Raw genomic sequence first — 72,089 nt, forward strand, 5'->3', positions numbered from 1 at the left:
GGTATGGTGAAGAATCACATCACTTTGTTGAGTTTATTTACTGACCTCATTTAATAGAAAATGGTGTCAATCTATGACAAACGGGAACATGTATTTTCCTCTGATGTCATTCTTCATTTGCCCAAAGCTTGCAGCAGTTAAAACCACAGACTAATGATAGTCACGATAACAAAGCTTGCAACACATCCTATCAGTTTATACACAGATTTTAGAAAGACTACACCTAAGAAATCAGCTATGTGGAGACGCATAATGGTTCATCAATGTTAATCCCCTAAACTAAGCATGTACATGAAACCTACAAGCAGCATTTGTGCAGGGCAATAAAACATGACTTGGGTCTGATGTCTTCAAAACCACAGCACACAGACACCAGCTTTGTTTTTGTTTTACTAACAGAACGGAAGTCTGAACTGCAGTTTCATTTCAGGGGAAAACACAGGAGACGGTTTCACATTCAGCCTCACTTCTACTCTTCTGTCAGGTGTATAAAACTGTTTATGGCTTGTTTAACTTTAGCCTGTATTTTATATACTCTGACAGTAGCTAGATTATATCTATAGTTCTTTCATCATCTTGGGTGTTTTTACTGAGTAACTCCTGTGACCTAACTTTCAGATAATATAGTGTGCACATAATATAACTCAATGTAAGTTGTGATAAAATAAAATTTAAAAAGGCAGATTTTGGAAATACCATTTTTTTCTTTTTACTGAAACTTTCTTTTGGCATGTTCAGTGTATATAGCATCAAACTCAGAGGCATTTGATGAACTCTGTGTATATTGAGTTGTATACTGAGTTGCTCAGACATACAGTACATGCCTAGTTATGCTCGTTTAGTTGTAGCTTCTAAAAGTCCGAACAGCTGATTCTCAGCAAAAGAACATGGTTCCTCCTCTTTTAAACATCGACGCATGACAACTTGTATTATCTAATAATTAAAAATAAACAAAAAGAACATGTAAACTGTCTTGAATAACCAGTGAAAAGTCTCTAACTTGCTCATTGACTGGTGTGCTGCTAGCCATATCTGTGCATTTCAGCAAATGAGTTAAAGTATTTCTCATAAATTCGTACAGTGTAAACAAACAAGTTTTTATTATATCAACAACTAAGATACAATTTAAAAACTGCAAGATTGAAAACCACAAATATACACTTAAAAATTGACAATCGTTTTTAATGCAAGAGCTGAAAAACATGTTCCAAGCCACTGCAATAGCTTATGTCATCTAACTGGATGTCTGAATTGCATCCTTTCTTCAAATATGATGTTCAACACGTTATTTTAAAAATAAATAAATAAAACTAGGAAAAATAGAATATTTTAGGCCTATCTATGCAATATATGTATATCTTAAAGTAACTTAATGATTGTGTACAAGACAAATGTGAGGAGCAAATGATTGCTGATTGCTTCTCATCGAAGGACATGTATTAATCCACATTTAAGCGTGCACATCATCTTTATCACCACTGGATGTCAGTCACCTCCAACATTTGTGAATACTATAGCACAAAGACTAGTACACAACAGGTGGGCGATTGGACGGTCTTCTAATCTTTTAATTTTGTAATCTCCAATTACACATTTTGATCAATTCTTATTCTGCGCTCCTTTTGATATTTTAAATTCTCAAATCAAAGACCATGCAAGACACAAGGAGAATGCGGTGAATGTTTAACCCTGATTCAAAATCTAAGAATCAGCATGTAAGAAAAAACAAAAACACAAAAAATCTGTTTCTACATAAACCACGAACAGCTGGTACAATAAATCTGAAACAAATTCAATGCATAGGAATAACTTATTTTAATATCATGTTTTGTGGTGAATCCACATCATTATGTATATAATGTAATATATGCCACCATGAATATAATGCCACCATGGGGACAAAAAAGGGAAAAAAGGCCATGTGAGAGTCTATGAGCTGCTGTGTTTTGGCCAATTGACTTCACTGACTTGGCTTGTCACAACCCAGTCTCACATAAAAACGTACCCTGGCTATGTTGGTCCAAAGTGCAAAAACGTAGAGGGGTTACAATAATAGCCCTTGAATTGTATAACTGTTATATTTTTCTGCCTATTCATTTTGCGTCCAAGTCACGTGACTTTTAAGATTCTGGCCGTGACACCAAAAAACATGGTGGACATTTTTCATTTTTTAGTGAAAAAAAAAAATCAATATTTTGAGTTAGTTTCTGCATAAAAATGCGTTTTGATTACATTTCTAGCTAGAAATATATATTTTACTTTCATAATATTCACTCAGTGAATGTACATAATCACTTGCTCGCTCGTTGTTGCAACGTTTTTTCAGAAGAAGAAAAAAGAAGAAGAAGAAGAAGAAGATTTGATTTTTAACTCAACTTTATTTTACACATGTAAAGTTTTCAGTTAAGAGCACTGTTAAGAACAACACATTTAAATACACTTATTTTCTCACAACTATTCAATAAATTACATTTTTAAGAACCGAGGGAAATGTAAAATGTGGTTGTTTTCAACAGTGCATAAAACATTATCATGGCACCAAACATTTTTAAAAGCTTGCATATCACTGGACATTTTATAGAACTCGAACTCCAGCCTCAGTCTGCAGCGGAGGTTGCAGCGCTACAATGAGTCTAAAAACCTCCTGATTTGTTAAATCGGAGGTGGCTTTGTCCTTAATAACATGCTTTCCTGACTTTAAAAATAGCAGCTTATCTGGGAAAAGTTTGTCTATATTTATTCCTCTTACACCTTTTATTTGCTCCAGATAACTTTTTAGCATTTTTTCTGGATACAATTTCGTTTCTTGACTTGCAGTGACGCTGGAAACGCCACTGCAGTCAGACAGGTACGCCTCAGCATCACTGTCGCTGTCTGCTGGGGGGTCCATCCGCCCGGCCTTACAGCCTCCCTCCTCAGACAGCGAGCTCTGCCTCTTGCTGCGTCTCTGCGCAGGAAAGCGTGCCCTCCCAGACACACTTCCTGACGCACCGGCGTTGGTAGACTCGCCCATTCTTCCTCAGATGAACCAGCTTTTTTTTGTTTGTCCAACACTTTCTCCCTCCCACTCCCTTCACCACCAATCTCGCCTATCATCACCACAGTTTCACTCTTCTCTCCCATCACCTCACCTATCTCCATCTCCTCCTCCAACCTTTCTGCTTCGCCTGTCACATTCTTTTTGGCTTCTACGTCTAAAATCTGACCTGCCTCTGTTTCACCTTCCACTACACCTCTCTCCCCCTCCACCACACCTCTCTCACCCTCTACCTCTTTTTTTGTACCCCTCTCCTTGCTTTTTTTACTCTCTACCTCTCCTGTCTCCCCCTCATCCCCCTAATCCCCACCCCTCTCCTAGCTTTTTTAACTCTCCACCTCTCCTGTCTCCCCCTCATCCCCCTTTTCCCACCTCTCTCCTCATCTTTCTCACCTTCCACCTCACCTGTCTCATCCCCCTCACCTGCCTCTCCCACTACCCGTGCCAACTCTCACCTCAGCCTTACGCTTCCCCTCCTCACTCCCCTCCTCGTGTCTGCTCCGCTCCTCCCGCCTCTCTCTCTCTCCCCCGTCCCCCTCCTGCTGTGCTGCGTCGGGAGTCCGGCCCCGGGCCGCAGGTACAGGGCTGCCCTGCCTACCGCCGCCGCTCGGCCAAGCCGGCCCGTTTCGGGCAGGCCCGGGCTTGGTGTCCCTCTTCCCCGCAGCCAAAACACTTCAACAGGGAGGAGGTGGCGTACAGAATGTAATCAAACCCATCCCCCTGCACTTTGAACACGCAATTGAACTCGTCCGTCTTGTTGTTTAAAATCATCATTACTTGTCTCCGATGCGAAACAACTTGTTTCAGCAAAGGTGATTTACGCCCGGAGAGCATCTTCTTCATCGGAGACACAACTTTCCCATGACGAGAGAGCTCGTTGATCAGAAAGGCGTCGCTGATGAACGGCGGTACGTTTGATAATGTGATCCGGCTTGTGGGCTGCGTAAGCGGCAGCACTGATTCAAACAAGCCGTCCACAATTATCCCGGTCTCCACCAGACGATTTGCCTGTTCCACTTTCTCCAGAAAGAATACAACTGATTTTTTCATGCGGGCGGCGGAAGATACAGGAAAAGTTAAAAGTCCATTTAATGTCTTTCTCATCACAGCTCATTAGACCAGACAAGATGGAAACATTTAACATACAGGTTTAGCAATTAACAAACAAACGAAATAAAAAAAGTAATGAAACTATTATATTGCAATTATATGGATCATGAGGTGGAAGCAACAAGAAAAAGGCTAAATATTTGTTCTTTTCCTTTTTAGAGTTACATGAATAATGGCAATTAAATGTCAACATCAGTGAATCAACTCAGTCAATAATAGTTAAAATTTGGGAAGGAAAAAAAATAATAAAAAGGATCAATCTACTTCCAATTACGCAGTCATTCACCTTGCTGGCAAAACAAAGTGAATTCAGAGTTTCCCCAAAGCTGTCGGGCTCTGGAGAGATGTTCACAAACATCAGAGTTTTGCTGTTTCCTCCCAAGCAGCCCTGAAGCAGGTAGGTTAGTTTAGAGTTCCTGTATGGAACATGGCTCTCCTTAATAATAATAATAATAATAATAATAATACATTTTATTTATATAGCGCTTTTCAGGGCACTCAAAGACGCTTTACATTAAAACAAAACACATAATACAAATTACAATACATAGGACAGTACATAAGGACACAACATGACACAGGATATTAATCACACATTAAAAGCTGCTCTGTAAAGGTGAGTTTTGAGATGGGATTTGAATGCTGGGAGGTCTGTACAGTCACGGATGTTTTTGGGGAGGGAGTTCCAGAGGGTGGGAGCAGCGATGGAGAAGGGTCTGTCGCCCCAGGTCCGGTGCTTGGTTCTGACAGGAAGGGACAGGAGGTTGGCGTCAGAGGAGCGGAGGCTGCGGGAGGGAGTGTAGCGGTGGAGCAGGTCGGTGAGGTAGCAGGGGGCCTTATTGTGGAGAGCTTTGTGGGTGAGGAGAAGGATTTTGAAGTGGATCCGTTGTGGGATGGGGAGCCAGTGGAGCTTCTGGAGGACTGGGGTGATGTGGTCTCTGGAGCGGGTGTGGGTGAGCAGGCGGGCGGCAGAGTTTTGAATATATTGGAGTTTATTGAGGACCTTGGAAGTTGAACCGTAGAGGATGCTGTTGCAGTAGTCGAGTCTTGAGGTGATGAAGGCGTGGATCAAGGTTTCAGCGGTAGAGAAGGAGAGTGATGGACAGAGACGGGCAATATTTTTGAGGTGGAAGAAAGCAGTCCTTGTGATGTGGTTGACATGGTGTTGGAAGGAGAGGTTATTGTCCAGGATAACTCTGAGGTTGCGGATGTGAGTGGAGGGAGACAGAATGGAGTTGTCAATGGTGAGGGTGAAGTTGTGAGCGGTTTTGGTGAGGGATTTTGGGCCGATGATGAGCATGTCGGATTTGTTGTAGTTGAGTTGGAGGAAGTTCGAGTGCATCCATGATTTGATTTCAGCGAGGCAGTTGGTCAAGGTAGAGTGGGTTGCAGAGGTGAGGGATTTGGTGGAGATGTACAGTTGAACGTCGTCAGCGTAGCAGTGGAAGTGGAGGCGGTGGCGGCGGATGATGTTGCCAAGGGGGAGCATGTAGAGGATGAAGAGTAGAGGACCAAGCACCGAACCCTGGGGGACGCCTTGTGACAGAGGGGCAGTGGAGGAGGAGCAGTTGTTGACGCTGATGAATTGATGTCTGTTAGTGAGATATGATTTTAACCAGGAGAGGGCGGATCCGGTGATATTGAGAGATGATTCCAGGCGGGAAAGGAGGATGGTGTGGCTGATGGTGTCGAAGGCTGCTGTGAGGTCCAGGAGAAGGAGAATGCTGAGGTTTCCGGAGTCGGAGGAGAGAAGGAGATCATTGGTGACTTTGATGAGGGCTGTTTCTGTGCTGTGACGTGAGCGGAAACCAGATTGAAATGGTTCAAACAGATCATTGGAGGTGAGGTGGGTGTTGAGCTGAGTGGCAATGGCACGTTCCAGATTTTTTGACAGGAAAGGGAGGTTGGAAATGGGCCGGAAGTTGTTCATGGTGTCAGGGTTGAGTCCAGGTTTTTTGAGGATGGGGGTGACAGCTGCCAGTTTGAGGGTGTCGGGGACTGAGCCAGAGCTGAAGGAGGAGTTGATGATGTTGATGATGAGTGGGGAGATGGCTGGGAGACAGTTTTTTATAAATGTGGATGGGATGGGGTCCAGAGCACAGGAAGAGGTTTTCATGCCCATCATGACAGTGGAAAGAGACGCTGAAGACATGGGAGAGAAGTGAGACAGGGGCTGCGAGGTGGAGGGGGGGGAAACAGGTGGGGAGGTGGAGGGGGTGGAGGAGGTGGTCAGGTTACTGTACATGGTCTGAATTTTGGATTGAAAAAATGAGAGGAAGTCGTTGCACTTAGAGACTGTGAAGGAGTTGGAGATGTTGTCACTGGGTTTGAGAAGCTTGTTGATTGTGGAGAAGAGAGCCTTTGGGTTGGAGGAGTCAGAATGGATGATGTTGGAGAAGTAGGTGGAGCGAGCTGAGTTGAGGGCATCCTTGTATTGGTGGAGATGATCAGAGTAGGCGAGTTGATGAACAGTTAAACCAGATTTCTGGCAGAGTCGCTCGATTTGACGTTTTGGTTTTGATGGGAGCCAGTTGATCAAGACAGGAGGAGAGTGTATGGTTGTAGTAATCCACGAGGTCTGAGGGGTTGTCGGGTGACGGGGGAGGGAAGGCGGACATCTGAGTGGCAAGAGAGGCTGAGAGGGCAGAGGGGGAGATGGATCTGATGTTGCGGAAGGATATTTTGCGTGATTCTTTGGGAGTGGGGATGGGGATGTTGATGTCCATAGTGATTGCCAGGTGATCAGACACGTGGAGGTTGAGGCTGGAGAGCTGATTTATTGTGTTATTTATTGTATTTATTGTGAGGCCAGTGGAGCAGACGAGATCGAGGGTGTGGCCGCGGGCGTGAGTGGGGAAGTCGATGTGTTGAGTGAATTTGAGGCAGTGTAGCAGGTCCAGGAATTCAGTAGCAGGTTTACAGTTAGCATCGTTGATGTGGAAGTTGAAATCACCCAGGAGGAGAACAGAGGGAGAGATGGAGCAGAGCTGGGCCAGAAAATCCGAGAAATCCGAGAGAAAGGAGGGGTTTGGTTTGGGGGGTCGATAAATGACGGCGGTGACAAGAGGAGTGGGGCCAGGTAGTTTGAAGGCAGTGTGCTCAAATGACGGAATGACAGGAATGGGGATGGAGGTTGCTTTAATGTCCTTTCTGTATATTGCTGCAACACCGCCCCCCCGCCCCTCAGCGCAAGCTTGTTCAATGTAGGTGAAGTTGGGGGGAGTGGCCTGATTTAGAGAGAAATAGTCCAGGGGTTTGTGCCAGGTTTCTGTTAGACAGAGGAAATCCAGATTATTGTCCGTTTATAAATTCATTCAGCAGCAGGCTTTTGTTGTTGAGTGAGCGGGTGTTGAACAGAGCCAGTTTCAGGTGGTGTTGCTTGGTGATTGGCTGAGAGGACTGAGGAAGTGGACGGAGATTGGACAGATTCACATGCTGTTTGTTGTGATGACGTAACGTAGTAGTTGCGGGACGGCAGGAGGACCAGAAGGAAGGAATGGAGTTTGGCGACGTGAAGTTGTAGGAAAAGATGCGGCCTGAGCGGCTGTGTGGAGGATGGTTTTGCCAGAGTGGGCCAGGTGTCGGACGCGGGTGGTGGGCCGCGGCGGAGTGGAGCGGCGGCATGGTCCCGGTGGAGAGCGGTAGCTGGAAGCTAACGTTAGCTAGCGTCGAGGAGCCGAGGATCCGGGTGTAGAGGAGCGATGAGAACCCCAGGAATATCCACGGGATTAGCCACAGCATGCTACATCCAGCAGGTAAGCTTGTTGAGGTGGAGGTGGTGGTGGCTGAGGATGGAAAACAGCGGTGACCAGTAAAGGAGTAATGGCAGAGTAGCGAGCAGCTAGCTAGTTGCTTTAGCCGGTGGTTCAGAGCAAAACTTACTCGCGAGGGCTCCAAGAGGAGCCCACAGCGGAGAGAAGACTCAGACAGTTGCGGTGTACACACGGTAGAAGTTAGAAGTTGTATCAAAACTTACCGGCAGAGGCCCAAATACTGGGCCTGCTGCGTTGGAAAAGCTTCAGTAAGCTTGACGTGAGCGGGTGCCAGGGATACACAGACCACGGTTCTGCTGCGGTGAGGTGGTACCTTGTTGGCCAGCGCACTGATGACGATGCCCAGGGCGGACAGGGAGCCGTTGATGGCCGTCATCTCCTTGAAGCGCTCACCCTGAGACTGACTCTTCACCATCCGTCGCTGCCGGCCAAGTCCACCAGGCAGAGGGAAGATTTGCATCGGACATCCCTGCCGGCATACACTCCCAATATTCACTCCAATATTTAAAGTCTGATGCCAAAAATGTGTTTGACATCCCCTCAAACCCCTGAAATGCACCAATAAAGTATTTACAACTTCCAATTTTAGGGGAAACTAAATGAAAAAAAAAACTACAACTCCCTAGACCCCTCTTCAGTACTTGTGTTGACATCAGCTCCCCAGTTGTAGTTCTTCCGGTTTATGGTTGTGCTAGGGTTATGAAAACATATATCTACCCAATATATAAAATATCACACACTGTCTAGTAAGTGGTTATGATGCATGTATATGATCTATTATAGAAAAGACAACAATGTTAGTTTAATGAAGATATTTTAACTAAAACAGCAGACTCTGCTCTGCTTGCTAAGTTACACCATATTTTGAGTTGATTACTGGTTTATTAACAGAAACCAGCGTAGGATGTGAATTGTTACGGCCATATATTTTGATGTGTGTGTGTGCACAAACTGAGCTTGTCTGTCAGTGGTTGACATTTCCCCCAGTTTGTTTTCTGTTTTGCCCTGCCTGTGTCCCATCTGCCCTGATTGTCTGCACCTGTGTCTCGTTATCCCCTGTGTATATCTGGTCTTTTGATTCCCTTGCTCCTTGTGGTTCCGTACTGTGCTTTCCTCGATGTGTCCTGTTTTTGCTCCAGTTTTTGATCCCTGTTTCCGTGTGTTTTTGATCCTGCTAAGCAGTGCTTTGTTTTTTGGTTTGTAAAATAAACCCTTTTGTTGCGAACTCCTGCCTCGCTCTCCTGCATCTGGGCCCTCACCACACCAGCCCTGACATTGTCCATATATACAGTAGACTTAAGTGAATTCTATACAGGTAGAAATGAGGCCCCAAACACCTACAGCAGACTTTGGATGTGCAACAGTGCTCTCCATCATCATCAGTTCCTGCATAGATTGAAGCTGTTCTGGTAGCACTTTGTGGTGTATACCCCTTCATTAATTCACTTGCCAAAAGTTTTTGTTTCATTATGAGTTACTTGTTTGTGTTATTGCTTTAGCATCTGCCAATCATCCAGTCAGAATGTTTAAACATTATATTATATATTATATTTCCCTTTAGTAATAATTGAAAGGGAAGTTATCCAGACCTACATATTACAGTAGTTACTGGTAGAACACCTCAGAGGTCACCTCACACTGATCTGTCATTTGTATTTTGTTTTCCAAATTCAAATACACTTCTTCATTTAAAGTATTATTTCAGGAGTTTAAGAAGGAGAGACAGATTAAATGTTTAAATAACATGAAAAAGAAACATGAGTAGTATTTGAATCATGATTTACATGCTACTGGAAAATATCAGCAGAACTTACCGGGTTTCTGCTTAGGCAATTCTGTGATGGGTAGGATGGGAGGACTGGTGGGCTGGATGGTGGAACTGGCGGTGGGCTGGATGGTGGGCTGCATCGTAGGACTGGTGGTGGGCTGGATGGTGGAACCGATGGTGGGCTGCATCGTAGGACTGGTGGTGGGCTGGATGGTGGAACTGGTGGTGTGCTGGATGGGGGGCTAGTTAATCGTCTGGATGGTATTGATAATCGGTTGGAAAATGTTAACAAACAACATCAGCGTTCTGAGGCAGCAGAACAAAGGGTCTCAGACCTGGAGGACACTCTGCATATCACCAAACGGGACCTTCACCAAGCTCAAAAGCTGATTAAAAACCTCAAAGCTAAGACGGATGACTTGGAAAACAGATGGAGGAGGAAAAACTTGGTTTTGATTGGACTCCCAGAACAATCTGAAGATCAATACCTACTCAAATATATCCAACAGAAGATACCGGGATGGCTTAATCTAACTATGGATCAACCACTTGAGATTGAACGCGCACATCGCTCCCTACGACCAAGCCCGGAACCGGGTAAACCACCAAGACCAATTGTGATCCGCTTTCTGCGGTTCAGAGACAGGGAGATGATATTCCAAGCTGCGAAAAAAAGTCGGCTCCAATATGCGAGGGTGACGCCAAACTCACCTTCGGCCAGGATCTTTTTGCAGAGGTCCGCCGTAAACGCAAGGAATTTGCTGGAGTAATTGAGTATTTCCTTGAGAAGGGTATGTTCAGAGGATTTGCATACCCACATCGCCTTCCGGTTCTCCATAAAGGTAAAATTTAATTATTTGATAGCCCTACCAAAGCGACAGCTCTTATTAACAAGTTGCAGAGGCGACAGGCTGAAACAGTGTCCGGGAAGTGTGATCATTAAAAGCCCATTAAATGAGCGGAGATAAGACAAGTTCCTTTCCCCACTTACGATGATCGATGTAAGATAGGATCGACCTTTTCTCTTTTTTGTTATATTGAATGATGAATCCCCAATTTTTTGTTGGTACTTTTATAAAACTTGGATGCCCATGCCGGTTCATGCCGGTACCGGGATACTTCCGGAAACAAAGCACAACGTCACAGCGGACAGTACCATTGCGGTAACTGAGGGCTTTCCATTAGAGGGAAACAATAGACCGGATTGGGGAGAATTCCCTATGATGTACGCTTCTCTTCTTTTGTCTTTTCTTAATAAGATCGATCAATCTTGTTACCCAAAAGTTAAAACATTAAGATTTATGGGGAACACTGTGTTCTTGTTTTTCTTCACCGCTCTATCTAAATACATGGACAAATGAGTGAAAAACTGATGGATCATACTATGAACAGAAGAGTGCAGGGGTGTATGTGAGGGTGGGCAACATTATTATTTTATTTTAGTTTTTTTTTCCCTCTCTTTTCTTTTTTCATGGTGCTCTTTATTTTTTTTATTTTTTGAGCTACTAAAGCGGGGCAGATGGGGGCTCGTTAGCCTTGGATGGCAGTCCATCTAGGAGAAGGATCACTCTGATTTCAAAACCTTGGGAGTAAACCCGAATAAAAATCTGGTCCTATGGTCCTGGACAAGACACAAACTGGAACCACAGACATCGGCAGCAGGATGTCTGTCAGTGGATGCAGCAGAAGAGCTCTCAATAGGGCCAATGATGCCTCCACAAGACGGCGTGCGGTATAGCTTCTTGCAAGCAAACAGACGGCGTCAACCAGCAAGTCAGCTGCTACTGCGGGGCGATCTCTTCATCTGCATCGTCTGTTGCATTCTTTTGTACCACAGTGCATATGATGTCGAGAACCAGAGAGGCAGTCTGGTGGGGGCACGACACCAACTGGCTTACGTATAGTCTAAGGCGTTTGTGTTCGAGGTGGAAAAGCCCTGTGGCGATGGAGTGACTATGACGGTGGCAGACTTGAGAGGCTGGAAGCTGCTAGTAGGAGCTCTGCACACAGGCGACTCGCATCTGATGGTCGCAGCTGATCTGAATCTGAGCCCAGTAGGCTGAGGCAGCAATGCGAGTGACCGGGCAGCCCTATGTAGGGATAGGACTGCCCGCCCCAGAAGGGGAGCCCCCCTAGAAAAGGTGGGGTAGACAAAGCATGCTCAGAAACCCAAACCTGGCTGGTTTACCGTGACCGGTGGGTCTTCATTCATGCGGTAGGAAACATAAGAAATCAAAAAGAAAGATAACTATTGCGACATGGAATGTTCGAACGATGCTGGACAATGATGACCGACCGGAGAGAAGGACTGCATTGATCGCTCGAGAGCTACGGCTATTGGGTGTTGACATTGCAGCATTGCAAGAAACACGTTTTGAAGCGCAAGGGCAGCTGCAGGAAGCTGATTACACGTTCTTCTGGATTGGGCATAATGAGGGGCCCAGAACAGCAGGAGTTGCCTTTGCCATCCGGAACTCTATTACAGGACAACTTGGGTCTCTCCCAACTGGAGTCTCGCCCAGACTCATGACCCTGAGACTTCCTCTAGAGAAAGAGCACTACCTTAGTGTGATAAATGTATATGCCCAAACAATTACCTATCCTGATGAAGAAAAGGAAGCCTTCTACCACCAGCTGACTGAAGTGGTGCAAAAAGTCCCCAAAGAGGACAAACTCTTCATCTTAGGTGATTTCAATGCAAGGGTTGGTACTGATTGCTACACTTACGCTGACGTCTTAGGGAAATTCGGGAAGGGAATGAAGAACTCAAATTGTGACCTCCTGTTGAACTTCTGCACTGAGTATACAGGGACTGGGCGATACCACCTACTGGACTACGTCATCACCAGGAAGTCACACCTAAGGGACACCCTCTGCAGAAAAGCAATGCGCGGCCCAGAGTGCTCAACTGACCACTACCTCGTGCGGAGCAAACTCAGACTGACTCTAGCACCACTACGTCGAAAGACAAAGCCAACAACAAAGCCAAAGAAACTGAACATCAGGAAGCTGCAAGACAGTGGGCGTTGCATGGAGCTGTCAAACGCCATCAGCACATCTCTGCAATCGGCGCCAGCGGCAGAGGATGACATGGAAGAGGCATGGAAGTTTCTGAAAGAGGAGGTTTACAAAGCCAGCAAGGAGGTACTCGGACACCCCAGCAGAAAAATCCCAGACTGGTTTTGCATGGGAATTAGATCGAGCAACTAATGAAAGAAAAGAGGCAAAGGCATCATGTACACCTGCAAGAGAATTCCGCAAGATCCAAAGCTGCTCTGAACGCTACCAAGTCCAAGGTCCAAAGAGAAGTGCGAGCCCTGAAAAATGACTGGTGGCAACGCAAAGCAAAGGAAATGGGAGGAGATGGCTGTCAATCAAGACTACCAAGGTTTTTTTGCTGGTCTGAAAGCCATTTATGGCCCAAAGAGCAACCCAGTGGTCCCTATCAGGTCAGCAAATGGAGAGGAGCTGCTCACTGACATGAATGCCATCAAAGAAAGATGGAAAGAGCACTTCAAATCCTTGTTAAATCAGAAAGGAACTGCTCACCCGGATGCAGGAAATCAGCTGAACAAGAGAGAGAAGAGACTGGACCTGTGTGGAAAGATCACTATGGAACAAATTCATTATTATTTAAAGACTTATGGCTATATATGTACCGTACTGTTGTTGTTTTTTAGTGTATTAATTTCTAATTTTTCAAAAGTTTATTTAAAAAAAAACAACAAAAAAAAAACAAAACAGCTACCTGCATGGCGCCCCCTGGCATGCTGGCGCCCCTAGCATTTGCCTAACCTGCCCTATGAGCGGCACGGCCCTGCCTGTGAGTTTTGGTGGTGAGTTTCTCCAGGTCCTTCGTTGCCTCTGTAATCTTTTGTACAGTTGATTGAAATTCTTTATTCAGTCACTTCACCAAACAAACATTGAATACAAACATTATCAAAATAAAATAGTGACTGAAAAGGCACAGGCAGAAGCATAGTGCTTATATTATGAGTTATTAGTTAGTTATTATTTCAGTCTGTCTGAAATAAATATTTGTGCTAACAAATAGCGAGACACAATTTAAAAACTAAAATGTTATTATACATATTTGCCTAGGTAGTACCTTGATGTATCTTGGCCAGTGTCCGGTCAAGGTTTTCTGCCTTTCGCTTGTTCCAGCCACTTGCCTGGATTACCAAACAAAAAATATGTCGGCTTGTGGTCTCAATTTGGACACAACTATACATGAAAAATGCTTACCGGCTTTTGACATGTACTTGGAACATATGGCTGCTCAGGAGAGGAAGCTGTTAACCTGTTCAAACCTCCTCCCCGATTGTACAGCTCCTTCTCGATTGTGTCCTCCCCATTTTAACTGTAACACATTTACATGAATGTTATCATTTAGAAAATAAAAAGTGGGGGCAAAGGACAGACAATCATAATGTGTGGTAGAAACTTTAAGAAATACATCTAACTGTCATTATTACCTCATACATCCATGAATGCGCTTTTGCATGCATGATGGCGAGAAATGGGCGCATTTTCAGCAAGTGCTCCAACTCTGGACAGTGGTCCACAACTCTCTGCAGATATGGCCAATATTTGCAGACCACATCAGAGCAAAAAAACTGGATGGTCTATGAAGCTAACTGTTTCTGGAGATATAATTGGTATGCAAATATTTCTCCACGGAACATATTCAGTCCCTTCAGTAAAACCCCATGACGACAGACAGCAACTTCAACACCTTCCTCGTCTAGTTTGCTCGCAGACTTGTTGGCGGACTTTCGTGCTGCTGTCCACTGACCTGCACCACATCTCCCTTTCTTTGGATTCTTAAACAGATGAGGGCAAATACAGACATTTCCACAGTTAAATTTTACAAAATAAGCTGTAAATCATGGAATTATGGCATTTGTTGCAGTAATGCCAATCTATTACTAATCAAATAATGTTTAAAAGTTTAAAAAACAGGCTACAAGCATTCATACAAATTTGAAATTTGAAGTGTTACACATGAAGAAATATATATCTAGCTTACATGTGCAGTTGTCCCATGGATGTAATCAACAAAGGAGGACACCTTAGCATCACTGGCCAAAAAGACTCCATCAAACAACCCATCAGGTCTTGAAAGAAATATATAGATGTGGGTTACATTTACAGTATAAAAGCAATTAGTGGCTCACTAGCATTTCATTGTACATGAATGTTACACACCGTGGTTGGCTTTTGAAACAATATAATTTGCGGTTCCCATCCATTGCAACTGCCAACATGGAGGGTATGCATGCAGGGCACTGAAAATGCTGATTGGCTTCACTCCGTGGTCATGATGAAAAAAGGGCTCTGTCAAGAAATGTGTGCTGAAACTTTGGGGATTGTAAAAACAAGTCCTAACAGTGAATCAGTTATTTAAAAGGTGATCCAAAAAAGATAACTTAAATGATAAATCCACTCACTCGCCCGAAGAGTTTTGTTCTACACTCGAGCATGCTGAGAAAAGCTTGTCGAGACATCCCTGGGGCAGAGATTTTTAGATCCTAATACGTGGTGAACAAGTCCACCATGTACAAGGTCTCAAAATTGACAGTCGCTGGCCAGTAACCACTTTCAACCAGATCACTTATGGTCACTGGCAAGGTTTTTCCACAGGAGCAGTTTATTGATGGAAGGAAGAGGTTGTATCTTCCAAAAATTTCAGAGAAAAACAATTATCTCTTGTTCACAAGAAACAAAAAACACAATATGGAGAAAATAAAAAAAGGGTTACCATTCATTCCAATTAAAATGACTGGCTTTCCCTTGGAAAAGCTTGTTTGCCCAGTGGAGCAGTTACAGCAGGGAGGAATGATTGGCAACATGCAATCTAAAAAGCAGAATTAGTTTACATATTAGAGTAAATGAAACCAAAAACTCAGGGTGTTGTTTCTATCAAACAAAACTTCATCCAGCATATTTGTTGGAGTAAACCAGGGTTTGTGTAAAATGTAAAACAGTCTATATAACCTGAGACTTAAAAAATACCTTTTTCTTGATAGGAGAATTTCCCTCCCTCATCCTGCTGAACAAAAGTGGCGGCAAAAATGGCAGCAGGTGTCTGAAAAACCCCTCCACGGATGCTCTGTTATGAAGCACCAGGGCCTCATGTGTGGAAATGTCACAGGCTGGGCAGTAGAGTGATCGCGGTAAACAGTCCCTACACATCAATACTGCAGTCTTGTGTCCACAATGATGGCAAACTCCCTCCTTGGGCTTTTCAGATGACAACATATGGTTCACCATGAAGGGCCTCATCACTGTCCAATTCTCCAGAGAGGAAGTTTGCCTGTTCCTCCAGTGTGAGGGGAGAGGTTGTTCAGCAGCACTTCCCAAGAGGTCTTGGACATCTTGAATGAGGGAGTCTGTAAATGAAAAGGGAAGAAGGCAGTGGTACATCCGAGCAATCACCACATAACAAATAAGGAAACAAGTATTAAGAAAAAAAAAAGGAAAAATAAATACCTACATTTTCGATGGTCACAGTTTCTTCAGTTGTTTCAGTAGACGGAGCACAGGAGGGTGTTACGCTTGCTGAAGACACTGCAAAAGTATGAATATCCACTAAAACTTGCTGAATGAATAATGAATGAAACTACTGATGAAAAAACAAACCAAAAACCAACCAGTGGCTGAATCTCGCTTTCGTTTCTCCCCAGCTCTACATCTTTTTGGCAGAGGTTGACCATCTTTGTTCTCATCAAGCCAAACACATGTCTTTGTGGATTTTTTTTACCCTACTTTTGTGGGTCCATGCTGATCCACCTAAATAAACAATTGAGCCACAGAATAAATCACCACCCACATAACACGCCCATGTCACCTCCCGGTCTCCTGTACTGACAGATCTAGAAAATCCTTTCTACATAAAAAAAAGAAAGTGAAACATTATGAAGAAATAGAATATTGAATTAAACTCTCATTGGCTCTAACGTGTGAACTCAACTCAGCCCTATAGCTTGCATTTGAATATAGAGACATTGAACCAGGTAGCCTACTGTATAGTTGCACTTTGTTTGTAGTGTTTTCAGTTTTGCACCTTCTTCCCTGTTATACCTACAAGTCTATTATGGTGTTAGACCTTATAATTAGCATGTAATTAGTATGCTTTTACACCACTGAGTTAATGTTATTTACCTTGAACTCATCCAGGAACGCATCAGCCAGGAATATGGCATCCTCGGATTCAAGATGATTAATTTGTTTTAGCTTGGTCAAGTTATTTTCCCACGCCGCCGCCTTCTTCCTGTCATCTAGATCCTGCCACCCTCATCAGCCTCATTCCCTTCACCTGTGCTTCCCCGGCCCAGCTCCACACCTGGTTTCCCTCATCAGTTTCCCCTTCACATACCGGCCCATTTCCTCATACCGGTTGCCAGATCGTCGAGTGTTTTTGCCTCACTTTCCAGCCTTCCTGTTCTGTTCTGTTTCTGCCTGCCTGCCTGCCTGTGACCCTGCATGAGTCCTGGTTTTGGATTTTGCCTGCCCCTTCGGATTGTTTGTCTGATCTGCCTGACTACCCGGTTTTGACCCCTGCCTGCCTTGGACCTGAATAAAGCCTCTTGGACTCTGACCTGCCTGGTGTTGTGCATTTGGGTTCTCTGTCCTGTCTGAGCCGTGACAGGAAGTTTAATGGACAGAGGATCTGATATATTTCAAAATGAAACACAGCGGACAAACGCTCGATCATAACTCATCACTTTGTCAATATTGTGTTGATCAGCAAATCAACCTCAGACGCAACGCACGCAGTGGGCGAGGGTTTGTTCCGTCAGACAGAGCGAAATGGCAAGGGATCCTATGTGGAATCTGAGGCCACAGCTACGCTCGGCGTTAGGACTGTCCAGCAACCAAAACGTAAAATATATATTTCTCGCTAGAAATGTAATCAAAATGCATTTTTATGCAGAAACTAACTCAAAATATAGATTTTTTTTTTTGGCCGCTCGGTGGCGCAGTGGGTTAAGAGGCAGCTCATATACTGAGGCTACAGTCCTCCGCCTGCAGCGGTCGCGGGTTCGAATCCAGCCCGCGCACCTTTGCTGCGTGTCTTCCCCGTTCTCTCTCTCTACCCCTTTCCAGTCTGCATCTCAATAAAGGGCCACTAGAGCCCAAAAAAATCTTTAAAAAAAAAAAAATATATATATAGATTTTTTTCACTAAAAAATGAAAAATGTCCACCATGTTTTTTGGTGTCACGGCCAGAATCTTAAAAGTCACGTGACTTGGACGAAAAATGAATAGGCAGAAAAATGTAACAGTTATACAATTCAAGGGCTATTATTGTAAACTATGTTTTTGCACTTTGGACCAACGTAGCCAGGGTACGTTTTTATGTGAGACTGGGTTGGTAATAAAGACTTTCAACAACCCGTTGAGTTAAATTTGTAACCAAATTTGTACCTGTGTGGTGCTCATGTCAATAAGGCCATGAACCAATCTGAGAATATCTAAATCCCTGCGCTTTTTGTAGCTTATTCATCTACTGGTCACATGGAGACCAGTAGATGTGTGCCTCGTGGGAACAAAAATATCAGAAATTATGAATTTGAACCATGTCGTGTACGGAGAGCTACCTACAGTACACAGTTGTGGAGTTATTCATTAGAGCAGCTCAGGACCCTGTGAGACAACAAATGTTTTTCTTAAGACTTACCCAAGGATGACATATTTTGCTTGATTTAACCCAACTGTTTGTTGTGGTGATTAATTAAGAAAATAACAATAAAAAACTACATTTTCAGTCATGTCTTTTATTTCTGATTAATACATATACCTGAAAACTAACACTAACTAACTAACTAACACGCACAAACACACTCAACTCTTTGACATGTGTGTCTGTTACACCTGGTATTACAGCTTTGTGAATTTAGTGGGAGGCAAAGGTGGAAAAGGGTGACAATTTTGGTAATTTATACATATTTTAAGAGTTGACTGTCTCCTCAAAAAGTACTTACATGTAATGCCAGATTTTTTAAGTCACTGGTCATTTCGGACATAATGTTTTTCATAATACTGTTTCATTTAAAAAAAAACATTTAAATACAAAAGAAGAGACCTTAATGGAATTAAAATAAATGTGTCTGTTGGCCTTGAATATGACTTCAACCAGGCCTCCAACTTATTTTACTGAGTCTAAGTAACTATCAGAACTGACTCATATCAGATTAACCCAGGAGTAACTAGAGTACATTTTTATTCATGCACTCAGTTCTTTCTACTGAACTCACAATCCTAGTCTTTCTTTTAATATAAGTCTTAAAAGTTACTTTGTTACAGTTAGGCAGAGTTAATAATCTAATCTTAAACACAGTTTGCAAGGTTGATTGTTGTATCAATGAGAGATTGCACATGCAAACGTTTGACTACTGATTTATCATTGTCCTCCTGATACATCAGAACTGCGTGCTGTTTTTGTTCAGTGCTGATCCATCATATTTGTGCTCTACTTGCACCACGACATTTTCAGTTGTGAGTGTATTTTTATTCATGTATGTATGGTGAGTGTATGAAAAAAACGTTTTGAGTCACCCCCTTCATTAGTGAGCGTTAATAGCAGTTACTCTATCTTCATCAGAGCCATAGAACAGAAGTTCTCTTCTTCAAGTTGCAAATATTATTTAACCACAACCTTACAGTAACTTAAAAGAAAAGAAAAAAAAATATTTAGTGACTTTTGTGCATTATGCCGTATTGGATTTCTATGAATAGTGGTCAGCATGAGTAAACATCTTTACAGTTGCTAATCATCTATTTCTGAGGTGCTAAATAAATCTGCAACAAAAGTGTGCGGTCTCCTCCCTTGTTTTTTCCTGGATCTCTATCTCTATGTCTATATATTTGAGACCAGCACCTGTTGAGCTATTGGATGTGCGTGACCTATTTTACCCTTTGTTCCTAATCATCTATTTCTGACATAAACTCCACACTGTGACACCAAAAATGCAACTATACCAAATGTTTGGTAAAACGCTCACAAAGTAAATTATCACTGTTCACAGACACGGATCCAACTCCTATGGTAGATTCACACTCCCTCAGCTCCAGAGAAAAAAGAGTGACCATGTTCTGAGTCAAGTTCACAAATAACTTGAAAGTAGTTTCATTTATATTATCCAGAGGTTTTTTTGGGGAAAATCCCGCTTCCATTTGGTGACTAACATCAACCACTCTCATGGTCATCTCCTTGTATGGTCAAGCAAAGCTAAAATGAGGTTAGGGTGAGTAAATTATTATACACAAGTCAGAAAACTATGGGTTAAAATGTGTTCAAATTTAAAATCTAATGACATTCCTAAAGGGGAAAAAAATACTGCATTTTTGGGAGCTTCAACATGAGTGTCTCTTACTTTAAAAAGGGATCAAAAGTAAAGCTGCAGTGAGAAACTTCCAGTCAGAGGAATGGGGACCGGAACAGCAGTAGTGAAGCTGTTTCATGTTTTACACATTCACTGGAAAACAGGTCGATATTCTTCCTTTTCTTTTGCAGAGATACTTCATTCTTGTACAGCTTTAGTCTCCTATGCCCTGATTGACCTTTGATAATGTATAGTAAATCAATTATGGAGATCTCATTAAGCCATGTTTTAGTCATAAACAGAACAAACGAAAGTTACGCCTGTAACTACGGTTCTATGAGTCCCGGATGACCGCCAGGCGGTGCTGTAAGCACTGGATATCTCCCCTCGTGCATGCGCATGTCGAGTACAATACCAACAATGTCACGTCACCCGTGACCCCTGCATGACCCCCGGAAGGGGTATATCTTCCGGGGTCAAGCATGGGATCGGCTCCTAGAATCTTCTCGCGAGAGCACGAGGATTCGGAGTGACCGGCAGGCCTGGCGGTCATCCGGGACTCATAGAACCGTAGTTACAGGCGTAACTTTCGTTCTATTTCGTCCCTACTGACCGCCAGGCGGTGCTGTAAGCACTGGATGACGAATACCAACAATGTCACATAGAATCCCGGTCACATACCTCACTGATCAGGGGCAGAAGGACCCGGGAGTAGAACCACGCCCAATGGTTGGGGAGTGGCGACATTGATCCGGTAAAACCTGGAGAACGTGTCCGGCGACGTCCACGAAGCTGCTGCGCAGATGTCCTCCAGAGGCACCCCCTTCAGGGCAGCCCAAGAAGCTGCGACGCTTCTGGTCGAGTGGCACCTCACCCCCACTGGTAAGGGGCGGCCACTGGCCCTGTAGGCGTGCTCGATGGTGTCCACCACCCAGTGGGACAGGCGCTGTCTAGAAATAGCGCGCCCCCTGTTAGGGCCACCATGACAGATAAAAAGCTGCTCCGACCGTCGCACAGGCGCGGTGGCAGCAACATAAGCAGTAAGGGCCCGTACGGGGCACAAAGGGCTTGGCCCACCCTCCGCAGGCTCGGGGTCGAACCGGGCAAGCTGGATAGGCCGATTAGCATGATCGCGTGGCAGGACCTTGGGCAGGAACGCCACGTTCGGCCACAACGTAACCCCTGAGCCATCCGGGTTCCACCTCAGGCAGTACCCGCTGACTGACAGGGCATGTAACTCACTGACTCGCTTTGCTGACGTCATAGCGAGGAGAAAAGCCGTCTTCATAGAAAGACACTTCAGGTCCACCTGGGCCAAGGGCTCAAAAGGTGGAGAAGAGAGGGCACCTAGTACCATAGACAGGTCCCACACCGGGGCCCTTGAGGTCCTCGGGGGGCGCAGCCTCAGAGCCCCCCTAAGAAAGAGAGAAACCAGCCGGTGGCACCCCACGGTGGCATTCTCGACCAGGGCATGTCGTGATGAAATGGCCGCCACGTACACCCGTAAGGTGGACTGAGCACGGCCATCATCCAGGAGGGACTGAAGGAACTCCAGGATCGTGGCCACAGGGCAAAGCATAGGGTCCTCTGCCCTGTCCGCACACCAGGCAGAGAATCTCCTCCACTTGCACTCATACTGGAGGCGGGTGGAGGGCGCACGAGCGTTCAAGATGGTAGCCCTGACGGGCTCAGTACAGCTTGACACTAACGGGTCGGGCCCTGCAGTGGCCAGACCCAGAGTTGAAGGCGACGGGGGTCGGGATGCCAAATCCGACCCCCCAGCTGGGACAGAAGGTCCCTCCGGTCGGGTAGGCGCCATGGCGTGCCGCAGCAGAGCCTCCGGAGTAGTGGGAACCACGGTCTCCCCGGCCAGAAGGGGGCCACCAAGAGGAGCCTGTGACCTCTCTGGAGGACCCTCTGCAACGTCGGAAGGATTAAAGGTAGTGGGGGGAACGCGTACAGGAGCCCGTCGGGCCACTCGTGCCCTAGGGCATCCTGACCCAGAGGACTGGTCTCCTCTGTCCAGGAGAACCAGAGGGGGCAGTGAGCCGAGACGCCCGAGGCGAAGAGGTCCACCACCGCTCTGCCGAAGAGGACCCAAATCATCCCCACTACCTCCGGATGAAGCCGCCACTCTCCTGGGGGAGGCTTGTGTCGGGACAGGAAGTCTGCCACCTGATTCCTGACCCCTGGCAGGTATATCGCCCGCAGGCTGAGGAGGCGAGGAGCGGCCCACGTCAGAAGGCCCCGGGACACCTGCAGCAGCTGTGCAGACCCGGTGCCCCCCTGGTGGTTGATCTGGGAGACAGTGGACACATTGTCCGACCGAACCAGTACGTGCCTCCCCCATAGGTGAGGTAAAAAGTGCTCGAGTGCTCGGTGTACAGCACGGAGCTCCAGCACATTGATGTGGCGTGTGCGGTCCCGCGCAGACCACTGCCCTTGGGCAGGCCTGCCGCGCCAAACAGCACCCCACCCCGAGAGGGAGGCATCTGCGGTGACAGTCTCCCGGAAGGAGGTGATAGTGCCCAAGGGCACACCCCCCAGCAGGAATGCCCCGTCTTTCCAGGGTGCCAGGGCATGGACACACACCCGCGACACCCTGACTAGCCTGTGCCTGTGCCTTTCGGCATCCAGGCGAAGGCTGTTCAGCCACATCTGCAGGGGGCGTAGCCTCAGCAGGCCCAAAGGCACAACAGCCGAGGCGGCTGTTAATCTGCCCAAAAGCTGCAGGAACTGGAGGTAAGGCAGCCGTCTGCCCCTCCTGAATCGGGGGAGGAGCCGCAGGATGTCGCTCACACGCCGCGGTGAGAGACAGGCCCTCATGGTCACCGAGTCGAGTACCAATCCTAAGTAGGCGACTCGCTGGGAGGGAGCCAGACAGCTCTTCCCTCTGTTCACTGTGAGTCCTAGTTTGGCCACATGCGACAAAAGGAGGGCCGTGTCTGCCACCACTTGTTCTCGGGACGGCGCGCATATCAGCCAGTCGTCCAGGTACGGCAGAACCTTCATACCCTGTGCCTGCAGGGGAGCGAGGGCTGCCGCCACGCACCTGGTGAAAACTCTTGGGGACAGGGAGAGCCCGAACGGGAGCACCCTGAACTGGTAATGGCGGTCCTGATAGGCGAACCTCAGGAACCGCTGGTGCTGTGCCGCAATCGGCACGTGAAAGTAAGCGTCCTGTAGATCTACCGTCGTAAACCACTCCCCCTGACCGACCGCACGCAGAACATCTGCTGTGGTCAGCATCCGGAAGGGCAGGGCCTTCATGTACCCGTTGAGGCCTCTCAGGTCCAAGATGGGACGAAGGCCGCCGTCTTTCTTGCTGACGAGAAAGTAGGTTGAGTAGAACCCCTGGGGCTGCAGCAGGGGGTCTACCGGCACAATGGCGCCCTTGGCCAGCAGGACGGACAACTCCTGAGTCAGAGCCAGAATGTTCGCCGGGTCTCTGATGACGGTCATCTTGACCCGGCCGGAGGTAGGGGGCCGGTGTCGGAACTGCAGTACGTACCCGTGGGTTAAGGTGGAAATTACCCAGGGGTCCGACGAGCAGGCAGCCCAGTGACTGAGCTGCTGCCGGGAAAAGCAGCCGACGACCGGCCCCGTGGCCCTAGCGCCGTCTCCCCCGGCCTCTGGACGTGCCGGGGGGGCGATGGTCGAGGCCAACACCCCGACGCTGCTGGGGCGGTCCGCGCACAGGGGGGCGAAACCCCCCGGCAGGCTGTCCAACGGGCCGTTGGGAGCTGCGCTGGCTCCTGCGGGCAGGAGGCTGGGGGCGACGTCCAGGGGCGGACGAAGGGCCCCTCGGTGTACTGGAAGCGGGCGCCCTCCTGTGAAGGTGCACCAGTCGCTGCCTGGTCTCATCGGCCAGGGCGGTGCGGTTCAGAGCTTCCAGGGCAGTTGCCCCAAACAGCTCCCCCGGTTCTGCCGGTGCCTGACGAAGAACCCTACGAGCAGTCTCTGTCAGGGGTGACTGCGCCAGCCAGACATGACGGCGTGTGTGCACCAGGGTGGACATCAGCCGCCCCAGTTCCCTCGTCTGGGAGGCAAAAGCCTGTAGGGACACATCACACAAGTCCCGTGTGGAATCATCCACCTGTGCATCCTGCAGGGAGGTGGAGAGGGCCAGTAGCAGATGAGAAAGGGTGTTCCCCAGCCGGCCGATGCGCGCTGCTGTTTCATAAGCCCTACAAATATGCCCATCAGTAACCCTACACTGGGTAGAGGGGCACTTGGGATCTGGCTTCAGAGCCTCATCAGGAGCCACTATCAGTGCTGCAATGGAGGGCTCGATGGGGGGCATGTGGTGGAGACCAGCCACTGCAGCGTCCTCCATCGCCGTCAGAGCACGGTCATCAGCTGTTAGCCTGGAGAGGGCTGTGACATCTCTCCAGCATGAGTGCAGCTCCCTCAAAAAATCCGACGAAGGCGGAATGGTGAATTCCACCGGAGAAGGATTGCGCCTGTGGAAGGCGCTAGAGGCCACCTCCGCACGCGGTGCATCCAGCTGCAAGTGTGCCAGGGCAGTGCGGATAATGCTCTGCACGGAGGAACAAACCGTCCCCTCCCGAGAGCTCTGGGCAGATGAGTGCGAGGAGAACCCCGAGCGCTGTGAGGCCGGGTCCCCTGATGACACGTTGAACTGGCTCGCCGAGGCTGCAATGGAGATTGCGTCCTCTGGCAGCGGCGGTGGCGACCCCAGAGCAAACTCTGGCACGGCAGGTTCCACCTGGCCAGTACCAGGTTGCAGATTGAGGAGGAGCGCCTTCATCTGCTCCATGTCGGCAGCCAAGCGATCTACCTTCGAGGAGAGCTGGCTCGTCATCCGCCGTCGTTTGGGGGCCCCCACCACTCTCTTCGCCGATCGCTTCAGCGAAGACCCCGGCTGGGATGAGGGGAGGCTGGCCGACGGCCCCGGCTGCTCAGGGCCCAGGCATGACACGCAGAGGTCCTGGTCAACCGCAGGATCCAGGGAGGCCATGCACCCTGGGCATGAACGCTCCATCACAGGGAACGGTGGGAGAGGGAGCGGACACGCTGCCGTCACCACGGATGTGCTGGCAGGAGAGAGGAGCGGACACGCTGCCGTCCACACGAATGTGTCGGTGGGAGCGGTCACGCTGCCGTCACCACGGATGTGCCGGTGGGAGAGGGGAGCGGACGCGCTGCAGTCACCACGTAGGTGTCGGTGGGAGAGGGGAGCGGAAACGCTGCCGTCACCACAGCGAGCACGCTGCCGTCACCACCAATATGAAGGCGGGAGAGGGGAGGGCCACGCTACCGTCAGCACGGATGTGTCAGTGGGAGAGGGGAGCGGAAACGCTGCCGTCACCACAGCGAGCACGCTGCCGTCACCACCGATATGCAGGTGGGAGAGGGGAGCAGCCACGCTACCGTCAATACGGGTGTGTCAGTGGGAGAGGGGAGCGGAAACGCTGCCGTCACCACAGCGAGCACGCTGCCGTCACCGCCAATATGCCGGCGGGAGAGGGGAGGGCCACGCTGCCGTCACCACGGCTATGAGAAAAGGCAAAAAAGGCGTCTTTACTCAAAAAAAGAAGAGAACAATCCTCTCTCGTTTCTTTTCCCTTTTTTTTTTTTTTTTTTAAGAAAAAAATTAAAAATAACTGCAAGGAAAAATAACAATATCACATCAGTAAGTGGGAGAGGGAGCAAATGCTGCCGTCACCCTGAACGAGCCGGTGGGAGAGGGAGCGGAAACGCTGCCGTCACCACGGCCGCAAAACAGGCAAAAAGGCGCTGTTCTTTTCCTTTCTTATATTATTATTTTTTTTAAAGAAAAAATAATCTGCAAGGAAAAAAATAATGTTGTCACTTTAATAAAGTGGGAGAGGGAGCGAAACGCTGCCGTCACCACAAGTGTGCCGGTGGGAGAGGGGCGTGGCCTTCACCACGGCTGTAAGAAGGACAAAAAAAGGTGTTGTTTTTTTTTTTTTTTTAAATAAATAATAATCCTTTTCTGTCTTCTTTTTTTTTTTTTTTTTTTTGCAGAAAAAATAACTGCACAGAATAATATTCAGGTGTCGGGCGCAGCCTACAGCTTACCTTCTGCCAGCTGGCCCAGGGGGGCGGGGCGGGGAGACGCCGCCGCCGCCGCAACGAACACCAATAAATACCGCGTGGCCACAGCCTCTTGGAGGACGACAGAGATCGTTACTCCTACCTTACGGCACGAAGCTGCACAGAGGCCGGCGGTTGTAGGGAGGAAAGGAAGAAGCTTTTAACCAGCCTTCTATTTCCGTCCTGTACTTCAGCGCGATGCGAGAAGAATGAGGAGCCGATCCCATGCTTGACCCCGGAAGATATACCCCTTCCGGGGGTCATGCAGGGGTCACGGGTGACGTGACATTGTTGGTATTGTACTCGACATGCGCATGCGCGAGGGGAGATATCCAGTGCTTACAGCACCGCCTGGCGGTCAGTAGGGACGAAATAGAACACAATCTATCAGATGTTAAAAGTGAGGGAATGTACTATTTAAAAAAAACTCTGGTAATTTTAATGATAGCATATACAGACGTGATTATAAAAGGATGTTTTGACCAAAGGATGTCACAGACATTTCAACATGACGTCAGGACATTGTGTCACATTTTGCAAAAGAAATGGCATAATGTACCTCTTTTAAAATCAAGAAAAAGGAAACTACACATTATGAAAGTAGCAGAAGACACATTTTAGTTCTTCTATCTGAGCAGAATGTCAATTTACAGAAACAAGAGGAAAATAAGAATATATACTATACTATTTTGTTTTCAGAAACATTCCTCTTTTTTATCCATATATACACGCACGCACGCACGCACGCATGCACGCACGCACGCACGCACGCACGCACACAAACTACAAGCTGTACTGAATGTTTTAATTAAATGTTTGACGTTATACAGCCAAATCTGCGTGAGGTGTTTACAACCCTTATTTTTTTCTGTGTCCTTAAATGTCTGACATAAAACCATTTCATGATTTGTCTTGTTTGTAATGTATGCTGAGGTCGTTGTGAGGATTTCGCAAGGCCGGGGTGTGTGGAAAGTTTCAGTGGTAATAACACAGTGATCACACTGATCGAAGTGTGTCCCACGCTGTCTGTCCTGTAATATTCCACTAACTGTTCAACAGTCTGTCTTGACGCTGCGTCATCACATCATCTAGACCTTTGTCACCGGTTGTCACCACTCACCCAACTGCTATCGTCACATTAAACCAGTCAGCTGTGTTGCAACATCAGTAAAAACAAGTGTTAACAATTCGATCTACAATTACTGCATTAAAGAGTGATGGCAGATGTAAATTTGAAGGTATAAATAAATTGATAAATGTCATGTGAGCTTTCCTTCAAGTGAGTAAAAACACTCTAATGCTATATTCAACAAACATGATGAGACATGGAAACAAGGGGGGAAAAAATACGTTTTCAAAACCACATACTCCTCTGCTCGACTGTACACAGCATGCCAATGTGAACAATTGCACAATCTGCAACAAGCTGAGAATACATTGATGATTTATAACAGAAGTAATGTTCAGTATGCAAACATCAGTCTGTAGTCCATAATAGAATAGCAGAAGCTGTTCACGGTGAATCACATTACAGATTACAGTTGTGCCATAGCTAAATGACTAATGTTGGTGCCAGAATTGATCTGAAAAAGCAACATTTGTCCCCCAAAAAATTGCTTGCATGTTTGCAGACAGCCAACGTAGAGCAAGTGACTCAGAACTGCTCATAAGTCCCACGATACAGTTTGACCTGAAATAGAAAAACTCCACTTTTAGTTCCACTTTTATACAGTTTTACTAGTTCTACAATCATGTTTGTTTCTCATGAACGAAATGTATTTTCCATACACATTTCAAAATAAAAGTTGTAACATGTCAAAGTAAGCTCACCACTTCTTCCGGATGTGTGGTAAACCACCTACTGTGCTCCTCCCCTTCAGCCCCAGGAAAACCAATCTTACACAATGGTCTCCCCAGGTCGCCTTCCTGTCCCAGCCCTTCCCAGGCCAGCCTCCCTGCAGAGAAAGCATATAAGAGCACCAGCATTGATGATGATCAGATGTACATTCACCACAACCACTAATAATCAATTAATTCTGACCAGGATTAAGGAGAACTGACCGGCACCTGGACAACAGATCTGGAAGTATTGTAACCTGGTGAGTTTTAATTGCTTTTTTGAATAACACACAATTTTATTTGTGTTAGATCATGTCAAGCTTGTCTATTATATGCATCTCTCCTTATCACACTGTAATACTAGCTTTTCAGTGTTCATATGATTCTTGCCACTACCCACAAGCAGTATGTCTTGTTGTGGATGACATAGCTGTGCTCATGTTTATGGCCTCCTCCACAGTGAGTTAACAAACAGAGATGGAGCTCCTGAAAGCAGCCCTCATGATGATCCTTCTGACAACAACAACGTTTGCTAGGCCGGTAAGATGACCCCGATAACACTGCAGGCTTCCTTTGTCTTTTTCCCTCACTGCCTGAAGTCTTTCTCTTTACCATTTTTCATTTCATTTCATTCATTTTATTCTTTATTTCATTCAAAAAAACAAAACAATTCAATACAAACACAAATACAAATCTTCCTAACTTGTGAATGAAAAGGGAGCAGAAAGAAGAAGAATCTTATCTGATCTGCCCCTTTCACAAATAACCTAAATTAAAAATAATAATAAAAAAAAACAACAACTAAGTGAATAAAAACAACTAAAATAAAATAAAATTAAAATAACATTAAAATAAAATTACCACCGCCTAGGGGTATGTCAATCAAACTCAACATTTTTCGTTATATTTCCTTAACATACAGGCTTTAATTGTTCTTTTGAATGTAATGTTTGATTTGGATTCTTTGTTTTCTTTATTCAGATTGTTCCATAAATTGATTCCTTTCACAGAAACACAACGTTCCATCAATTTTGTCCTGCATCTTGGTTTTATAAAAATCTCTGTTCCTTTTAAGTTATACTTGCTTTTTCTTTTTTCAAATCTTTTCTGAATGTTGATTGGTAAAGTTTTTTTCTGAGCTTTAAACCAGAGTTTCTAATGGTGTGTTTTGTTGTGGAATCTACCTTTGAACACTCAATTAATTCGTTATCATATCATACCACGTTAACACCGCCACATATTTAAGGTAAATATTTGAAATACTTGACATTTTTCTGTATTTCGCTTAAGTCTACACCATAATTCGCAGCAAGAGTTTTGGATCTAATGTTATCCCGTAACAATCAACCACCGATGATTTCAATATTAAACATTAAGAAGGTTTTCAATTCTTTGGGACCATTTCACAAAAAGTTGATAGATCCTTTAGATTTTGAAATTCAGAATTTATGGCAGAGCCGTTGTAATGGATGATATCATATTTAACAGATACAGATGCTGTATAAAACTAGTGGATATCATACAAAAACATATGATATAAGGCTAAATGTGATGTTCTATTTCGTCCCTACTGACCGCCAGGCGGTGCTGTAAGCACTGGATATCTCCCCCTCGCGCATGCGCATGTCGAGTACAATACCAACAATGTCACGTCACCCGTGACCCCTGCATGACCCCCGGAAGGGTATATCTTCCGGCGTCAGCATGGGATCGGCTCCTTTTTTCTTCTCGCATCGCGCGTCTGAAGTACAGGACGGAAATAGGAGCTTTGTGAAGCTCCTTTTTTCCTCCCTAAAACCGCCGGCCTCTGTGCAGCTTCGTGCCGTAAGGTAGGAGTAACGATCTCTGTCGTCCTCCAAGAGGCTGTGGCCGCGCGGTATTTATTGGTGTTCGTTGCGGCGGCGGCGGCGTCTCCCCGCCCCGCCCCCCTGCCCAGCTGACAGAAGGTAAGCTGTCAAGCTGCGCCTGACACCTGATCACAATCTGCGCAGGGAGACAGCGTTTCGCTTCCTCTCCCCACTTATTAATGTGACAACATTATTTTTTCCTTGCAGATTATTTTTTTCTTTTGAAAAAAAAAAAAGAAGACAGAAAAGGATTATTTTTTTCTTTTGAAAAAACAATACAAACACCTTTTTTGGTCTTTCTTACAGCCGTGGTGGAGGCCACGCCCCTCTCCCACCGGCTCATTTGTGGTGACGGCAGCGTTTCGCTCCCTCTCCCACTTTATTAATGTGACAACATTATTTTTTCCTTGCAGATTATTTTTTTCTTTTGAAAAAAAAAAAAAAAAAGGGAAAAAAGAAGACAGAAAAGGATTATTTTTTTCTTTTGAAAAAACAATACAAACACCTTTTTTGGTCTTTTTTACAGCCGTGGTGGGGGCCACGCCCCTCTCCCACCGGCTCATTTGTGGTGACGGCAGCGTTTCGCTCCCTCTCCCACTTTATTAATGTGACAACATTATTTTTTTCCTTGCAGATTATTTTTTTCTTTTAAAAAAAAAAAAAAAAAGGAAAGAAACGAGAGAGGATTGTTCTCTTCTTTTTGAGTAAAGACGCCTATTTTTGCCTTTTCTCATAGCCGTGGTGACGGCAGCGTGGCCCTCCCCTCTCCCGCCTGCATATTGGCGGTGACGGCAGCGTGCTCGCTGTGGTGACGGCAGCGTTTCCGCTCCCCTCTCCCACTGACACACCTGTGTTGACGGTAGCGTGGCCCTCCCCTCTCCCGCCTTCATATTGGTGGTGACGGCAGCGTGCTCGCTGTGGTGACGGCAGCGTTTCCGCTCCCCTCTCCCACTGACACCTACGTGGTGATGGCGGCTCGTCCGCTCCCTCTCCCACCGGCACATCCGTGGTGACGGCAGCGTGACCGCTCCCCTCTCCCACCGACACATTCGTGTGGACGGCAGCGTGACCGCTCCCACCGACACATTCGTGTGGACGGCAGCGTGTCCGCTCGTCTCTCCTACCAGCACATCCGTGGTGACGGCAGCGTGTCCGCTCCCTCTCCCACTGACACATCCGTGCTGACGGTAGCGTGGCCGCTCCCCTCTCCCACCGGCATATTGGTGGTGACGGCAGCGTGCTCGCTGTGGTGACGGCAGCGTTTCCGCTCCCCTCTCCCACTTACACATCCGTATTGGCGGTAGCGTGGCCCTCCCCTCTCCCGCCGGCACATTGGCGGTGATGGCAGCGTGCTCGCTGTGGTGACGGCAGCGTTTCTGCTCCCTTCTCCCACTGACACATCCGTGCTGACGGTAGCGTGACCGCTCCCCTCTCCCGCCAGCATATTGGTGGTGACGGCAGCGTGCTCGCTGTGGTGACGGCAGCGTTTCCGCTCCCCTCTCCCACCGACACCTACGCGGTGACTGCAGCGCGTCCGCTCCCCTCTCCCACCGGCACATCCGTGGTGACGGCAGCGTGACCGCTCCCACCGACACATTCGTGTGAACGGCAGCGTGTCCGCTCCTCTCTCCTGCCAGCACATCCGTGGCGACGGCAGCGTGTCCGCTCCCTCTCCCGCCGGTCGCTGTGATGGAGCGTTCATGCCCAGGGTGCATGGCCGCCCTGGACCCTGCGGATAACCAGGACCTCTGCGTGTCGTGCCTCGGCCCTGAGCAGCGGGGCCGTTGGCCAGCCTCCCCTCATCTCAGCCGGGGTCTTCTCTGAAGCGATCGGCAAAGAGAGTGGTGGGGGCCCCCAAACGACGGCGGATGACGAGCCAGCTCTCCTCGAAGGTAGATCGCTTGGCTGCCGACATGGAGCAGATGACGGCGCCCCTCCTCAATCTGCAACCTGGTACTGGCCAGGTGGAACCTGCCATGCCAGAGTTTGCTCTGGGGTCGCCACCGCCGCTGCCGGAGGACGCCATCTCCATTGCAGCCTCGGCGAGCCACTTCAACGTGTCATCAGGGGACCCGGCCTCACAGCGCTCGGGGTTCTCCTCGCACTCATCTGCCCAGAGCTCTCGGGAGGGGACGGTTTGTTCCTCCGTGCAGAGCATTATCCGCACTGCCCTGGCACACTTGCAGCCGAATGCACCGCGTGCGGAGGTGGCCTCTAGCGCCTTCCACAGGCGCAATCCTTCTCCGGTGGAATTCACATTCCGTCTTTGTCGGAGTTTTTTGAGGGAGCTGCACTCATGCTGGAGAGATGTCACAGCCGGCTGATGACCGTGCTCTGACGGCGATGGAGGACGCTGCTGTGGCTGGTCTCCACCACATGCCCCCCCATCGAGCCCTCCATTGCAGCACTGATAGTGGCTCCTGATGAGGCTCTGAAGCCAGATCCCAAGTGCCCCTCTACCCAGAGTAGGGTTACTGATGGGCATATTTGTAAGGCTTATGAAACAGCGGCACGCATCGGCCGGCTGGGGAACACCCTTTTTTCATCTGCTACTGGCTCTCTCCACCTCCCTGCAGGATGCACAGGTGGATGATTCCACACAGGACATGTGTGACATATCCCTACAGGCTTTTTGCCTCCCAAACGAGGGAACTGGGGCGGCTGATGTCCACCCTGGTGCACACGCGCCGTCATGTCTGACTGGCGCAGTCACCCCTGACGGAGACTGCTCGTAGGGTTCTTCGTCAGGCACCGGCAGAACCGGGGGAGCTGTTTGGGGCAACTGCCCTGGAAGCTCTGAACCGCACCGCCCTGGCTGATGAGACCAGGCAGCGGCTGGTGTACCTTCACAGGGGTGCGGCCGCCTCCTGTACACCGGGAGGCCTTCACCGGCCCCCGGGCCTCGCCCCCGGCCGCCTGCCCACGGCGGCCGGCGCGGCTTTCGGCGGTCTGTGAGTCAGCCTGCTGGTGACTTTCGCCCCCCTGTGCGCGGACCGTCCCACCAGCGTCGGGGCGTTGATCCCGACCGTCGCCCCCCCCGGGACGTCCGGAGCCCGGGGGAGACGGCGCTAAGGCCACGGAGCCGGTCGTCAGCTACTTTTCCGGCAGCAGCTCGGTTACTGGGCTGCCTGCTCATTGGGGCCCGGGTGGTTTCCACCCTAGCCCGGGGGTACGTTTTGCAGTTCCGACACCGGCCTCCTATCTCCGGCCGGGTTGAGATGACCATCGTCAGAGACCCGGCAAACATTCCGGCTCGGGCTCAGGTGTTGCCCGCCCTACTGGCCAAGAGCGCCATCATGCCGGTGGACCCCCCGCCGCGGCCTGGGGGTTCTACTTGAGCTACTTTCTCGTCAGCAAGGGAGACGACGGACGTCGTCCCATCTTGGACTTGAGGGACCTCGACGAATGCATGAAGGTCCTGCCCTTCCGGAGGCTTGACCACAGCAGATGCTCTGCGTTGGTCAGGAGGAAGTGGTTTGCAACTGTGGACCTACAGGGCGCTTGTTTCACGTGCCGGTCGCGGCACGTCACCGGTGGTTCCGGGGGCTCGCCTACCGGGGCCACCGTTGTCGGTTCAGGGTGCTCCTGTGCGGGCTCTCCCTGTCACCGAGGATTTTTTTCACCAGGTGCGTGATGGCAACCCTTGCCCCTCTTATACCTTTGGGCCTGCTGTCGCTACGCCCCCTGCAATGTGGCTGGACAGCCTCGCCTGGATGCCAAGAGGCACGGGCGCAGGCTGGTCAGGGTTTCGCGGGTGTGTGTCTATACCCTTGCACCCTGGAAAGGCGGGACATTCCGGCTGAGGGGTGTGCCCTTAGGCGCTGTCCCCTCCCTGCCGGGAGGCTGTCATCAGTAGTCCTCCCGGGTCCGCACGCGCCACATCAACGTGCTGGAGCTCTGGGCTCTGCACTTCACACTAACATTTTTTGCAACTCCTGTGGGGGAGGCACGTGCCGGGTCGGTCGGACAGTGTGTCCACTGTTCCTTGATCGGCCACCAGAGGGGGCCCCGACTCTGCACAGCTGCTGCAGGTGTCCCGGGGCCTCCTAGCGTGGACAGCTCCTCGCCTGCCCGGCCTTCGGGCGATGTTCCTGCCTGGAGACAGGAACCGGGTGACAGACTTCCTCTCCCGGCGCAAGCCGCCTTTGCAGAGGGTCCTCCAGAGGGCTCACGGGCTCCTCTTGGTGGCCCCCTTCCGACCGGGGAAACGTAGTTTCCACTGCTGCGGGGGCTCTGCTGCGACACAACATGACGCCCCCCAGAGGGACCGTCTTTTCCAGCCGGGGATTCAGGTTTTGCACCCCGACCCCGTCGCTTTTGGCTCTGAGTCTGGCCGCTGCGGCGCCCGACCCATTGTTGTCAAGCTGTCCTGAACCCGTCAGGGCTGGCATCTCGAATGCCCATGTGCCTCCCACCCGCCTCTGGTATGAGTGCGAGTGGGGGAGATTCTCTGCCTGGTGTGCAGACGGGGCAGAGGACCCTGTTCTTTGCCCCGTGGCCACGATCCTGGGGTCCCTTCGGTCCCTCCTGGATGGTGGCCGTGCTCAGTCCACTTTAAGGGTGTATGTGGCGGTCATTTCATCGCAACATGCCCTGGTTGAGAATGCCACCGTGGGGTGCCACCGGCTGGTTTCTCTTTCTCAGGGGGGCTCTGAGGCTGCCCCCCCCGAGGAGCCCAAAGGCCCCAGTTTTCGATTCCATTCGATTTTTATATAGCGTCTGATACAACAGATGTTGTCTCTAGACGCTTTCCAGAGAACCTGAACATAAACATGAATATAAACCCCCGAGCAGTGTGGGACCTGCCCATGGTGCTAGGTGCCCTCTCTTCTCCACCCTTTTGGGCCCTTGGCCCGGGTGGGCCTGAAGTGGCTCTCTACGGAGATAGCTTTTCTCCTCGCCATGACATCGGCGAGTCGATGAGTTACATGCCCTGTCAGTCAGCTCAGGGGCTATGTTGTGGCCGAACGTGGCGTTCCTGCCCTAGGTCCTGCAGAGAGTGGGCCGAGCCCTTTGTGCCCCGTACGGGCCCTTGCTGCTTATGCTACCGCGCCTGTGCGACGGTCGGAGCAGCTTGTTCTCTGCCATGGTGGCCCCAACAGGGGGCGTGCTGTTTCTGGACAGCGCCGTCCCACTGGGTGGTGGACCCCGTCGAGCGCGCCCACAGGGCCAGTGGCCGCCCCTTACCAGTGGGGGTGAGGTGCCACTCGGCCAGAAGCGTCGCAGCTTCTTGGCTGCCCTGCAGGGGGTGCCTCTGGAGGACATCTGCACCGCGACTTCGTGGACGTCGCCAGACACGTTCTCCAGGTTTTACCGGATCAATGTCGCCACTCCCCAACCATTGGGTGTGGTTCTACTCCCGGGTCCTTCTGCCCCTGATCAGTGTGGTATGTGACCGGGATTCTATGTGACATTGTTGGTATTCGTCATCCAGTGCTTACAGCACCGCCTGGCGGTCAGTAGGGACGAAATAGAACGAAAGTTACGCCTGTAACTACGGTTCTATGAGTCCCGGATGACCGCCAGGCCTGCCGGTCACTCCGAATCCTCGTGCTCTCGCGAGAAGATTCTAGGAGCCGATCCCATGCTGACGCCGGAAGATATACCCTTCCGGGGGTCATGCAGGGGTCACGGGTGACGTGACATTGTTGGTATTGTACTCGACATGCGCATGCGCGAGGGGGAGATATCCAGTGCTTACAGCACCGCCTGGCGGTCATCCGGGACTCATAGAACCGTAGTTACAGGCGTAACTTTCGTTTTAGCCAGTGACAGAGAGGAAAGTTGTTTCTTTTTCAGAAGTAAGCCAATCTTGTAAAATATTGTTTTTTCTCTTTCTTTTCCGGCTCCAAATCTATAGTTTTATTATATAAAGTGGACCTGAAACATCTCTCAAGATAAACAATCCAATTGTTTCCAGGGTGCCCACTCACACTTGTCCAACTTCAAAGTTTGTAAAAGACCAACTGTTTTTGAGACATTTGAGGTGAACTTCTAACCTCTTAATTCATAAACTTCTGCACTTCACAGATCTCTTCAGACTCTTCAGACTCTTCAGACTCTTCAGACTCTTCAGACTCTTCTTCAGACTCTGACGAACGTTCAGATTCTTCAGCATCTTCTAGTGAAAGTTCCTCAGAGGAAATCTATGTCACTGTGAAACCAGAGCCGGTAGGCACCACGGCTGCCATGACAACCATGACCTCAGGAGATGGGAGCACATTCAGCCCCGGACCAGACACAATGAACACAGATGGAACAACGATGATGGTGATGGAGACGACACTTGAGCCGCAAACAATGACCGCGACTGTTGATGTCACTTCATTGTGTGAGATGAACCAGTGTTTCACTGAAACAATTCCAACGCCGCCTCCTGTTACAGAAAGTAGAGGAGATGCCTAATCAGCTGTCAATCAACAACTGATTACATCTTCTTGTAACAGTTGTATTTTGAGGATAATTTTGCTTATTGCTGAGTTTATGCAGACATGTTCTGATGTATTTTTTCTGACTGTATCTTTTTTTAACAATATTATTAGCACCCATGCTCCTATGCACTTGGTAACATTTAAAAAATACAATAAGTGCATCTGCTTGATGGGAATTGGGTTTAGTCCAACCGTAAACAGATTAACACCAGTAAACACGTTTATTCACTCAAAAATGAATGTTGGTTTGTTGTCTATTTTTTTATTTCAATAATATATACCTCTATGAATAAATGTTCACATGTTTTACTGAAAGCACCCATTTTATTTAATTTGTTATGTAGATGTGTGGTGCTTTAGCTGTCAGACAGTTACAATATGTTTCAGAAGATATTATTCACTCATAAATTGTATTATTCTTCAAAAAATACGTTTTTTCTACAAAAATCTGCTGAAATACTGCTTAGATGTTATTACTTTATTCCTTAAGACTTAAAAAAAAATTAAAATGCCTATTTACGTTTTTGACCATATAAAACAAAAAAGATTGTTGCATTAATTTAGCATTTAAACTAGACTAAACAGAAGCATCTTTTTTATTTGTGAGGTATCTGAGGCATGCTTCCTGCGACTGTGTTTATGGAATGTGGTCGGGTGTGTCGCGCTTGTCACGCTGTTTGTACATGCTGACAAAGAGTTGCTGCCGCAGAGGGCTTCTTTGATTATGGGTCATAAAATTCTCTTTTCCCTTATTTGTTAGAGCATATAAGTCAAGAAGCAACACTTTAATGTTGTTGGTTTGTTTCTTTTTTTAAATGGTGTCTGATTGTATATTGTTACTGAAGTAACACTCATAATTGTTTGCATTGCAATACATTCAAATAAAGAAAAATAACCTAGAAGACAATGTACTCATTTTGAAACACTTAGGAGATTTTTCTGGTTGTTACAAGCTTGTGGTTAGTTTATCAGAGTACAGGGGGAAATTGAGATTGACCTTTTTCATACAGTTCAAGTCTGAGCTATTTTGTTTGGATGAGAGAAACTGAGACAATTTTAAACTGGAAAAATTATGAAAAATAAAATACACTTTCTTTCATTTCTACGCTTCTACAAGTCCGGACTTAACCCCCCAAGACCTGGTGCACACATGTGTGGACATCCCACTTGTCCCAAAGCAACAAGAAAAATAAATCTTAGGAGGATAATAAAACAAAAATAGTTAATGGCCTGCACTCGTAGATTTAAAATTGAATACATTATTGTCATGTCAACAAAGTTCATTGGATTTTGTTGCAGTGAGCTTAACATGCCAACAGTCAAAACACTCAACCATCTAACAATGAAGTAAAATAAATCCACGCAATGATTAATCGAGACAAAAAATTTGAAAGCTAATGACTAATGAACGGGTCCTCACACCCTTGTGCACGTTCAGGCGTGCTGCAGTGGAAGCGCTTGTATGACTTGATGTAGATTCTTCAGGCCTGGACATTTAGCAGATGACACCACCCACGACTCTCTATATCAAACCATTCAAAAGTTATGGCAGAAAGTAGGAAGTATCAGATATCGACCAATCAGATGAAGGGGCGGGGATAATTTGCACCAATTAAGGTAAAGTACTCAAAACCATGTCCGATGACACCACCCACAAGTCTTTATGTCAAACAATTCAAAAGTTATGGCAGAAAGTAGGAACTATCAAATATGGATATGCGCGCTTTTTGGCGTCTAGCGTCGCCACGGTAACGCTTTTGACTGAGAAAAGTAATGCCCATCGTAGCAGGATCGAGATGCACATTTTGATGTATAACACACCTGGGTGCACGTTACAGTTCGGGCAAAGAAGCGGCCGAAGGAATGGCATAAATTGCGCCAAAATTACACGATTCATTCAGAATGGCCGACTTCCTGTTCGGTTTCGGCCATGGCGCCATGAGACTTTTCTTTAAAGGAGCTTGAGGCTCCTTTTAAGAAATGAGACTCTCTAGCGCCACCCTTCACCACGACGGCCGTTGGGGGTACCAGCTGGCTGTGCATTTGTAATTGGTGGGCAAAAATGCGGATGTTTACAAACAACATTTGCGGTTCTGATCACCTGAGCGGTCCGCAGACCAGGGGGGTGTGACTGGCTACTTTTCTTTTTTTTAATTAAAATTACCCATATACCGTAGATGACCATTTAGTAGCCCGGGCGTTTAATATGCTAAATCCACTTGGACCCCAGGCGTTTATAAGAACCAGGCGGGTATTTGCACCAGGCTACAATTTATTTTTGCAATGAGCAGCACCAGACCATTACTTACAAAGAACATATGAGATCACCATAGTACCACTGGAACTAAAATTGTACACACTGTACACAACACAACACCTCACGACGAGCTCCCGATCACAAATCGTGAGCTCGCAAGAAAATCAAGCGTGTTTGAAATCCTGGTCGCTCCTCGTGAAGGAATCACAGCTGAAGCAGCTGCGACCCGATTTGACTCATCCTTTCACAGAGAGCATGCACAATCTCTGATGTTACGTCAAAAACTATTATTTGTAGTTTAAGTTTTGCAAATTCACATTACAAATCATATTTTAATAGCAAAAAAAAAGAGCGCATTTCCACGTAGGTCGCCGCGTCCCCTACGCCGTAGGCTCTGCGTTGTTGTAACGCGGCACCATAAATCAGCCTTACGGCGTACCCTGCGCCGTAGGCTCTGCGTTGTTGAAACGCGGCACCATAAATCAGCCTTGCGGCGTACCCTGCGCCGTAGGCTCTGCGTTGTTGTAACGCGGAACCATAAATCAGCCTTCAGTGTGTGCGCTGTCTGCTGAACTCTTTTTTCTCTTCTCATTTTGCTGGACGCCGGGTTCCTCCACCAAGACACAACTTTTGCGGTACGCGTTCTTTGTTGTGTCTAAAAATGATTCGCAGTGCACACACCCAATCAGAAACGGTACAGATATTTTGGGATTTTGATATATAAAAAAATAAAATTAAAAATAATAAAGAATCCCCTCGCCGCTTCCCTCCGCTCACATGCTCTGATATACAAAGACAGTTTGTCTGTGTAACGGCGACACACGGAGCTGATCAGAGCAGTATGAACGATACTGTACACAATACAATGCAAATACAGTGTTATTACCAGGTTATTACCGGTAGTCGCCCGGGCGTTTAATTGAACCGGCGTTTATTATGCCAAATGGGCTCGGACCCCCGGCGGCTATTAGAGCACAGGCGCGTATTTGCGCGCGGGCGACTATTTGGTCATCTACGGTATTCAGCCTTCATCTCAAATGTGGCTTACAATGTTGTGGAACAGAAACAGCAACCACAAATATTTATATATTTATAATCTTTTATTGTCATTTCAATTTTTCCAGGGGGTGCTGCAGCCCCTGCCGCACTCCCACTTCCGGCGCCTATGGGGGGTACTGCAGCCAACAGTGAAGCCGGCATGGGAGAACGGGGAGAACGCGCATGCAGCATCATGTGACGTCACATCCGCAGCCCAGTGCGGGAAATTTGGGCCCGAATTGCAGCACATTTTGCAGCACACAGCCTGTTCAAGGCAACGGAGAGATACACTAGAGGGCTCATTCTTTTGGGTTTGGAACGCTTCATCTGACATTATTACTAGAAAACTTAAAACGTATACGAATTTTTTTCATAAATTCTGCCTCAATCCGGCCTCAAGCTCCTTTAAGTTGCGACATGATACAGGTGTGTACAGATTTTCGTGCATGTACGTCAAACCGTATTGTGGGGCTTGAGGCACAAAGTTTTCTAGGGGGCGCTGTTGAGCCATTTTGCCATGCCCATTAATGCAAACCATGAAATATCAAATTTTTCGCCAGGCCTGGCTTGCGTGCAAAGTTTGGTGACTTTTGGGGCACTTTTAGGGGGGCAAAAGGGCCCTCTTTCGTCAGAAGGATAAAGAATAAAGAATAAAGAAAAAAATCCTACAGATACAAGAGGGCCTTCACACTGTAAGTGTTCGGGCCCTAAAAAACATTTCCTACAGATACAATAGGGCCTTCGCACTGTAAGTGCTCGGACCCTAATTACACCCTATGATTGAGAGGAAACACTTTTATGAACATTGATTTCAGTTTATAATTTTAACTAAGGCCCCTACACAGTGCTTTAAGTGGGAAAAAATAAGTGCCGGTACTCTCCCCCTCCAGTCATACAAATATGGGACTATGTAAATTTGTGTATGTATATATATATATATATATATATATATATATATATATAACTCTCCCACTCTGTTAAAAACCTCCTGTGTTTACCTTCATATTTCTGTTTGGCCGTGCATTTTGTCCCTCCAATTTATTTCCGTCACAACCACGAGCGCGCCCGTATAGCTCAACGGGATGAGCAGGCGACTTGCGTACAGCGAATGCGGGTTTGATTCCAATCGCGGCATATTTTGCGCCCACTTCCTACGAGTCTGTCTGTCACTGCACCTATCAAATAAAGTTGCAAGAGCCGCATGACACCGGCCAAAGAGCAGCATGCGGCTCGCGAGCCGCGGGTTGGCCAGGTGCGCCTTTACGTCTGTACGGCAAGCTTTGAGCATCAAAACACCTTAATCAACAAATCCAACCTGTAGACTAGGGCTGTTCGATTAATCGATTTTAAATCGTAATCGCGATTATGTAATTAGAACGATGTTAAAGCGTGAAACTCGTAAAATCGATTTTTTCACTTTTTTTTTTTTTTTTTTTTTTTTTAACCTTGTCTGCACACATATTAATGATTGATACCATATTAATGATTGATGGAAATACCTCTCAATACCTGCGACAAGTGCCCCATCGGAGAGGCTCTTTAGTGTAGGAGGGGGCGTTGTAACATGCCACCGGGCATCCCTCAAGCCAGATGCGCTAGACCGGCTCGTGTTCCTTGCAAAAAACTTGCAAATGTGAATAGCAAATGTAATGACTGACATTACACACCTCTACCTCCTTCATGGGTTGCATTATTATTTAGCATGCAAAGACCCAGTTTAGTTTAATTAGAAAATGTCTTGTTTTATTTCATTGGAAATATAACTTACTGTATGTTTGCAAGTGCTGATTTGCTGATTTTTTTTTTCAGAGATAAAACTTTTTTAAAACTTTTTTTCAACTTATTTTACAGAGTTTTGCACTTTATTCATTCATTTTTGGTTTAATAAGAGCAAAGTTTGCACTTAAAGCCCAATGGGGCAAATGTTCAATAAAAAAACAGCATATTTGAAATCATTTCTTTGCCTTTTGTCAATTCACAAAATAATCGTAATCGTAATCGAAAATCGGATTTTGAGAGAAAAAAATCGAGATTTTATTTTTGGGCAAAATCGAACAGCCCTACTGTAGACTTTGGGGAGATCGGGGGGAGTTACTGACTGATGGGGAATCTGGGAAGAACAGTACCGGTACGCGCCGCACACAGTAAATAATTTCCGGTACGCTGACCGGGTAAAATTTTGAAGTGCCGGTAGTGCATACCGCTCCGTACCGGCCCATTGTTAAAACCCTTATGTGTAATATGTATGTCATTTTGAGTATGTTTATGCAATCAAGATAGACATTATATCAAGCTTTTTGGATGACCTTTTAGTACTGGTACTGTCCTGCATTGTCCCACACAAACATACTTGCTTGGTTGCAGCCTGAATAATTTCAGAAACAATATTGCTGGGTGTAAATGCTCCTTGTAAGGTTTTCAAAGACAAATTGGACGGGACAGACTATGAAAGACTCAAAATCACACATACGGAACAGAGAAAAAACCATGGAGATCAACGTCTCTGTGCTGACTATGGAGCCCGGGTTTAGGGGAGAGATCATTTGTGAGCATCAGATCTTCACCCATTCAATTCAATTCAATTCAATTCAATTTTATGTATGTATAGCGTCTAATACAACAGATGTTGTCTCTACACACTTTCCAGAGACCCAGAACATGACCCCCGAGCAATTATTACATAAACAATGGCAGGTAAAAACTCCCCTAGTGGGAGAAAAGCCTTGAGCCAAACAGTGGCAAGGAAAAACTCCCCTTTAGGAGGGAGGAAACCTTGAGCAGGACCAGGCTCATAAGGGGGGACCCTCCTGCCGGAGGCCAGACTGGGGCCCAACAAGCAACAATGTGTTCAGTGGGCTCACCAGCTGCAGAAGAGGTCATAATGGTCACAGCGGCGTAACAAGGGTAGCAGTATGGACCCAGTGTTTTGACCACCAGTTACTGAAACTATAACCAGGGACAATTGTATGGTAAAAGAACAAAAATCTGTATCAATACAATAAATCATTCATATACTGTCGAGATCACCAGAGACCCCCTTAAAGGTAATTCAGTGACTCATCCCCATCTGCTGGAGAACATCTACTATTACAGTGTACTTCAGTTGACTTTCCCAAAAATGTTTATGACAGATGGGGACTTATAAACCCACAAAACCAGATACAATGTTTAAAAATGTATATTCTTTTTGTCAGAGAGGCTATATGTGTTGGAATACCCAAATACTTTTTAGTTGTTTATAAGTTGTAGCTTAAATACTTAAAAAATAAATACTTAAATACTTATTTTCCACTATAATTTGCAAATACATTCTTTAAAAATCAGACAATGTGATTTTCTGGATTTCCTTTCTTTCATTTTGTTCTCCCCACTGTATATCTCAACTAGAGATATATGAGAGACAAGTATTTGATACACGGCCGATTTTGCAGGTTTTCCCACTTGCAAAGCATATAGAAGTCTGTAATTTTTATCATAGGTACTCTTCAACTGTGAGTGACAGAATCTAAAAAAAAAAAGCCAGAAAATTACATTGTATGATTTTTAAGTAATTCATTTGCATTTTATTGCATGACATAAGTATTTGATCACCTGTCAACCAGTAAAACTTCCGGCTCTCACAGACCTGTTAGTTCTTCTTTAAGAAGCCCTCCTGTTCTCCACTCATTACCTGTGTTAACTGCACCTGTTTGAACTCGTTACCTGTATAAAAGACACCTGTCCACACACTCAATCAAACAAACTCCAACCTCTCCACAATGGCCAAGACCAGAGAGCTGTGTAAGGACATCAGGGATAAAATTGTAGACCTGCACAAGGCTGGGATGGGCTACAGGACAATAGGCAAGCAGCTTGGTGAGAAGGCAACAACTGTTGGCACAATTATTAGAAAATGGAAGAAGTTCAAGATGACGGTCAATCTCCCTCGGTCTGGGGCTCCATGCAAAATCTCACCTCGTGGGGCATCAATGATCATGAGGAAGGTGAGGGATCAGCCCAGAACTACACGGCAGGACCTGGTCAATGACCTGAAGAGAGCTGGGACCACAGTCTCAAAGAAAACCATTAGTAACACACTACGCCGTCATGGATTAAAATCCTGCAGCACACGCAAGGTCCCCCTGCTCAAGCCAGTGCATGTCAAGGCCCGTCTGAAGTTTGCCAATGACCATCTGGATGATCCAGAGGAGGAATGGGAGAAGGTCATGTGGTCTGATGAGACTAAAATAGAGCTTTTTGGTCTAAACTCCATTCGCCGTGTTTGGAGGAAGAAGATGGATGAGTACAACCCCAAGAACACCATCCCAACCGTGAAGCATGGAGGTGGAAACATCATTCTTTGGGGATGCTTTTCTGCAAAGGGGACAGGACGACTGCACCGTATTGAGGGGAGGATGGATGGGGCCATGTATGGCGAGATCTTGGCCAACAACCTCCTTCCCTCAGTAAGAGCATTGAAGATGGGTCGTGGCTGGGTCTTCCAGCATGACAACGACCCGAAACAGTCAGCCAGGGCAACTAAGGAGTGGCTCCGTAAGAAGCATTTCAAGGTCCTGGAGTGGCCTAGCCAGTCTCCTGACCTGAACCCAATAGAAAATCTTTGGAGGGAACTGAAAGTCCGTATTGCCCAGGGACAGCCCCGAAACCTGAAGGATCTGGAGAAGATCTGTATGGAGGAGTGGGCCAAAATCCCTGCTGCAGTGTGTGCAAACCTGGTCAAGAACTACAGGAAACATCTGATCTCTGTAATTGCAAACAAAGGTTTCTGTACCAAATATTAAGTTCTGTTTTTCTGATGTATCAAATACTTATGTCATGCAATAAAATGCAAATTAATTACTTAAAAATCATACAATGTGATTTTCTGGATTCTTTTTTTAGATTCCATCACTCACAGTTGAAGAGTACCTATGATAAAAATTACAGACTTCTACATGCTTTTCAAGTGGGAAAACCTGCAAAATCGGCAGTGTATCAAATACTTGTTCTCCCCACTGTACCTGTGATGAAAATCACATGAAGATTACAGGCCTCTTTTTAACTGGGAGAACTTGCACGATTAGTGGCTGACTAAATACTAAATACCAACGCCAAAATCAACAGCAACAAGATATAGATAAAAAGGAACACTTTGGGTACCTTGTAATGAGTTTAAAAAATGTATGTTTTTGGCAAAAACAAGATCTTTTCATTAGTTTAGGTGATAGCATGGTGGAAGTGTTGAACTGCGATTCTGGCCGTCCATATAGCTTTATCCAGAGTAGACATTTTTCCTAATTAGGGCCCGAGCACTTACAGTGCGAAGGCCCTATTGTATCTGTAGGAATTTTTCTCGTTTTTGTTTTTATCCTCGTTTTTCTTCCGACGAAAGGAGGGCCTTTTTTGCCCCCCTAAACGTGCCCCAAAAGTCACCAAATTTTGCACGCAAGCCAGGCCTGGCGAAAAATTTGATATTTCATGGTTTGCATTAATGGGCATGGCCTAATAGCTCAACAGCGCCCCCTAGAAAACTCCGTGGCTCAAGCCCCACAATACAGTTTGACGTACATGCACGAAAATTGGTACACACCTGTATCAACTTGATACAACACTGTTGGTTTTGGAATGAAATGAACTGTCTCGCCGGTCTGCCCAGCCCCAAGGACGGCTTCCTGAACTGTCTCGCCGGTCTGCCCAGTCTCGAGGACGGCCCCTTGAACGCTGACTGTGTTTTGGCCTCGGATCATATCTCACGTCCTCGGCTTGTTAGCTGAACTGTCCACAGATAGATCTTATTTAGCTTCTGTCGTAAGGCTTCGTCCGTCACACCAGATCAAATTTTGTGCTTTCCTCACCCTCCACGGCTTGGTTGGCACTGTCCTCAACGCCTTACCACGGCTGCTCGAATAGAGTATTAGCACACCAGCTAATTTCTCAACTTTTCCCGGTTAGCACACCAGCTAACTGCCTCAACCCCGCCTGCACACCAGCTCTCGGGACATGAAGGCAAAAACCCCTTACACCAGAGGGCACGGAAACTCCGGGGCCCGTCCCTTGAGCAAGGATCCACAACAGGTCTGCTCAAGCTGCCTGGGGCTGAAACACGCCCGGCTAGCTACCGACGTCCCCGGCTTGTGTCAAGACTGTGCGGTGTTCACCGTTAAGAGCAGGGGTCCTCAAACTACGGCCCGCGGGCCGGATACGGCCCACCTCCACATTTGACCCGGCCCCCTGAACAGTGCGCAAAAAAAAAAAAAAAAAAAAAAAAAATGCCAGAGTGGTGTAGAAAGAGAGTGGTGACACTAGCGTTGACTCCCATTGTAACGATGGAAATGCGGAAGTGCTCATTCTATCTCAATGGGTAGTTCCACTCATAGGAGCAATGTTTGAAACTGCAGCCCATACTGTAAGATAGGCACGCGCTTTGCGGCGAGATCAAAGCGTGTCGCCACTCTCTTTATACACCACTCTGACTACGACCTCACTTTGTTTGCCGTTTGCCCCAGTATAGAACGTGAACGTGAGCCCCCCAGAACGAATAATGGCAAAAAGGTTGGGTAAGAGAAAAATTGATTCAGAATGCAGGGTATTTAACCCGCAGTGGACACACAATTATTTTTTTGTTCAATGCAAAGAAAAGGCTGTTTGCCTCATCTGTCAAGAGGCGGTGGCGGTATTCAAAGAATACAATCTGCGCCGACATTATGAATCCCGTCACAAAGAAAAGTATGATAGCTTGCAAGGCCAAATGAGAGAAACCAAACTTGCAAAGCTAAAAAGTGGACTGTTAGCTCAGCAGACTACATTTGTACGACAAGTTCAGCAGAACCAAGCGGCAGTTCGGGCCAGTTTCCGTGTTGCTCAGCTGATCGCAAGCGGCGGCAAACCTTTCACTGAGGGGGAGTTTGTCAAGAAGTGTTTGAATGTTGTCGTGGAGGAGATGTGCCCCGAAAAGAAAGATGTGTTTAATGCTGTGAGTCTGTCGGCGTGTACAGTTACCAGACGTGTTGAAGAAATGGGTGATAATGTATATGCCCAGCTGCAGCAAAAGACAAAACAATTTGAGTTTTTTTCTTTAGCACTGGATGAGAGCACGGACGTGCAGGACACCGCGCAGCTTCTTATTTTTATTCGTGGAGTTAACACAAAGTTTCAAATGTGCGAGGAGCTGGCAGCCCTACAGAGTATGAAAGGCACTACGACGGGGAAGGATATTTTTGCCAAAGTGTGTCAAACCATGTAACAGTTGGATCTGGACTGGGCAAAGCTTGCCAGCATCACCACTGACGGGGCCCCAGGTATGGTCGGCGCGACGCAGGGTCTAATAGGGCGAGTGAACCGGGAGATGGAAGAGCGGGGTCTCCCCGCACCGCTACAGGTACACTGCCTAATCCACCAGCAAGCATGTGCTGCAAAGTGCTAAAATGGGATTCCGTAATGAAGATTGTGGTGTCATGCGTAAACGCCATCAGAGGAAATGCACTTAAACACAGGCAGTTCCAACAAATCTTGTCTGAACTGGAGTCTGCGTACGGAGATGTGCTGTACTACACCGAGATCCGATGGCTGAGCCGCGGCAAAGTTCTGAGGCGTTTTTATGAGCTGCTACCCGAAATTAACAATTTTCTTCAATCAAAAGGCAAAACGGTCCCAGAGCTGAGCGACCCAGTGTGGAAATGGCACGTCGCATTCTTAACAGATGTGACAGAAATGCTAAATGGGCTTAACTTGCAGCTACAAGGCCAGGGGAAACTCATTAGCGACATGTATTCCCACATAAAGGCATTTGAGGTGAAACTGGCGCTGGTTTTGGAACAAGTGAAAAAGTGTAACTTCGCCCATCTCCCTGCTACCCAAAGCCTTTCTGCAGAGAAGCCAGCGGTCCCTTTCCCAGCTGCAAAGTGCGTGGAAGCACTGGAAATGGTGACGGCGGAGTTCGGTGTGCGGTTCCGCGAACTACATGTTCATGCCAAAAAAATCTGTCTCTTTGGCTACGTTCACACTGCAGTTCCCAAGTGACCCAAATCTGATTTTTTGCTCATATATGACTCAAATCCGATTTGTTTATGACAGTGTGAACAGCACAAGTCACATGGAATCTGATCTTTTCAAATCAGATTCAGGTCGCTTCCATATGTGGTTCTAAATCGGATACAGGTCTGATGTTTTGCAATGCGACCTCAGTGTGAACAGCCAGGTCGGAATTAATGCGACTTTGACGTCACACGCAGAGCCCCGAGCCGCGGGGGAGACACGGGAGACGGCGGGGGAGAGACACGGGAGACGGCGGGGGTCCCTCCGGGCCACCCCCGCCTCTCCTCCGCCTCTCCTCCGCCTCTCCTCCGCCTCTCCTCCTCCCCTCCCCACCGCTCACCTCTTTATACGACCTCAGATCAGACGAGACAACCCGCTGAATTTAAGCATATTACTAAATAAAGAAGCTGAGGATTCAAATCAGCGAAGCGGTCGTGGTCGCATAACCTGCCCGTTTTACAACGAGCTGGACCGTGTGTTAGGTGATAAACCCAGCTGAACGCCGGAGAGCAGAGCTGACACTCCGGGGAGCGGAGCTAGAGCCCTGCTATAGCGGGACTGTTTTCTTCATCCCGCTCCCGCTGCATTTGCGCCCGCAGTGTTTACATCCACTCCCGCCCGCTCCCGCAAAACTCTGAGAATTCATGCCCGCATAATGATAGAGATGCAAGAGAAACGTCCTTGACAAATCTATCTGATTTAATGTTAACATGATAATTGTGGAGCTTGATGGATAATTGGCAGTTCACAGGCACCTGTTGGATGCAAACCCATCATTGTCATCACCACACGCCTCTGTGCATGCGGGTCAGTTCAGGGCCGCGATGCGTTCACACTCGAGTCGGATATAGGACACATTTTAAAAGATAATGTGAACAGCCACACAAAAAAATCGGATATGGGAAAAAATCGGAATTGAGCATTAAGGACTGCAGTGTGAACGTAGCCTTTCAGAACCCCTTTCTTGCCGTCGTCAATGAAGCCGAGCCTTCTTACCAGTTTGAGCTGGCCGAGCTACAGACCTGTGATGCTGTGAAAGACGAATTCAAGCCTAACGATCTCATTGGATTCTATGCCGCCCTCCCTGACACCTACCCGAACATAAAAAAACAGGCAATGAAGATGTCCACGGTTTTTGGCAGCACGTATATCTGCGAGCAAACCTTTTCACGCATGAAACTCCTGAAATCTCCGACGAGATCAAGATTGACAGATCAACATCTGCATCAGAGTTTGCGACTGGCTGTGACTAGCATGGAACCCGACATCCAACTCCTCACCAGCCAGATGCAAGCACAAAGTTCACACTGATGAACACAGCTACAGTACAGGTAAGCTCACTTTTCTATATCAAATCAAATCAAATCAGATTTATTTATATAGCACATTTCATATGACAAGCATAACCTCAATGTGCTAACACACATAAAAACACATAAAAAGTACAATAAAACACATAAAACACAAAAACATGATAAAAGAGATGATGGAAATTAAAATATATTAAAATTAAAATTATAGTACTGATTCCAACAAACTAGCTAAAAGCTTGTGAAAAAAGATATGTTTTTAATTTACTTTTAAAAGAGGCCAGTGATGAAGCAGAGCGTAGTTCATGTGGTACAGAGTTCCAGAGTGTGGGACCGTAATGACTGAATGAACCATATGCTGATTGAGAATTTATCCTGGGTATGATTAGGAGATCTTTGTTCAGAGATCTAAGGGATCTTTTCGGTACATATAAACTGAGCATGTCAGAGACATAAGAGGGGGCCAGACCATTAAAACATTTATAAACTATAAGAAGAATTTTAAAATCAATTCTTTGTTTTATTGGGAGCCAGTGGAGTTTTGATAAAATAGGAGTGATATGGTCAGATTTCTTGGTTCTGGTCAGTACTCTAGCGGCCGCATATGGTGGCATATGTTGAAATGTATTGTGCTGTGTAGGTGCTGCATTACTTTAGTTTGGTTTCTAAGCCTGCTTACTTTGTGGTTTTCAGAGGGAAGTTGATGAGAGAGAGCCTGCAGTGGTGTCTACTGGGCGAGCCTACAACACTGGATAATAAATTAAAGAACACAATAACTTTGGGAGAGACTGCTCATATGAGTGATTTAATTCTGCTCTTATCAAAAGATTGTGCACGGCACAACAGAAACTTTTTTTCTGTGAACCCAGAGAGGGTTGTTTTGTTTGGTTACTATTGATTCCATAAATAGGCCTACTGTTATATATTTTCTGTGAAAAATATTTCCTTACTTTTTCTGTGAAGAACCTAGAGAGGGTTATTTGATTTTTATTTATTTCATAAATAGTGTTATTATACATTTCCTGACATTTTTTTTTTGTGAAGAACCCAGAGAGGGTCTCAGAAATGGTTATTAATGTGTGGTTTTATTATGGAAACAATAAATGTTTAATGTAGGCACCCCTGCGATCATCACACTTTTCTTGTTACAAGCTGAGCCCGGCCCCCCATCAGAGGTGGGAAAAGTTATGTGGCCCTCACTGGAAAAAGGTTGAGGACCCCTGGTTAAGAGTCTCCACAGACAGCTAGCCCGCCAGGCTAGCCTGTCTGGACATGACCTCTATCTCCCTCCCAGCGTTGCCGCCGTCGAAGATGGAGAAGAGAGGGGGGTCCTTGCGGTGGAGAAACCGGAAGTTAGCGTCTGATGGGGCTCCCAGGTCGACCTAGCTGCGGCTCCCCACAGGAGGAAGACGTCCTGGAACAGGAATATGGGGACGATGAAGAACGCACCTCGGAACTCCTCATATCAGAGGATGAAGACAAGGACGACTTCTTCATTACTCCTGCTCGGGCTGCACAGCCCGCAGCCCGCAGCTCATGGAATGGAGATGTGAGCAGCACACCAGCCTCTCCCCTCCCCAGCTCGAATATGCTCGACATCTGCAAACATGCTGCTGCCCGGCTAGACATCCCCTGGCCTGCTGTCATAGCCGAGACCACAAGATCCCGCTATGAAGGGAATAAATTGCTCTTGGCCATGAGCGCAGCAAAGCCACTACTTCCCGTCTTCCCAGAGCTAGTGGATGAAGTGGCGTGCTCACGGAGAGACCACCCTCTCAGCAGCAGGAGCCTGGTTCACGGGGCCTGGGCCTGGGCCTGCTCCGCATGCCTCCGATGGAGCCACTCGTTGCAGCGCACTTTCAAGGCAGCCGGACACCCAGGTCAGACAACGGACACCCATCCATCCATCCATCCATCCATCCATCCATCCATTTTATATACCCGCCTTATCCTTTGCAGGGTCACTGGGGTCCGCCGGAGCCCGCCCCAGCCAACTACAGCGGGGCACAACCCGGACAGGCCGCCAGTCCCCCGCATGACACACACCCCCACAGACACCAACATACACTCACTAACAAAGACATGGACAGCCCACCAACCCCCCCCCCCAGGCAGCATGGCGAGCCCATACCCGGGTCCGGCCATCAGTCCCTCCCATCGTCCCCCGCCCAAGGCCGAATGCGGGAAACATGTGCGGATGAAGACCTCAATCCCGCCCCTGGTGATGAGTGTTTGTGGGTGTGACTAATGCGGTTAAAACCGGGAGGGAGCGGTCAGGGCACCATGTACTGTCAAATGTGCACCAGGAGTCACATTTGACAGTGCCCCCCCCATCCAAAGACCCTATGTGCAAGTGTCCTTGTTGAGTGTATATCTGTTGAGGGTAGAGATGTCTAAAATGTTATTAAAAACTGAGAAGCAGGCAGTCCCGGGGTATGCCATGCGCCGGACCCCCCAACCCCTCTGACCTAAGTGAATGTGTGCGTCATGTAGGGGAGCAGGAGGAGGAGGAGGAGTTTACTCTGTCTTGCTGTGCTTGGGGCCGAGGACAGCTCCCGGGCCAATAACTGCACCAAGGACTGAGCTGCTACCTCGGCTCAGAGCGACAGACCCTGTAAAACAGTCATTTCATTCACAAGAAATTCAACTTAATGGAAAGATAGTAGCCAGAACCTCTTGGCATGCAGAAGCACTAGCATAGCTTGATATCGTAGCTTGTTATCGTAGCTTACTATCATAGCTTGCTATTGTAGCTCACTCGCTTAGCTGGCTGGCTTGTATTGGTGGTCGCACAATTAAAGCGAATAAGATTAATAACAAAAAACCTTCTCACAAAAAGAGGATAAAGTATCCAAATATGTTAAATTAGATGTTTCACTTACCGGTCTGCTCTGCTTGCTGGAAGCCATGTTGATCTGACTGAAATTTAAGTCAGTGCGGTTTGAATGGCTTAATGTGATTGGCTTATGAGTAAATCGCCCCCCACGTGGGGTGCGTTCTTATGATTGGCTGAAAACAAGGAAGATATCTGATTGGTTGCGGATCATTTCGTGTTTAAAAATTTTTTCATTTTTTTCTTGTCTCATCTTTATTCCCAAGGGGCTTCAAAACCGCAGTCTGAATGCACTAGTGATACGAAGCCTGTAATCAGTCTGAGCCCTGATTTTATGCGTCTATACAATGTTTAAGTGAAGAGCAGACATAAAAAGAAGGGGAAATGAAGTCAGGCAAAATGTAGGTACTTTTCCACATTGCTGAATATTTCTGTCTGTCAAATAATCTTGAGAATTAAAACTTTTTAATACGGCATTGACCTTCTTTGTATCACCAGATATCTCTGAGCGTTTTTCTGGAGATATAGTGGTCTTAGTATAATCTCTGTTGCTATTAATATTAAATGCAGTGCTAATAGAGATAAAAAAAAATAAGCATTTTTAGACTTACACCAGCATATAATACCTTCTTTCAGATAATTTATATCTTTTAGGATCCTTTTGAAGCAATATTTGATCAATCTTGGAATTTGCAGTCCACACAGAGATTTTCTTAAGGATTCATAATCTGCTCCCAAACACAGGTGTAAATCCTGCAGAAAGATGTGTGTTTCTTTTGTGTAAAGAATGTCTCCTTTGTGTTCAGGGGCTCTGCATTGTTGTTTGGATGTTGTTGGTGCACCAAGTAATGACAGTTCTCCACTTTCATGGGTTATCATCTTTTACAGAACAGACACATTTGTTGGTGCGGTTACTGGTCTGATCAGTCAATGCTTCATTCCTCCTGAAAGCTGTCTGCGTATAAGGCAACTACCTCATGTACACTTGCATAACTTACGGTGAAAAAATGGGGTGAAAAAAGCATTTATTGTTGCTTTTGCAATTATGTTTTAAAATACCTCTGACAGATTTGTCGGTGCACATAAAAATTATCACTTATTTTCGCATTAAAAGCACGTTTCAAGTCAGTTGTTTAATCTTTATTTGTAACACAGGTGTTTCAATATTTGTACGTAATATCATTAAGTTGGGAGGGGGCCCGCACTCGGGCCATCTGACCTAATTTACATAACTAGGTCATTTACATAGTTAAATTTGTTAAGTGAGTTACTCATGCAACATATCTTTGAAAAGCTAAGATTATTGTGATTACAGCCATATAAACCATTTCAGGATATAATCAAAGCAGCTGGTACATATCGACACCACAAACAAACAAACAAAGATTTGTGCAAATGATGCAACTCACCTATTCATCTTCATAGAAATCATATGTTGAAAAATATTCCCACAAAAACGGTCTTGTTACATTCAGGAAGGTTCAGTATATCCAATCCAGTAAAGTATTTAGTCCAAAATACATCATTATAACAGTAAATATCCACAAACAGCCGCTGCATCATTAGAAATTAGCCGCTTGATGTGCCACATTTTCAACTTTCATTCATTGTAATTCTGGTCTTTTCAATACAATTCATATTCTCAAAATGGAGTCTGTGTCGTGTCCTATTGATTGACACCTATTTGGACCAATCAGACCATTCCTCTGGCCGTCCACAGCCATCAACAGCCAATGACCGTCTGTGTTGGAAATAGGCTCATGCCCCCCTTTTGTCATGAAAAAAATGAGCCAATTGCAGCCAATCATGCTGATGACAGGCACATTCTATAGCCAATGAGATCCTGAACACAACGAGGTATGACACCACGGGGTCTCGCAAAAAAACCCGCAGCAGGAGCGCTGAGCGTCATCTGAAAACTTTCAGTGAGCAAAACTGAGTGTCTCCAAATGGCCATTTTTGGAAACGCCTAGACATAGTCTGACAAAAACAAGTGTAAAATATCATTTTCTGTGCTATTTTTATCAATTTTGATGTTGCACTAGACAAGGCTTCAGGCTTTGGTCCCATTGTGTTTTCCAGCTAATAGGCCAAGTATTCACTCATCTGCAGACATGTAATTACAAGCAAATTTCAGGCGGAAAGAAAAAACCTTCTATTTCAGTGTGTTCAAAGTTAGATTACTCAATTCTAGTAGCAGTTACAGTGATTCTGACAGTTGGAGAAAAAACTTCAGAGTGTTACCTTTCAAAAGAGACCAGAACCATCCATGTACGTCAAACGGTTCAAGAATAGCTTTCAATTTACTTTGGGTACGCCTCGGATAGGCGTTTTTGTGACACACAAGTGTGGGAAGACCTAGCTGAAGCACCAAGCACAGTCAAAGGAGAGAGTTGTCTGAGGAGTTCAACCCGTGTACCGTGATTAGTTAATATAAATCAGAACAAAAACAAACAGAAACACGCAGCATCTCTTTATATGAAAAAAAAGAACTTTATTCAGAAATGGTACAATATGATACATTACTGTAAACAACATGGGACAAACAACATGCAACATGTAGTGTAGGTACGTGTTGGACCTGTGCAAATAAACAGGGCTGTGGCACATGTATGGATGTGTATACTTGACTTATATCTCAACTAGTCCAGCAATGGATGGTAATTGACTCTGTTTACAGCACCAGCTAAATTAAATATACGTAGGTAAGCCTAGTCCCATTGGAAGCAAACGCATTGCCTAAAATGTTGAACTAAATTGTGAAATCTTCTCTGTTTCAGTCACAAACACATTGGTTTGCATATGGCTATTTGCTATGGTTATTGATTAATGGTTAAATAAAAGTTGTGCTTGTGCAAATACCAGGATTCAGCTTTGTCTTCTCCTTTGTTTTTTCCCAGTTTTGCCTTTCTATCATGCAGTAACAGCTCGAGGAAAAGGGAACGGAGAGCAAAAAGTATGAGGTCCGAGAACCTCTTGTTGCAGGTAGCAGTCTTCATTTTCATCAGCAACCTTTTTTGCCCCTTGAGGACAAATACGGGATATAATTGTACCACTAGACCACATGGCATGGGAGCTATCACTTTATTTTATTAACCCACAGGGACACATTTAATTTTACGATATACAATCACAGATATATTGGCTGAACACATTAGAATCAACGATAATGAATCTGTGGTTTTCCCTGTTTGACCTTGCACTGGAAATAGCTCAAGAGGTGGGTCTTTACACCTGGAGGAAGTTCTGAATTTGATTATGGCCATTTTTGAAACCGCATACTATACAGTTGATTTGTACTGACTTCACCAAAATGTAAAATGCTACAGCTAGTATGTGAACAAATACAGCATGTGAAAAATACCCTGATGGTGTGCGATTTCTGGAAAAAAATCCTTTGTGCAAATGATCACCTGAGCTCACACACTAAAACCTCTGTTTTTTGTTTGTGCCATCAAAGAAACACTTTTATGGTGACATACCGTGTACTTATGATGACCATAAACAGCATGCAGTGTATTCAATATACAGTGGTCTGTGCAGTATGCAGTATGCAGTATGCGGTTTCGAAAAAAGCATGTGACACCTCCATCCACTCCACTTCCTTGGTGAGTGGGGCTTATTTGGCAGTGACAACCACTGGCATGTCAGTAGTGGTGTCAGGTCCTGGAGCGTCCTCATCAGAGTCACCCTCAATGCTGTCACTCTCATCTGAATCGCTGTCAGCAGCTCCAGGCGTGGCTGTAGCTTCCTCACTGCTTTGGCTCTCCTCATCCTCCTCCTCCTTGCTGGCACTGGCACTGGCACTGGCACTGTCACTGGCGCTGCTGGCGCTGTCCTCTTCTTCCTCTTCCTCTGCCTCTGGAGTGCTGCTGCTTCCACTTTCACTGGTGGTGGCATCACTGGCGCTGGCATCACTGGCGCTAGCACTCTGCTCCTCCTCTGGAAGGACGGCCTGGCGGGGGCTCATGTCCTGGTCCTGAGGTGTGCCAAAGGAGAGATCCAGACCTTGGCTCTCCACCTCAGGGGTGCTAGTGTCCTCCTCCAGAAGGTCGGAGTGGATCTGTAAAGCCTTGAGATGGAGACGGGATAATAAGTGCGGGAGTGGGATCATCTTAAACTCAAGAGCTCTTGAAACAGTAAATAAAACAGAAATATTGAAAGAAGTTTAAAACATGTTGAGGTAAAAACATGAGCTGAAATGAAAGAAAAGTCTATAAAGAATTTACTTAAATTACAAATGTAATGATTGTAAGGAGAGAAAAGTAGAAAGAGTTTTGACATGAAGAGTGCTAAAACTGCAGGAGTCAAGGACAAGGCAGCCTTTGTTGTTATTAGATGTTAAAGAGTGTAAACCTTGTTTTGGACCTAAATGATATGAACTGAATGTGATGTGAACAGATCACTATTTTAATCATCTTACAAGACTCAAAATTACAATTCCACTCAAATGATTACGTGGCAAAGGCCCCTACAGAACAAGTGAGGTAATTCTAACTTTGTAGGTGTAGAAAAGTTTAGAAAAATCACTTTTCACAGGCATTGCCATGCCATCACTGCCTTCTAACAAAACAGGCAAGTGTTATGGCCCTTTTGCACTAGTCCTTACTCGGCCCGACTCGGCTCGTCACGCCTCTACCCGCCTCTACCCATTTTGTCCCCGTTTGTTTTTCCACAGCCAGGTGAGAAGTGGGCGGGTTGGGGTGAAGCTGCTGTGACGTACTCGATTGCGCAACCGCTTTGTTCATGTCGGCGCTGATCAGAAATCAGCTGGAGCCGCCGCGAGCGGCTGAGAGTAAAACAGCCCGTCTACATCCCTTTTTTAATTCTCTTGTCAGCCCCCAGGTTTATGAACATCTGCACCTCAGAGTTGGATCACCAAACAGACGTTTTGCGCTTTATAATAAAATCGCTGCGAGCCGCGAGTCGCGCTCACGCTGACTCCCGCTTCCTGATTCAAACGTCTGACGGCCCCGCCCCCCAACCAATCAGTGGCGCGGAGGGTGGTGACGTCAGAAATAGTCCCGGCTCAGCCCGGTTAGAACCTCGCCAGAAGGGTTACAGAAAAAGTATCGGCTTGGAGCGGCTCTACCCGTCTCAGCCCCTAGTGCAAAAGCGCAAGACGGGGCCGTGGCGGGTAGAACCGAGCTGATGCGGTACTAGTGCAAAAGGGCCATTAGAAGTCGCCCCATTCTGGCTAATAGAAGGAATGCAGATTTAGTCCTTAATCATTTTCGATTCTGCAGTCTATGGCCACATTGATAGCAAAAGCATAGTATCGTGACAACCAGAGCAATTATTTGAACATTTAAAGCAGGGGTGTCCAAAGTCGGTCCTCGAGGGCCGCAGTCCTGCATGTTTTAGATGTGTCCCTTTTTTTATCAAACCGTGATACAAGGAGCTTGGTCATCAACAGAACTATCCAGACTTTGATGAGAAGGTGGTGACTACTGTTAATTAGAATCAGGTGTGTTGATGCAGGGAAACAACTAAAACATGCAGGACTGCAGCCCTCGAGGACCGACTTTGGACACCCCTGATTTAAAGGGTATGAATTTCACTGTAGCCTCATGCCAGGTTTGTGTTTATTGGAATCTTAACCTTAAAGCACAACTGAGCTGTACCTTATGCATCTTTGGTGACTTTTCCACCTCGTTGCCGTTAGTCATGTCATAGGCCATCTTCTTTCCAGCTCCCATGAACTCATAGGATTTGTACGGACCGGGAAGCTTGTGGTAGGTTTTCTCTTCCACGTAGATGATGGACTTGTAGTCACTGGGGTAGCCTCCCAAGCTGTCCCCGCGGCCTTGATCAACGTCAGTAACAATGGTAGGCAGGATGGTGTCCACAGTGGTTTCAGCTGTGGGCTCCACTGTCACGACCACGGGGGTGACGGTGGCAGGTGCCGGTGTGGAAGCCTCACCTGACTCTGAGTCAGAGCTGTCAGTGGAGTCCTCTTCTTCCTCTGTTTCCTGTATGACATTAGAGTTACTAGTTACTATTAAATCTGATGAAGGGGGGAGTGCAAAACGGTTGAAATCTTAAAAATGTGAGGTAAATATGAAACTAAAAAGGCAGAATTTAATATTTTAAGAAGCAGTTTGAGCTGAATTGTTTCCAGTTTATTGTACTTACACTCTCCTCTGTTTTATCATCATCGTCATCGTCATCACTGTCTTCACTTTCACTGCTGTCGACTGGGGCATCTGTTGCTGAAACTGCATCTGTGCCATCTGCTTTAACCTCTAACTGAGCTGCTGCTGCATCCTGCATGGACCATAAACATGTAGCGTTAAAATAAAAAGAGATCTTTAGACTACACACACACTGTTTTCACTGCCAATTTGATGCCGCTCACCTCTTCTGAAGTCTCAGTGCTCTCTTCTGACCCAGCTGCAGCTGTTACTACAGCCTTCTGTAAGATCAAACATACAGTAAATTAAGTCTTTTTTTCAACAGTTTTTAACATAGAACATTGTAGTATGAGGATGAGGATGCAGAAAAAAATGATTGAAGAGATTTTCAGCTAAGATTATGCTTTACTGACATAGTATTCTTTAGTGTAAATTTTCATTCATTACACCGCTCAGACTCGATAAGACTAATCTATACATACATGACATCCACATGTAAACCAATGTCATTTCTAAGCATCAGCTGTATCTGATTGTACTAACTTTATTCTTTACTGTTATTAGTTGCAAGAACATTTGCAAATATGTGTTGTTTGTAAATGCACTCAAAAGGTCTGGTGGTCTTCTACGAAACTTTGGTTTAAATCTAGAATAATTTGTACAGCTGAAATTGTTCATGTTTTAGTATACTAAGATTGCAAATATACGATTATGATGATAATGTTCATGCTTCGAGTCTTAATTGATAAAAAACGTGCTGTGTGAAGGTACCAGGTCAGCAGACTAATCTATTACAAACAGAAAGTCATTATCTGCAGCTTTTATAGAACATTTAAAAACAAGATAAGTAAGGTAAAACTTTGAGCACAATATCGAAAAAACAAGGTCAGGAAATAGTTTTTATAGGCTTCACTTCAGAAGAATTTTAATTTGACCTGTCAGCACAATTATATATATATATATATATATATATATATATATATATATATATATATATATATATATATATATATATATATATATATATATATATATATATATATATATATATATATATATTCTTTTTTTTTTAAATATATATATATATATATATATATATATATATATATATATATATTTTTATTTTTTATTTTTTGTTTTTATATGTATATATGTGTGTATATATATATATATATATATATATATATATATATATATATATATATATATATATATATATATATATATATATATATATATATATGTATATGTATATATATATATATTTTGTTTTTGTTTTTGTTTTAATAATTAAATATGTATTGATTGTGCAACCAGTAACTCATTTGATAAAGGAACCTGTGGCTTTTAGGGGAGAGAGAAGGCTGAATATAACATGGCTGTGTACAAACATATAAATAAACAAAATATAAGTGGAAAATATTACCTGAACTAATGCCTGTTTTGTGATGGCTGGAGCTGCTGGACTCTTCACCTGTGAACAAGACAAACATCACTCAGGTCTCCCCACCAGTGTTTTTGTCACCTCCTCTCCACGCCCACGGCTGTCTTCATATACTTACCACTTCTTCAGAGCTGTCTGAACCCACGTCCACGACTTTTCTCGCCTAAAAGCAAGTACATGCATCAAATCTAACTGAAAGTAATGGCATAAGTACCACATGAATTAACGTGATGTGATGTCTTGTCTTGTCAGACTCACCGGCCGGCAGAGAACTGTGGTGAAGAGCAAAACGAAAACAAGAGCCACTTTCATTGTTTTACAGTTTGGTGCCCAGACTGCAGAGAAACCCAAAAAAGAACACAGGTTGAAGTCACACAATAAAACATCACTATAAAAAAATAAAACAATAAAACATAATCACGATGGACAGACATCCACAGGCACTAAAATACTTAAAATGCTGTCGGAATGCTATAACTTCAGAGGAAACACAATGAAATGTCACGCTCAGTCACGTTCTTAACCAGAATACTGCCTAAAAATGGAGGCTGCATGGTCACATGACCGTTCACTAGCCGTGGTAAGTCACAGGAAGCAATTAAAGCCTCAGTTAGAGACCTTAATGAGCAGTTATATGTGTCTGATTGAATTTAGCTGAACTCTTTCTCTGTCATCATGTTGAAAATCACCTCATTCTGTAGTGTGGTTTGTACAACTGTGACACAGAAGGTTTCTGGCTGGTTCTGTTCCAAAGCACGTACGATATAATAGGTATGGCAAAAATAAGATGAAATTAGTTTGTGGGCGTTTGTTAGGAAAGATTAAAGGGGAAAAGAAAAACAACATCTTTTGGAGCTACTGGAGCCTTGGCCTTCGCAATCAGTCAGCGTCCCACCTTTGACAGAGGTTGGATCAGTCCAAAAACTTTAGATTTTTTTTATTGCAAACACGCATCAAAGCACTGTGCAATAAATTAACAAATAATAAAATTAATAGCCCACCTCTTTCATGCCTTAAATTATATTTTTATGACAGAAATCATCCCATATCCTATGCCTTTGCCTGTAGGTGTGAGTGTGAGTGTGTCTGGCTGTTTGTGGGGACTGCGGGTGGAAACTAGCATTTCTGCTAAACCCGGTGTATTTACACTGCTTAATGTAGTGTACATTAATATGCATTGTCCCGTCTAAATAAACTTTGAAACTTTTCATTTAAACGGGATCATATACTTCATTATTTGGAGGTACTTTCAGTCAGATTTAAATGCATGTAATGTTGCTTTAAAGACTTTCACCAGCAATATTGTGGATTACCATGCTAGTATTATCTAGTCACTGTAGATTTTGGTCACAAGAGGGATTTGTTGACATTAACAGAAGTGGATTATCTTTGCATGTTCGGAACAGAACCCGTGTGGAGATAGATGACCTTTCTCTCTCTTCCCTTTTCTCTTGGCTGTGGGAGGAACGCCTGCTTCTGTCTTTAATGATGGACTCTTCATATAGTGTGTAATTCGCATGGGCTATAACTGGAAAGCCACAGCACAGCCAAAACATGAGTGACGCCCATACGGCTCCACGGGGAAGTATTTTGGGATGTCTTTCCTTTTGATGACCCGTTTGAGTGATTGACCGGCAGACTGAACACATTTTTGAGAAACAACTTCCGGTTTTAGAATTAAAACATCCTTACAAGTTTGTTTGCAGGAATCTTCCTAGTTTACATGAGTGTTCTTGTACAAGTCTTTCTGAGTATCAGGTCTTAGACTTTTAAGGCAGCAATCATTTTACTTTATTTTACATTTCCATATAGACTGTTTAAGTGTTAAATGCACATTTTATGCTTCATGTTGAATATATGAATATATGGTTAATTGTGATGGTTAAATGGAAATATGTATATACAGTATATATATGAATATAAATAAATAAGAAGCTAGAAGCACAGCAAAACAACAACTCCAAACGTTGCCTCTTTAAAATTCTATACTGGTTTCTCCTTGTATGACTCCAAAAGCAAATTAGAGAGTTAGTTCACGCGGGCATTCACTCACATGAAGCCAACATTTGGGTTCATCACCAAGTCTTCGCACTCTTCCACATTCCTTCTGCAGTATTTAAAAAACTCTTTCCCTGTGTGCATTGTCTGCCTTCTCAAGATGCTGCGTGCTTACATTTACAACAGTTTGCGACTCCACAGGGGGCTTCTTTACAGTTTGCCACTATCACAATGCCACCTTATCAAATGATGCTTGCCTTAAATATTATTTAAAATTGATGCTGTCGTCTTCATTAATCTGTGAAGGTGTTATGGCTGCTCTCCCTGCTTCAGGCACTCTTTGTTAGCACTTCCGAAGGTCAGGGAGGTCCGAGAATGGAGGCACCGTGCCAGACGATAAATGACCACGATAACTGAACAGGGATATAATCATGGTTTTGACAAAAGTGGTCCTTACTGAGCTAATGATAAATGAACCAATACAACCTGCCTGAGAACATTCCTCCGCTTTAAGATGTTAGCAAACTGTTACAATGACAAACATAGCTTTAAAATTAAAAAAATTAGAAATCCTGTACATGAGATCACCATAGTCACTAAGACAGCAAAAACTACGAAGAACAGGCACCTTTGTGCAAGTTCAGCCCCTGTAGGAGGACGATTGCTTTTAAAGAAGCAAACTTTGTCAAAGGTTCCTGTAGTGGGTATTTTCAAAGTAGCTAGTTAGTGCTGGTTCTGGTAAAATTAAGCATTAGGCCGTTTAATATCTTGCCCTCCACAGTTGCCTGTCTCTGTTCTGGCTTCAGCTCTGACCAACTATTAATGACAGCAAAAAATGAATAATTAGCTGCTGTTTCCTCAGGATTGAGAGAGAAAGACATGAAAGATAAAACAAAAACAAGAATGAGGTGATTCACAGATTTTACGTTCTGAGGTCTTGTGCACATCTGATGCTCCAGTTTAGTAAGTTATGGTGAGCTTGACAGGTCAGGGCAGACCAGTCCAGCTCTTCAACATACAGTTGCATAAGTTTGTTCTTTAAGGAAAAACACTTTCCACATCGTTGGGAGAACAGCGTGAATAAAATATTATTGTATGCTTTTTCATTGAGATAACTAAAGGACAAAGCCCAAAACAGTTAAAACAATGTTTTTATTTTTCAACTTTTCATGCAGCGTGTAAGTAGTAGTCTGTCAGAATTAGTTCAGTCTGTAATGGATTCATCCTTACCTTGTTTGTAGTTGAAGAATGCTTCGAGAGTTCAGCTACTGCAGCAGAATCACAGACGTGGTTTGTCTTAAGTTTACCTCCTGGGTTTCCCTGAATTGTTAACTGCCCAGTGATGCTGCCGATGAAAACGAGTCTCCCTGTGGGCTTATAAATCCTCCAGCCTCCAGCAGCAGCCAATCATACCAGAGCTTGTGAAGTCATGAGGTTAACCGCTCCATGGTCCACCTCTCCTCTACTTCTCCCACTCTTCCTGTGGTTGTGCTGTGTTGGTGTGGTGCCACACACACACACACACACACACACACACACACACACACACACACACGCACACACACACACACGCACACGCACACGCATGCACACACAGACACACGATGCAAAGATAAACACTGACATGCAGACACTTACAGTTCAGACAGAAGCATGTGAGTTCACTTCTTTTTTTTTCTTTTGCTTCTTTCTTTGACGCACTCAGACACAATCATACTGAAGTTAATTTAAGGACAAGTAGTGACAAGTTCAGGGGAAAAACAGCCGCATATAGTGGTAGGTGGTATGACGGTGATTCAGCTTCCCCTCAGACAGAAGAATATCATCTCACTGAGGTCTCTGGGTAATTGAGAAATTGTCTGCAACATCAGACAAATTTGTCTAAACTGTCAAACAAAAAGCGTTTTTATTTTAATTCTGTGTGCATCTGCTGAGCACATACACAGGTTTAATAACTGATAACAATATAAAACAAATTTACTATATATCTATATAATAATATATTTTTTTTTTCCTTTTTTATTGAAATTGTTTCATTGATGTAATGACACAATCTATGAAAAAACTATGTGTAGTGACAATAGGTGACAAAGTTCACGATTATAAATGATCATACAATAGGTGGCACTATGCAGCATCAATATTACATCCTACTTCAACAACACCAAAGAAGTGGTGGTGTAACCTGACAATAGCTGGTATCAAACATTATTTTTTTATTTCACCATGTGGTTCAGAGACAAAACCAATGTGTAAAATGATACTTCTATATATAGAACACTTTCTTACTTACTTAGAATATTTGAAGTGTAAATTCATTACCAACAACAACGTATATTAACAGACCACATAACATATCAGGTCTATCACCATGGCAACTGAAAAAGCGTCTGTTTCCTCAGTTTATAAGCTGCTGAAGGAGAATCAGTTAAAGAGATGATGATTACTTTTCCAAGGACTTAAGAAATGCATTTTTTTTTATTGCAAGCTTTTTTGTTGTCGGTATAATCTATTACGTTAAGGACCTTACAATTTTTTTCCCAAATATGTTCTGTTTGTCATAACCAAATATTGAAAATATTCAACCTGGTCTTATTCTTATTCAGAGGATAAAGAATGAGAGTGTAAAAAAAGCAAGATTATTCTAACATAAGCTTATTCCATCTCATGCATAATACAACTATGATACAATCTAATTCTTTTAGTTTGTTTTTCTCTTCAGGTAAGTAGGTAGTTGCTGACCAGATGATTTCATTAATTGCGCTTAACTGTTTACAATTTGATTGGCACCCTTACATTTTTTTTTAATAATGATGTTTAACTTGTTAAAAAAAAGAACATAGGTGGATGAATTGAATGTAAAGGTTTTGTCTGCAGGGAGATTGCACCCAGACATGCAAACATTCTTTGAGTACTCCTATAATGTGTACCTATGAGGCAACAGACACATTGTTAAATATGATTGGTTTATATATCTTCCAGATTTAGCCTGAAGTTACCATAAAATGTCTGAGTTTGTGTGTTGTAGTCTGGCACTCTTACATAACCAGGAATAGCAGGTGCATATATAACTGTATGTATGTGCTAAAAGAAGAGGAACAGTTTCGATTTCTACGTTTTAAGGTTTTACCTATAACACCCTCAGATGAAAACCAATACAACATTCTACAGTTTCGTTCTTTATTTAAGTTTTAAGAAAGAGGAAATGTAGAAGACGTTTGTTAAAAACTAAACACTGTGTGTGTGTGTGTGTGTGTGTGTGTGTGTGTGTGTGTGTGTGTGTGTGTGTGTGTGTGTGTGTGTGTGTGTGTGTGTGTGTGTGTGTGTGTAGATTGGTGGACGAATGGTCACGCTTTTAGACTTCAGTTTTTTGAACATTAATTTATGCATCTCTCTCTTTTTGTCCCGCTAATATATTTCAGTCAATGTCATTGGAATTTATTGACTTATTTTTGTTTGTTTTTTAACAATATTTCAGCAAGCTCCTGTTTCAGAATAATCCAGAGCAATTCATCTTCAGCTCAGTGACTACGACATGCCGAAATGTTAGCCATACATCGATAGTGATGTGATGAGCATTCGATACGCTTATTACTGTGCACACAAAGAAAAACTAAGTTCATCTGTCAACACAGTGAGTGCGGGAGGTAACTTGTACCAACATATTCAGACTGACAGTGTAATTACAGTGAAGTGTGTCATCCCACTCATCGTACAGACATGTTGCACTCTGACAGGCTGAGGTAGACTCACCAGCTTACAATCAGACAACAGCTCCAATCAATGCCTTTATTTCACATGCTGCCACAGGACTGTGGTTGTTTGTGAGCTAAGTGTTAAAAAAAAAAAGTAACTTTCAAGTTCAAGTTCATAACCTTTGAACGGGTTGTGATAAATACATGTGGGTGGTGTCATCGGACTCGGTTTTGAGTACTTGACCTTCATTGGCATCAATTAGCCCCGCCCCTTCTTCTGATTGGTCGATATGTGATTTTTTTCTATTTTCTGCCATAACTTTTGAATGGTTTGACATAACGAGTCGTGGGTGGTGTCATCTGACTCGGTTTTGAGTCCTTGAACATAATTGGTGCAAATTAGCCCCGCCCCTTATTCTGCTTGGTCAATATTTGATAGTCCCTATTTTCTGGCATAACTTTTGAATGGTTTGACATAGAGAGTCGTGGGTGGTGTCATCTGACTCAGTTTTGAGTACTTGACCTTCATTGGCATGAATTAGCCCCACCCCTTCTTCTGATTGGTCGATATTTGATAGATCTTATTTTCTGCCATAACTTTTAAATGGTATGACATACAGAGTCGTGGGTGGTGTCATCTGACTCGGTTTTGACTCCTTCACCTCAATTGGTGCAAATTAGCCTGGCCCCTTCTTCTGATTGGTCGATATGTGATAGTTCCGATTTTCTGCAATAACTTTTGAATGGTTTGACATAAAGACTCATGGGTGGTGTCATCCGGACTCGGTTTTGAGTCCTTGAACATAATTGCTGCAAATTACCCCCGCCCCTTGATCTGATTGGTCGATATCTGATAGTTCCTACTTTCTGCCATGACTTTTGAATGGTTTGATTTAGAGAGTCGTGGGTGGTGTCATCCGCTAAATGTCCAGGCCTGAAGAATCTACATGCAAGTCATACAAGCTTCCACTGCAGCCTGAACGTGCACAAGGGTGCGAGGGCCCGTTCATCACTGCTTGCAGCTTTAATTTATATTGTATTGCATCAGGCTGACTGACTGTCCTCTTACTTCTTTTAGGTCTGTTTAAAATATTTTCTTAGACTTTGCTTCCCATGGATATTAATACAGTATAATACAAGATGTAATAAAATACAAATTATTTATATAACTTGCCACGGCCAAATCATAAGAATTGTAATGATGTGGAAAACGGGGAAATAAAAATACAAAAACAGTGTTTCTTACTTTTACTGTATTGTCATACCCTGCTGATAGACCGAATCCATGCTTTTTCTCTCTTTCTCCTTGTTTTTTTATTTTCTTTATTTATTTTATTCATTTATTTTTAAATAAAAAAACTAAATAAAATCAAAAACAAGAGCTCAAACTTGACAAAAAACAGAACTAACCATGACAAGAACATTACAGAGAAAACAGTCAGGCAAAAACAGTACGGACCAGAAGGGAAAGACAAGACAAGATATACACATAGGACTTGACAAGACACAGGTGCAGACAATCACAGCAGATGGGAACAAGGGAAGTCAAGAAAGAACTAAAACACAAGGACGCAGGTTTTTTTAACAAAACCGGAACATAAACCCACAAACCATGACAATGAGTGTTCTTTACAAAAGTCCTTTTTACTTCTGTGATTCCCATATCTATGCACAGAAGCATAGGTAGACTTTACAGCAGAATACTGTTTGTTGCTTTCAAGATGGCATATTTTCCAGGAAATTTGAATTATTTTAAACAAAATGCCATTCAAAAGCACTTTCTGGCTGATGAAGAGGAGTGTACAATGACTGGACTGGCCTGCTTCAGTCTTGACCTGCCCCGAACACAGATTGTGTTAAGAATTTTCAAAATGAAAAATAGGACATGTTCTTTTTAGAGAGACAAGCCTGGCAACCTTTCCAATTAAGTCATACTTTACCCTATTCTAAAATTGGTGTCATCAACGTTAACATTTAAGATGCTTATGGAGCCCTGTGGAGTCTGAGATTAAGCTTTTGAGCTGTTCCTGTTCGAGGCCGGTTCTAGGGGGGGGCAGGGGTGGGCTGTGCCCACCCAAACGTGCGTCCTGCCCACCCAATCAAAGTTATGGGGATCCTTTATTTTTTTATAATTTGATTTTTTATAAATACAAAAACATATCACAGAATATCTGTACCGTTTCTGATTGGGCACTGAGCATCATTTTTAGACACAACAATGAACGCATACCGCAAAAGTTGTGTCTCGGCGGAGGGACCCGCGGTGTTCAGAACAGCACATACTGAAAGCTGATTTATGGTTCCGCGTTACACCAACGCAGAATGGTGCGCGTCGCCGCATACCCTACGCCGTAGGCAACGCCGCACCCTACGGCGTAGCCGTGGCTCCAGAGCCTGCACGGCACCGCAGCGCACCGCCACCCGCACCGGTGCTCTCCGCCCTCGCCGGGATGGAGACGCCTCTCTCTATCCCGGTCCATGCCGTGCAGGCTCTGGAGCTACCAGCCTGCCGCGGGACCTTTTAAATCAACGCAGAGCCTACGCCGTAGGCTACGATTGATTGATAAAAAAAAAAGCAAACAAAAAAAAGCAGCAAAAAACATAAAATAAATGCAGCCTCAACAGGGCACAAGGCAGTGTCCTATTTGTGCCGGTGTTCTGCCATTTTTTGCTGCTTTGCCAAAAATGCTACCTAATGGTTTTCTACCTTTGCAGAGCTACAATTTTTGTGTTTTATTTTTTTCTGTATTTTACTCCCTAGCCCACTTCCTTGTCTCTTCCCAGGCCGTTATTGTAAATAAGAATGTGTTCTTAATGACCTGCCTGGTTAAATAAAGGCCAATGACTGAATTAATATCAAATAGAGCGATAGAATTGGTTTTTTTTCTCTTTATCGTATAATGTTCACAATGTGTAATGCAATTCATGTCATGGGTAATGTATTTTGATGGATCAAATACTCAACATCCCATATTATTCATTTTACATCGTGCAAGAAATGATTGGCGGGGCAATTAAACTTTGAAAATCGACTGTGTGCGTGCGCAGAACCACAAGGATTGGCAGAACACCGGTCCCAAGCCCGGGTAAATGCAGAAGGAAGTGTCAGGAAGGGCAATTGGGTTAGCATACTGTGGAGAAGATAGATGAACTGATATGATGATAGCATAGTTTTCTATGCATTTCGGGGGTTTGACCCCCCCAAATTTTTTTGCATTGCATTGCGGCACAGGCAGCATTGCCCACCCTACATTTCAGTCTGCCCACCTTAGTGGGCTTCGCTAAGTCCGGCCCTGTTCCTATTTCTCTGACCACTAACGTAAAGTTCTTACCTGCATTTGAATAAAGTCTAAATCATTTTGTGCAATTGTGCTATACAAATAAACTTGCCTTGCCTAAACAGTGAATAATTTGCTGGGACACCTTGGATAATTTCCTCTTGTCTGTAATCTGTCTCACTGTAAAATAATTGACATATAGCCTCTGGAAGTGGTGTTTCCAAATTGATGGGCCATATCAAATGTATCGCTGATGCTTGTCCTTCTTTGCATTGTGTTAACACACACCAGAAAGCTCAAGATTATTAAATTGCGAGAACATCTACTGTCACAGAGGTCCTTACGTTTGCTAATGGTCAGCTAATCAAGAGTGTTTGATTTAGTAGGATTGGCTCCCAGTGACTTTATTAATGCCTGCGGAAGCAGTCAGCATGCAATTAAGCCTTCACACTACTGCATTGTAGCTTAGTTTTTGTTCAAATACAGCAATATAATTTTTCTTAACTAAAACATTTGAACTGAAATAAGGTATACCTTCAGTCACAGATTGAAACACAGCCCATTTTGTGACGGCAACGTGATCAGAGGATGAAGTGGTTTCACACATGGAGTCTCTTAAAGACCTCCTACAGTTTTCAACAAGGAGAACAAAAGCAAATCTTAGCGTTGTGAACTGGTGTTGTGAAATGTTTATTTGGAAAAATCACAACATTTTTTTTCATAGTTCAATAAAACAAAAAAAAAACAAAAAAAATGTCTTTGTTTTTGTATATATAACCCCTTGGTATGGGTTTGTAGTATTTTTTTTTTTTTTATCACAGATTCTTTTCTTTCTTATTTTGTGTTTGTGTCATTTTATCTATTGGAGTTTGCTTTACGCTAGTCCTCTCCGTGTGTGTATACTTAAGGAAATTATTTGCACTGACAGTCTGCCACAGTACTCCAATAAAATATAATTAAACCTCTGGCCCACAACACAACCACGAAATAATAAACTAACCTCAGTCTGCTCATTGTTACATTTATTGTCTTCCATTCTTAGAAATTATAAAATACAAGGACACATAAGAAAAGGAAATAAGATAAGGAAGTGTGAGAAACAAATTACAATAAAAATCTATGTGCATAAATAAAATACAGTTAGAGAAATAACACCTACTTTTTTCTACAGTTGGCCAACAGTGTTAGGATCAATGTTAATATTGTATGACATTTATGAAATCATTCTCATAATTTTCAAAAACAGACTTGTCTGGTTGTCAGATGGTCTTGCTCCTAATTGTGAAAAGACGATAGCAAATCCGAAACAACAACTTAAAGGGGACCTATTACGGCATCTAATACCTATTTCAAACAGGCCTTGCATGTCTTAAAAACAAGCTTTTGATTGTTTTTGCTAAATAAATTAGAAATTCAGCCTCTGAGCCATGTCTTTATCATCCCATTCTCTAACCTCATTATCTATATGGGATTCTCAGTGGACGGGGCTATGATAATGAGGCTCTGTGCTGATTGGCTGCCTGAATGACGTGATACACCGCTACGAAAAAATGGTGGAGCTCCGAGTTAGTTGTGGACGTGGTTTCACGCATCAGAGACCAACCTATGTAAATCACATTTTCGTTTCGTAACGAAAGGGAGCAGAATCACATGACACTGGACGGCTCATCCGGGCAGCTGTACAGACACTGCAGAATTTAGTTGCTTTCCTCCTTCTCTGAGTTGTCAGGCTGAGGGGAGACCACTTTATATATGTTAAAGCAAGAGAAAACCTGTTTTACATAATAGGTCCCCTTTAAAGCAAAGTAGATACCTGCAATATCTGTCTGTATTGGGTCGGTACAGATACGGTGGTGAGTAAACAGGGTTACTGCAACCACTTCTGGTACTTCCTTTTGTGTCCTTTCTTACGGTTTCTGCGCACTGCACGATTTATACAACTTGGATGTGCTTAATGTTGGGTAAAGGCTGAATTATGGTTCTGCGTTAAATCAACGAAGAGTGCACTGCCTGACGTGCACCTCCCAAGAAATGTAACTACGCGTCGAGGCGACGCAGACCCAACGCAGACCGAGAGGGCCGTGATTGGTTTGCTTGGTAGCAACGCATTTCCGGTTCCGGTTCTCTCTCGGTCGCTATGGTTCACTGTGACCGGAAAAGCCAGGAAGCTAAACAAAGAATCAACTAGAGACGACAATAACAATACAATTGTTGGAATTCAGCCACATTGGAGGGTTTTCGACCATAAATAAGAACACAACCCCCTAGAGCTCTGGGGGGGTATTGCACCGCGGCAAAATGGAGTGACGGAGAAGTCAGAGTTCACGGCGACGTCACGGCAACGGCGTAGGCTCTGCGTTGATTTAACGCAGAACCATAAATCAGGGTTAAGACATCAAGAACAGAGTGCAATGATCACTTCTTATGTTGTGACTCAGCATATGGAGCGGTAAATTAATAGAAAATCTGCCGGAAATGCTTTAAAGAAAAAGTGTTAAAAAAGATTATGTGTCTGGTCATCGCGCAATACACAGTGATGTAAACCAAGCTACAGATGCAAACATGTGCAACAACTTGCAATGTCTTCAGTGTTGACTTCTGTCACCACAACTGGACCAATTCTCTCTAAGAGATGGCCAAAGATGGTGCAGTCTTTATCCTGTGGGAGTTGCCATTTATTATTTACATGTTCTGTGGAATTTTATTTTAAGTTTTGCTTTCATTATATTTATTTTTTTTAAGGAATAGTACTGGGTGACATGAATATGTCATTTCAAGTTCCGTTTTAATTGGCTAATCAATAAATGGAGTCGCAGCATTTCAGGCACAGTCAGAAGATTGACACCTTGGCAAATATATATATATATAAACATATGTTTATATACTTAGCAAAACTAAAACAAACACACAGTAACATTGTAAACTGATGGCATCTGTCATTTTCCTCTTGAGGCATCTTGTAAAATCCTTGTGAGGGTTCTTCGTCACCGTGACTGCTTCAGTGTGGAAACATTCCTTTAAATAGCAAACTCAGGATATTTGTGTGTTCATAAAAAAAATGCAGCAACATTTTTAATAGAAAATCAATCCATCACGTTTTATAACATAAAATTTAAATATGCACTTGCGTATTTTTGCTCCAGATGTGGTCGTGATGCTGATGGAGAAGCAATCACTTGCTGTTGGGCTTCAGTGTTTTACGACCGCTCAAAGTGGTCACGTTCCAGTCAGTAGATTCAGTCCCCAGCCACCACTACGTCTCATAGTGTGGAGCACAGGCACTGAATAGCATTTATGTATGTATGTATAAGAAGCATGATTAGTGTCTATTAGAATAAGTAACCGAGAAATATACTCTAAAGTGCTTTTTAATACCCTAATACCTTAAGATAACCTTAAAAATATCTACAGAAATATGGAGAATTAACCATTTACAAAGAAAAACAAAAAGCTCTCACATTTTCCAGACTATAAATCTGCTGGAAGACTGGTGGGCAGACAGTGGAACATAAATAACAAGAGGGAGAAACCCACTGTCATAAGGACATTCCCAGACTCTGTGTGTGTTTCCCTGAAATGTACATTTGTATATTTATTAATTTCCACAAGGAAAAAGTATTCACACAAAAAGCCAGAAGAAGAAAGTCCTTCAGACTCACATATTTTAGCTGCCACCACGACATGGCATCTATGCCTTTAGACACTGGGTGAAGACTTTTCTTGAGTATACAGTCATCAGATTTGCAGAATCTAACAACCTCCCCATGACTGTAAATTTTCACTGTGAAATCAAACAAAGTAATAAATGTGAAACATTTCATAGTTATGGTGTGAAGGTGAGAACATCCAGAGCATGTAGATGTGTTGGCTCTGAC

At 45.0% G+C, this 72,089-nt stretch overlaps 2 protein-coding genes across 2 annotated transcripts; one reads left to right on the top strand and one right to left on the bottom strand.

Annotated features, from left to right (window-relative positions):
* Positions 1-28,033: 28,033 nt before the first annotated feature.
* LOC133454772 (putative mediator of RNA polymerase II transcription subunit 26) lies at positions 28,034-37,132 on the top strand. Its single transcript, XM_061733494.1, has 3 exons — positions 28,034-28,196; positions 28,397-28,476; positions 35,814-37,132. Exons 2-3 carry the CDS (start codon positions 28,414-28,416, stop codon positions 36,186-36,188), a joined length of 438 nt encoding a protein of 145 aa, XP_061589478.1. The 5' UTR covers positions 28,034-28,196; positions 28,397-28,413; the 3' UTR covers positions 36,189-37,132.
* Positions 37,133-54,134: 17,002 nt separating this feature from the next.
* On the bottom strand, positions 54,135-62,591 carry spp1 (secreted phosphoprotein 1). Its single transcript, XM_061734519.1, has 8 exons — positions 62,472-62,591; positions 59,502-59,578; positions 59,362-59,406; positions 59,226-59,273; positions 58,024-58,080; positions 57,801-57,932; positions 57,290-57,637; positions 54,135-55,737 (listed from the first exon to the last, which is right to left on the bottom strand). Exons 2-8 carry the CDS (start codon positions 59,553-59,555, stop codon positions 55,285-55,287), a joined length of 1,137 nt encoding a protein of 378 aa, XP_061590503.1. The 5' UTR covers positions 59,556-59,578; positions 62,472-62,591; the 3' UTR covers positions 54,135-55,284.
* Positions 62,592-72,089: the final 9,498 nt, after the last annotated feature.

This window comes from Cololabis saira, chromosome 11, assembly GCF_033807715.1.
Source record: "Cololabis saira isolate AMF1-May2022 chromosome 11, fColSai1.1, whole genome shotgun sequence".
Classification (NCBI taxonomy): Eukaryota; Metazoa; Chordata; class Actinopteri; order Beloniformes; family Belonidae; genus Cololabis; species Cololabis saira.

Coding starts and splice junctions, on each gene's coding strand:
- spp1 (XM_061734519.1), bottom strand. CDS start 59,555: ATGAAAGTGGCTCTTGTTTTCGTTTTGCTCTTCACCACAGTTCTCTGC. Junction 59,407..59,501: donor CCACAGTTCTCTGCCGGCCG/GTGAGTCTGACA, acceptor ACTTGCTTTTAG/GCGAGAAAAGTCGTGGACGT. Junction 55,738..57,289: donor AGTCACCAAAGATGCATAAG/GTACAGCTCAGT, acceptor CTCCATCTCAAG/GCTTTACAGATCCACTCCGA.
- LOC133454772 (XM_061733494.1), top strand. CDS start 28,414: ATGGAGCTCCTGAAAGCAGCCCTCATGATGATCCTTCTGACAACAACA. Junction 28,477..35,813: donor CAACAACGTTTGCTAGGCCG/GTAAGATGACCC, acceptor TGCACTTCACAG/ATCTCTTCAGACTCTTCAGA.